Here is a 72,089-nt window from a genome sequence, read left to right as displayed (position 1 = left end):
AAAACACACATGGCATTGTCTCTGGGCCATATCCTCTGATCCTTCTTTATTTTAAATAATCTCTGGATTACTTTTGCCCTTAATGTATTGTAAGTGCTATAAAAGGAGATGTTATTTAGGAGAATGAAATATAAGTGGTCTGTATATGTTCAGTACAGTATTAAGAACTACATTAATTAATTCCTTGAGAACTTCATACAATATATTTTGATGGAAATTACTTTCCAATTCTCTTGATAACTTCCTGACCAAAATCAGACCCATTCCCACCTTAATCCTCCTTCCAAGTCTCCTTTTCTCCCCTTTGATACAACCCATTCAAATCAATTGTGTTGCCCATAAACTCTTGGACATGGGGCTACCAGTAGAGCATGGCAAACCTATATCACCTTCAAAGGCCTTACCTTTGATGAAACTGTTTCTCCATCCTTCATCAACAGTCCATTCATTCTCAGAAGGGGATGATGGATAGTGATACCATACCACTCAGGGATGGAAGGGAGACTGGCCTGATTGTGTGAAGTAGAGACATACAGTGTCTCAATGACCTCTCTGCCTTACGAGATTTCCACTTTCTCTTTCTTGAGGGTTCCTAAGACAAAGCTCCTCTACTGCTTTTCTCTTTCTGTGAGTATGCGTGTATGTACAAGTGTGTCTATATTATAGATGTCTCATTTTACATCCAAGTCAACACATAGTGTTGTTTGCAATCAACTGCTGGCACTATTTCACACAAGGCAATATTCCTTGATGCAGACTTGGTGGGACTACGTAACAGACAGAAACTGGAGATGGCTAGAAATCATCACGATTGGTTGTAGTGTAGGTGAAATTTACACTTTTAACCAACATTTCTTTGTCCACCCTATGGTTTTAAGATGCAGGAATGGGGGATCAAGACCCTTAACTTGCATTGCAATTTCCTTCTTCTTGAACTCACATTTATAAAAGCTCCTGGAGGTGCTGATGCTGTTTACCTGGACATTTTCCTTTTGGAACTGCTAGACAGAGATACCCTTAAAGAGACAGATAGATCCTATCACTTTTTGTAACATAAAGAATGCTGTTTAGAAATGGGATTGAAATGTATGTCCTGGGACTTTGATGAAGGTTTTGGTCTGAAGTACAATGTTCAAAGGTAGAACAATATACAAAATCTGAAATGTGATTGGACCCTGAGGGCTTTAATCTATGAGTTAATTGATTGATGCATGTGCATGGAAGGGGTGAGAAACTTGTAAAGGAACTTGGTCATTTGGGACATGTCTTGGAAGTTATTTATTGTCTTTGGTCTCTTCCTGTGTTGATGCTTACTGGCTGCTAATAAGTTGGACAAATGTGCTCCTTCATGCCCCTTTCATACACTTGTGACCATGGACCTGTTTTCTTTTGTTGCTAGGCATAATGTAACAGTGATGAAAATGATTAACATGAATATGTCTCACTAGAGATACTGACGTGTCTGGTCCAGAGTATCCATGGTTTAATTCTTTAAACATTTTTCTAGAAATTTCATGCTAACATTAAACCCAAAGTTAACAAGCAGTTATACCTGGAAGATTCTGCCAGTGTATCTGTTGTCTTAGAAATAAAGAACTTTGCTGCTTCCCACACTGGTCCTTCCTCTGCATTCACTACTGTATTTTAATAGATTGCATTATCATATGAAGTATCAGAAAATGAGGGGAAAATGGAAGGGAGGTGAAATATGTTAGAATCATTAAATTACACAATTAATGAAATCAATTGATGTTTTGTATACAAAGGATACTTCAAAAATTTGCTGAAAAGGCTTAGCCTACTGTGATAATGTTCATGGGAGTTGGTATTGATCATGCCTCCTGTGATGTAGCTGTTAATAGTAGTGGGTTTATTACAGATGAATCAGACACCAATATAAGCATGAAGGGATAACACTGAGTTGCCTCAGGAGAAAGAAATCAGGTAAAATTCATTGGATTTCGTTATGAGGATTTTTTTTTGGTCATAGCTGAGTTGGCAGGAAATTGGACAGATTGGGTTGTCTCCCAGTAAGTGTAACACACAGTAGAATGTGGTGGGTAGTGTGGCAATAGGGCATATTCACATCATTTCACCTATTATTGAGTATCCATGCTGATGAAAGAAGTTATCCTTCACTTATGACATGCATAGAAGTGGGTATATGAAGGGGCAGAAGGGAGGAGATGCTGTTGGGTAATGTCTGGGTAGGTTGTGGAGTTAGTAAAATATTCCTGTGATGGGACTTTATTTTTTCCCAATCTTGACAATCTACGGATACCTGAGAAGAGAGAACAATTTAAGATCTGTCTCTATTCACTTGGTTATTAGGTAAATCTATAGGATATTTTCTTGGGTAATGATTGATGTGGGAGGGCCCACCACTGTGGCTAAGCTCAACAGTAGTCATTTTAATTGGGAGCCTTTTAGACTGTATTTAAAAAAAATAATAGCTGATCAAGCCATAGAAAATTGGTAGTTTGACAGTCAGAATGGCTAAGATCAAAAATTCAGGTGACAGCAGATGCTGGCGAGGATGTGGAGAAAGAGGAACACTCCTCCATTGTTGGTGGGATTGCAGGCTTGTACAACCACTCTGGAAATCCGTCTGGCGGTTCCTCAGAAAATTGGACATAGAACTACCGGAGGATCCAGCAATACATCTCCTGGGCATATATCCAGAAGATTCCCCAACTGGTAAGAAGGACACATGCTCCACTATGTTCATAGCAGCCTTATTTATAATAGCCAGAAGCTGGAAAGAACCCAGATGCCCCTCAACAGAGGAATGGATACAGAAAATGTGGTACATCTACACAATGGAGTACTACTCAGCTATTAAAAAGAATGAATTTATGAAATTCCTAGCCAAATGGATGGACCTGGAGGGCATCATCCTGAGTGAGGTAACACATTCACAAAGGAACTCACACAATATGTACTCACTGATAAGTGGATATTAGCCCAAAACCTAGGATACCCAAGATATAAGATACAATTTCCTAAACACATGAAACTCAAGAAAAATGAAGACTAAAGTGTGGACACTATGCCCCTCCTTAGAAGTGGGAACAAAACACCCTTGGAAGGAGTTACAGAGACAAAGTTTGGAGCTGAGATGAAAGGATGGACCATGTAGAGACTGCCTTATCCAGGGATCCACCCCATAATCAGCATCCAAACGCTGACACCATTGCATACACTAGCAAGATTTTATCGAAAGGACCCAGATGTAGCTGTCTCTTGTGAGACTATGCCGGGGCCTAGCAAACACAGAAGTAGATGCCCACAGTCAGCTAATGGATGGATCACAGGGCTCCCAATGGAGGAGCTAGAGAAAGTACCCAAGGAGCTAAAGGGATCTGCAACCCTATAGGTGGATCAACATTATGAACTAACCAGTACCCCAGAGCTCTTGACTCTAGCTGCATGTGTATCAAAAGATGGCCTAGTCGGCCATCATTGGAAAGAGAGGCCCATTGGACACACAAACGTTATATGCCCCAGAACAGGGGAACGCCAGGGCCAAAAAGGGGGAGTGGGCGGGTAGGGGAGTGGGGGTGGGTGGGTATGGGGGACTTTTGGTATAGCATTGGAAATGTAAATGAGCTAAATACCTAATAAAAAATTTAAAAAAAAGAAAATTGGTAGTTTGAATAAGAAAGTCCTCTATAGACTTATATATATGAATACTTAGTCACTGGGAAGTGGCAGTGAGTTTAAAGATTAGAAGGAATAAGAGAAGGTGTGACTTCATTGGAGGAAGTGGGTGTGTCAACAAGGATGGGTTTGAGTTTTCAAGAAGCCATTGCAATGGCAGAATCTCTCTCTTTGCCTAAGGATCAATAGTTCTCTATTGCTCCAAAGATGGGGTCCCTCACTTGATGATTGTCCAAACTTCTAAAAATGTAAGCAAGCCTCCAGTTAAATGCTTTGTTTTCTAATAGTTGCCTTAACAATGGTGTCTCTTCACAGCAATAGAACAGTGACTAAGTCAGTGGCAAGCCAATAAGCAGTGTTTGCTTTTACTGATTCAACTTCCTGTTTTGTCTTCCTTGGTGATAGTCTGTAACCCTTCTATTTCCAAGTTATTTTTGATTGTAATATTCTCCATGGTGAGAAAGAAGCAACCTAGAAAAATTACATCTCAGGTAGGTACAGGAGTATACCTTATGTTTAAATAAAAATAAAATGTCTGCACATTATTATTTGTGGTTTTAAGATAAGTGACATTGGAATTGTTAGACATTTTTCCTTAATAATGTCTTATTATTTTTATTGTTGTAAGGTTCCACCATGTCCAAAGAGCAAATTCCATAGCAAAGGTTTTTTTCAGCTTATACTTCCACATTGTTGTTAATCATCAAAAAAGTTGGGACAGAAACTGAAACAACACAGGATCCTGGAGCTAGGAGCTAATTCATAGGCTATGGTGTGGTGATGCTTATTGTCTTGCTCCTCTAGTCTTGCTTGGCTTGCATTCTAAAAAACCAGGACTACCACCACAAGGACATCAACACCCACAATGGAGTGGGTTCTCTCTCACCAATTAAAAAAAATCCTAACAGCTGGATCTTATGGAGGCATCTTCTCAACTGAAGCTCCTCCTCTTTGAAGACTCTAGATCTTGTTGAGTTGCTATTAAACCAATGTGTCATTCTAAATATAGTTGTCCTATGAGGAGGTGTGGCCTTGTAGGAATAGGTCTGGCCTTGCTGGAGGAAGCATATCACTCTGGGACTTTAAAGCTCTGCACAGTGTGAAAGAGACACTCCCTGCATGCAAAATACATATTTTTTTCCTGGAAGCATTTGGATGGAGTTGTATAATTCTAAGCTTCCTCTCCACCACCATGTCTGCCTAGACTCTGCCATATTTTCTGCCTTGATGATCCTGGAGTCATCCTCTGAACGTGTAATGAAATATAGAAAAGCCCTAATAAAATGTTGTCTCTTATGAGTGGCCTTGTTCATGGTGTCTTTTCACAGAAACAAATCCCTAACTAAGATAATCAGTTACTGCAGAAACTCTCCCAGATATTAAAATTAATCAACAATAGAAAGTATTTTCAAGTGCTGCAGCATACAAACTTATTCTATAGAGAAAAATTGTAATGAATGAATCCATGGCATTCCAGCCTCAAAAAAAAAACAAAAAAAAAACCAAAAAAAAAAACCTCTCTGAGTGTAGATGGAACCCAGGCAGACCTCCATGAAGTACACAGGCTCCTCAGGAAGTGACCCACACTGTGGGCAACCTCATAACTTTTGAAACCGATGACAACTGGCATAGAAAAGAAGTCAGCTTATATGCATTGGTTACACCTTCAGTGTTTTCTAAGAATGAGGTCACACATAAGGAAAAGATTAGAATATCCAGGCTATAGACAGGCTGAAGTTGTACATAGGTATGTAGGGAGTCATGTGTTTAGAGTAGAGCTAGGTGGAACAGGCCAGTGTGGGAACTTTTTATGGTCATCTGGGGCTCTCATTAGAGACCTCCAAAAGATCACAGGATTCATCACTAGCAAAGAGTGCTCAGAGAAGGAACTCAGGATCCATTCCAACCTGAAATTATCTCACAGCATATTCATTTTCTCTTTTACTTTACTTTTGAAACTGATTACACAAAATCAAGGTTTCTGTGATGATTTATGGAGTCTCATATATTTAAACATTCACTAGTCTGGATTGTCTGTTTAAAAATGGACTCTAAGTACCACACAAACACACACACACACACACACACACACACACACACACACACACACACACACACAAACACACCCATCTTTAATGATTGGCTGGCTATTTGTTAAGAAAACAAAGAGGACAATGTGGATAGGGCCCAAGTTTGAATATTTCCAGAAACTTTCTCTTCTTCCTGTGACTCCTGCTTAACTTTTTGAGAACTCTAACTTAGAATTAATTTGGCTCTCAGTGTCCTCTACTCTTTGTGTTCCTTATTGCTTTTAATGGTCATCATCAATTAGAACTTTCTTATCTTCATCCTGGTCTGTTTTCTGCATGTGAATTTTGGATTTCTTTAAAAAGATATCTTTATGGGATTAGAGAGATGAATCAATGGTAACAAGCACTTTTGCACCACAAGAAGAATGGATTTGGTTTCTTGATTTCATATCCACTGGCCAGTAATCACCTTTAATGGCAGCTCCAGGGAACCTGACAACTCATGTCTCTGTGCTCACCTGTACTCAAAAGCACATGCCATATCCCACCCACATAAGTAAAGATAGTAAATCTTAAAATGTGAGACAGGTTTCACTAAGTTTCAATATTCAAATGAAACCTGATTTTCTCTGATTTCTGAGTCTATTTCAATCAGTTTTCTGGGTTTCACCTTGTGTAACAAGGCCACATTTCTTTTAAATGTCCCTCTTTCCCCAACTTTTTGTTTCTCCTTCAGTGTTCACATCAGTTTCTACCTATGCTCTGTCCTTCTCCCCTACTTCCTAAACATCCATCTTTTGCTGCTATTCCTGCTCCTCCAAGTTCCATCTCCAATTCCTTATTCCGCATGCAGACCAGAGAAGCTGTTCCTTTTAGCATGTATGATTTTAGGTGTATGTACTGTTCACCGCCTGAAATGAAACTTTCATCTTCCTTTGATATTCCTTCCATTGTAGGCCATCTCTTCCAGCAAATTGTTCACTCACAGCATGTCATGTCACACATTTAAATTTTTAGAGCAAAACACATTTTATTGGCAAAGATACTGGGGTTGTCAAAGACCCTTATGTAGCCAACACAGGAAAAAAAAAACTTTTTTTTTCTTCCAGTCCTATACGTTTACGTTTCTGTACTTTATGATTTTTCAACTTCAAGAATCTTTGGCACCAGAGTATAGATATAGATATGGATGTTACCATGAAACTTGATAAAGTACACAGAAGGATTGGCTAGAACTTGGTAAACAACCTTTCCGAACTATTTGGAACCACCTTTTCTGGTGTACTGCACCCAGTTACCTATCAACACATCACTGTCATCTCCTGATCTCTCCTCAGCCGGAGGAGTGTCTGGAATGATGTGGAGGTTGCCTTCCTTGTAGTCATCTAGGACCTGATAGACGTAGAGAGCTGGATCCTTCTTGTAGGTAATGTAAAACAAATCCTTCATGATTGGCACCTGGGCTAGCACCAACCCCCTCCAGTTTTCCTCATAGCCATCTTTCCCCTCAAATTTGTGTTGTACCACTCTGCCAACCAGAGCTCTGGTGAGATGGGCATCCCTCACCTGAGGAAATACTACTTTGGGAGGCAAAACCTTAAGGTTTAAAATCTTGTCATCAATGTAGAGCTCCTGTCCATAGATGCTGTCAATTCCATCATACTTCACCAAATAAAGAGAAGGGTTTGTAGGCAGTTGACCTAGAACTATGTCTTCCATTGGGTGACAGGATCATTACCTTCCTTCCAACCGTGAGAAATTCTGCAGCCGACAATATTCCTCATGGAGTTGGAATAAGACATCCTCCTCCTCTTCTTCATGAGGGATGTCATGCTAAGCCTCTTCAGAGGTATTGTCTTCTACATGGCTGTAGCCCTGGTGTGGTAGACCACACCAACCCTGGGCAGATGTCTTGTGGGTATCATTCTGTGTTCAAATATCATACTTGCCCATTGCCTTGGATTGAAGATATTGCCTGTTTAAACCAGACACAATGCTGTTGCTACTGTCATATATATGAGTTACTGAAAGGCAATGAGTGTAGGGTGGGAGAGAATGCTGGACCAAGGCTCTTCTCTAATGGAATTTTTGAGCAGGTCAAAAAGGCTATGCTAAACATGTTTGGGCTTCTAAACTTAATTTGATCAAAATAAGAAGTTCATAATCCAGCTATGGTGGCGAAAACATTTAATCTCAGCATTCAGAAGGCAGGGTCAGGCAGATTTCTGACTTAGAGACCAGCCTGGTCTACAAAGTGAGTTCCAGGGCAGCCAGTGGTAGACAAAGGAACCATGTCTCCAAATCAGCAACAACATTAACAACTAAAACAAAAAACAACAAAAACAAAACAAAACAAACAAACAAACAAACAAAAACAAAACAAAACAAAAAAACAAAAATGAAAAACAAACAAAAAACAAAACAAACAATCAAATCAGAAGTTAATAGGAGGTGGTAGTGACCCAAGTCTTTAATCCTAGTACTCAAGAGGCAAAGGGAGGCAAACCTTAGTGAGATAAAGGCTAGTCTATCCTACAGAGTGATTTTCCTAACAGCCAAAGCTACACACAAACACACTCAATGTAAAATTAAGCACCCATCCAAAGATAAAACAAACAAACAAACAACAACAACAACAACAATAACAACAACAACAAAACAAATAAAAAAGGGAAACAAGAAAATTACCAAAGGGAAATTAACAAGCAATTCTCAAGAGCTCAGAATAACATACTCAGATGAATATGTCTTCAGCCCTGAGCTAATTTGCCTCTGCTGAGGAACATCTCCTTGCATGGCTATGCCAATGTGGGAGTTGGTATGCCTTTTACCCAAAATGATCAAGGAGAACAGAATAAAGAAAATGAGCCAGAGTTGTCACCTACCCTCTCTTGTACCTGCAAGCTCTGAGTTAGGATATTCACAAATATCCCAGGGACACAGCACACCACTGGCCTTCTGTATTGTGTCACCTGACCCAGCCTCAGGATTATTTGGTGATAATTTGCCACTGCAACTCCAGCCTCAACAAGTGCAGGCAATATCAGCCATTTAGAACTAACATCTTCCAAAATACATATGGACAAAGAAGAGCTTTGACATTTTAATGGAATTGTGAAGGAGATATTGTTAGCTTGGATAATAAATTCAGGAGATCAACTAAACTGGATCAACCATCCCCCTGGCCCCAAACATGGGAGAATTTAGAATGTACAATTACTCAGTGTAGGAGGGAAAACTTTCAGCTTTCTATAGCTATGAGGGTCCCATTCACTTCATAAATGTTCTTACCCAAAGAAAATGTCTTAGTCGTCAAGATTCTGTCTTTTGATACAGACCAGGCAAGAAAAACTTGAGGAACAACGTTGGTGTTCAGGAGCTGGCCTGCCTTTCACAAACCACTGGGAAAATAGTGGACACACCTTCTAGGGATTCTAGTGCCTCCAAGTGGAATAGATGTGCAATCTATGGCCAGTGCTCTGTGACATCACCTAGTTCAGCTTGCATTATAGAACCCCACTCATGCTGGTTCCTTCCCTAGTTACATTAACCATCTAGGCTTTACGTTTTCATATGGCCTCCTAGAAATCCAAAATGAAATCCCTACCGAAATGTCCTGATGACCTGAGTCACATTCTGCCCAAGTAATTCACTCCTCTATTGTTTTTATTATTTTGGTGGTTGGGTTTCTGTTTATTCATTTGTTGATTGCTTTGTTTTGTTTTTGTTTTTTATTTTCCTCCTGTTTAAGCCTTCAGTTTCTGACTCACCAACATCCTTGGTGGTTATTTTCCCTGTTCCAACCTTTCCCTGGTTATCTTTAAACTGTCAGAAATGGTGCCAGACTCTTTGAGGCAGCACACTGGATAGCACATCAAAATTCTGTTTATGAAAACCCAAAGTTAGAGCAATAAATATTTTATTCAAACAAAGCAGGAATTTTAAAGGGTTAAGTACCTTGTATTGAAGCCAGTTGCAACCGTGAATCATGGATTCTTTGCAAAATGAGAAGACAATCTAGCTCTTGGTCCTGCTTACAAAGTTGTGATGAAGTTAAACAAACCCAATATCAACCAGTCATGTTTTAAAGGCCTTTAAAATTTATCAGTATTTCTGGTAACAAGTAATTTCATAGATTAAATGCAGTAAAACAGGGTGAAATAGATTTGATAATTTTACTTTTGAAATATGCGTAGACAAAATATTGAATGCTGGTAAGTATGGAATTTACTTACAAATTAGCGGGCACTTTAATTTTTCATGCCATATAGATCTTTATTTCTTCCAGAAAAATCAATTTCAGTCCCTTTCACGGTAACCACCACACTTTGTGTATTTTTTTCATAGATGTTGACACTACCCATAGTGGGCTATACCCATCAACATTAGCCATCCAAAAATGATCATTCCTTACAGGTGTGACAACTGGCCAATGTGATTGAGGCATTTCTTTATCTGAGGTTCTATATTCCAAGGTTGAGTTAACTAAAAAAAAAATGCAAGAAGGACCATTTCACATCTATATCATAAATGTTGATTGCCTTACTCTGTGCAATAAACAAGCGATGGATTAATACTAGATGTTAACCACTGGATGAATGGCTTAAAACATGAGAGAGACAGAGAGAGAGAGTGATAGAGAGAGAGAGAAAGAGAGAGAGAAAAAGAGAGAGAAAGAGAGAGACAGGAGAAAGAAATGATAATGAGCTAAAGAATGAGAGAGAGAGAGAGAGAGAGAGAGAGAGAGAGAGAGAGAGAGAGAGAGAGAGAATGAGAGAGAGTTTTTGATTTGTCAAAGGGTGTTTGATATTTCAAGCCCAGTGCCAAAACACTTTTAATGAAAACACAAATCCTAATTCTTTCTAAACATCCCACCACCTGGAAAACTAAATCCTTTGAATATTTGATCTTCTGTGAGCCACAATTATTCAAACTAATAAAGTATGTAAAAGAAATTGAAATCAAGTAATAATTGTCCATGCCACTTCTTGGAATATTCTATATCATTACTTTTCTTTTCTTAGAGGTTAGGGTTATTTGCATAACAAGAGACTAATCAGTCATCATTGTCACATCAGCCAAAGGCATCCTAACCCTGCCACATTTCTACTTTATTAATCACATTGGCATTACTTATTTGTATGGAAACATATCCCTTCATCCTGATTTAGTTAAATCCTTAATTCAAAGCTTTTTTCTAGAAGAATCATGCTAACATTAGACCCAAAGTTACCAAGCAGTTGTACCTGGAAGATTCTGCCAGTGTATCTGTTGTCTTAGAAATAAAGAACTTTACTTCTTCCCACACTGGTCCTTCCGCTGTATTCACTACTGTATTTTAATAGATTGCAATATCATATAAAGTATCAGAAAATGAGGGGAGAATGGAAGGGAGGTGAAAATGTGTTAGAATCATTAAATTACACACTTAAAAATAAAGAAATCAATGGATTTTTTAGTATAGAAAGGATACTTCAAAAAAGCTGCTGAAAAGGCTTGGCCAACTCATGGGAGATGGTATTTGTCATACCTCTTGTGATGTAGCTGTAAATAGTAGTGGGTTTATTACAGATGAATCAGACACCAATATAAGCATGAAGGGATAATACTCAGTTGCCTCAGGAGAAAGAAATCAGGTAAAATTCATTAGATTTCTTGATGAGGATTTTTTTTTGTCATAGCTTTGGTGGCAGGAAATTGGACAGATTGGCAAGTCCCCCAGTAAGTGTAACACAGAGTAGAATTTGGGGGTTGTGAGGCTATAGGAAATATTCAGTTCATGTCACCTATTATTGAGTATCCTTCCTGATGGAGGTAGTCACCCTTCACTTATGCCATACATGGAAGTGTGTCTATGCAGGGGCAGAATACAGTAGATGGTGTTGAGTAATGTTTGTTTAGGTTATGGAGTGAGTTAAACATTACTGTGATGGCATATTATTTTTTCCCAATCTTGACAATCTACAGTTACCTGAGAAGAGAGAAAAATTGAAGATCTGTCTCTATTCACTTACTTGGTCATTAGGTAAGTCTATTGGATATTCTCTTTGCTAATGATTGATGTGGGAGGGCCCATCACTGTGGCTAAGCTCATCAGTAGTCCTTAATAAATGGGAGCCTTTTAGGCTGTATTAAAAAAAAACAGCTGAACGAGCCACGGGAAAAGTGGTGCTTTGAATAATAAAGTCCCCTATAGACACATATATATGAATATTTAGTCACCAGGAAGTGGCAGTGAGTTTAAAGATTAGAAGGAATAAGAGAAGGTGTGGCTTCATTGGAGGAAGTGGGTGTATCAAAAGGATGGGTTTGAGTTTTCAAGAAGCCAATGCAATGGCAGAATCTCTCTCTTTGCCTAAGGATCAATAGTTCTCTATTGCTCCAGTGATGGGGTCCCTCCCGTGATGATTGTCCGATCTTCTGAAAATGTAAGCAAGCCTCCAGTTAAATGCCTTGTTTTCTAATAGTTGCCATAACCAAATGTGTCTCTTCACAGCAATAGAACAGTGGCTAAGACAGTGGCAAGCCAATAAGCAGTGTTTGCTGTTACTGATTCAACTTCCTGTTTTGTCTTCCTCGGTGACAATCTGTATCCTTTTTATTTCCAAGTTATTTTTTACTGTAGTATTCTACATGGTGAGAAAGAAGCAAACTAGAACAAGTACATCTCAGGTAGGTACATGAGTATATCTTATCTCTAAGTAAAAATAAAATGTCTACACATTATTATTTGTGGTTATAAGATAAGTGACATTGGCACTGTTAGACATTTTTTCCCTAAGAATATCTTACTGTTTTTATTGTTGTAAGGATTCACCATGTCCAAAGACCAAATTCCATAGGAAAGGTTTTATTCAGCTTATACTTCCACATTGCTGTTTATCACCAAAGAAGTTGGGACAGAAACTGAAACAACACAGGATCCTGGAATCAGAGGCTCATTCATAGGCTATGGAGTGGTGATGCTTATTGTCTTGCTCCTCTAGTCTTGCTTAGCTTGCTTTCTTAAAGAACCCAGGACTACCACCACAAGGATGTCAACACCCACAATGGAGTGGGTGCTCTCCCGTCAATTATGAAACTTCCTAACAGCTGGACCTTATGGAGGCATCTTCTCAACTGAGGCTCCTTCTCTTTGAAGACTCTAGATCTTGTCAAGTTGCTATGAAAACAGTTTGTCATTCTAAATATAGTTGTCCTATGAGGAGGTGTGGCCTTGTAGGAATAGGTCTGGCCTTGCTGGAGGAAGAATATCACTCTGGGACTTTAAAGCTCTGCCCAGTGTGGAAGAAACCCTCCCTGTATGCAAAATACATTGTTTTTCCTCGAAGCATTTGGATGAAGGTGCATAATTCTAAACTTCCTCTCTACCACCATGTCTGCCTAGACAGTGCCATATTTTCTGCCTTGATGATCGTGGAGTGAACCTCTGAACGTGTAATGAAATGTAGAAAAGCTCTAATGAAATGAGTCTCTTATGAGTGGCCTTGGTCTTTTCACAGCAACAAAACCCTAACTAAGAGAACCAGTTACTGCAGAAACTCTCCCAGATATTAAAATAAATCAACAATAGAGAGTATTTTCCAGTGCTAAAGCATACAAAATTATTCTAGAGAGAAAAACTGTTATGAATGAATCCATGGCATGCCTGTCTCAAAAAAGAAAAAGAAAAAAAAGTAAGAAGGACCATTGAACATTCATATCATCAATATTGATTGCCTCACTGTGTGAAATAGACAAGAAATGGATTAACATTAGATATCAACCACTGGATGAATGGCTTAAAACTAGAGAGAGAGAGAGGGGGGGGGAGGAGAGGGAGAGTGAGTGAGTGTGTGTGTGTGAGAGAGAGAGAGAGAGGGGGAGAGAGAGAGAGAATGAGGAGAGAGAGAAATGAGTGAAAGTGAAAGAATGAGAAAGAGAGAGAAAGAATAAGAGAGAGAGAGCCTGATGGGTTTTTGATACTTCAAGCCTCAGTGGCCATTATCCTCAGAAAATTTACAAGCTGATAAGGAATTAGTTGAAGAACAATACCTTTTGGATCATTTTCAACCTTCTGTTTCTCCATGGAATACCCCCCTTTTTTTTATCAGAAAGATGCATTTTCAATTAAAAGTATCTTCCTTGAAATTTTGATCTTATTTTTGGTACAAAGGACTCATAATCTAATTTTTTAAAAGAATCATATTGCCAATTGGTGGTGGCAAACACCTTTAATCCCAGCACTTGGGAAGCAGAGACAGGTGAATTTCTAAGTTTGAGGCCAACCTGGTCTAAAGGGTGAGTTCCAGAACAACCGTGGCTACACAGTGAAACACTGTCTTGAAAACTCAGAGAGAGAGAGAGAGAGAGAGAGAGAGAGAGAGAGAGAGAGAGAGAGAGAGAGAGAGAGAGAGAGAGAGACAGAGACAGAGAGACAGAGAGACAGAGAGACAGAGAGACAGAGAGACAGAGAGACAGAGAGACAGAGAGACAGAGAGACAGAGACAGAGAGACAGAGACAGAGACAGAGACAGAGACAGAGACATAGAGGCAGAGAGACAGAGAGACAGAGAGACAGAGTGACAGAGAGAGTTTCTATAGAGAACAAATATGAAAGGTTTTCAAACTGACTTTCATTTTCCAAGTATGGTAAGATCCCTAGAGTTAGTAACAAAGAACACAGAACACAACAAATAGCAGACAAAAGTACAAAGCACACTCAAATAGAAAGAAAGGCATCAAAATAGTGAATGTGAGTACCTTTTAATGGAGCATAAACACTCTCCCATTCTCCATGAGAACCCAATAAAATCCCTGTTTTCTCCAAAGACTTTGAGTAGGAATTCATCCAGTATCCTTTCTCTTCTATTTGATTAGAGCTGACTCAAACCTGCAAGGTCCAGGACAGAAAAAATAGACTCCTTCATCCAATTTGGTATGTGTGTTTCCAGGTAGTGTTATAGATCATCTCATGCTTAGACCACTAAAATAGAGCACATGTATTCTACTACAGTTACGGAAGGCAACATTGTAAAAATCAAGGGGCTGGCTAGTTTTTCTAGTTGCTGGCACTGTGGTTGGCAACCTGTAGGTTGCTAGCCCTTGTGACAAATTTAACAGGAGTTGTCTAAGACTATCTGTATGTCAGAAATGTATGTTACAATTCATATCAGTAGTACATTTCAGTTATGAAGCAGCAAAAAATATTTTTACGGTTGGGGCTCCACACAGCATAAGGAAGTATATATATGAAGGAACTGCAGCATTAAAAAGGTGGAGAACCACTCTCTGGAACCTTGAAAAATGAAAGCATGGTATGTTTCCCAGTCTGTCGCTGACATGAGTCTGAGATATGCTTTTGACTCTGATCTTCTTGCTACCTTTTATTTCTTGTGATCATATGTGGATAACCTAGAAAGTATATTCAAATGCCCTATGTGAGAACATGTTCAGAATTCATTTTGTGAAGCAATGTGCTCTAGTATATTTAGGAGAGAGCTGTCTTTGGGACCAGTACTCTTCTGTATGCCTGTGTTTGATTCAGTTTCTCTTTTTTGTTTATTGTTTTTTTTGTTTTTTGTTTTTTTTTTGTTTGTTTTTTCGAGGCAGGGATTCTCTGTTTAGCACTGGTTGTCATGGAATTCATTCTGGAGATCAGGCTGGCCTTGAACTCATATATTTGCCTGCCCCTGCCTCTGCCTACCAAGAGCAGGGATAAAAGGTATGCACCACTACACTGTCTTCTTTTATTTATCATTCTGCTATTAACTTATTCTTCCCAAGGTGGTTGTTTTTAATCTATTTTGTTTTATTTTATTTTATTTTATGAGACATTTTCTTTATTTACATTTCAAATGTTATCCCCTTCCCTGGTTTCCCCTCTGAAACCCACTATGCCATCCTTCCTCTCACTAATCAACAAAATACACACTCCTTCTTCCTAGTCCTGACATTCCCTTACACTGGGGTATAGAGCCTTCTCTGGACCAGGAGCTTCACCTCTCACTGGTGTCCAACTAGGCCATTCTCTGCTACATATGAATCTGCAGCCATGGGCCCCACCCTGTGTACTCTTTGGTTGGTCTTTTTTTAATTGTATATTTTCTTTATATACATTTCAAATGCTGTCCGTTTTCAGTTTCCCACCTTTCCAGAAACCCTCTATCCCATCCCCTCCCCACTGCTTTCATGAGGGTCTTCCTCCATCTGGATACCCATTCCCACATCCCATTGTGGTGTCTCCTCATCATTCTACAGCATATTGAGGATCCTGTGGATGATGGGGAAAAGAACACTGGATTCTGAGCATTGCAGAGTACCATCCAGTACATCAATCTCAAGCCACACGTGGGTACATCTTCCTCAAAAATATCTTGTCCTGTTCATAGCAGCCAGTTGGCTCTTTGTGTACCTTGGCCAAGATTGAGGTGTCTGCTACCTGCACAAGCACTTCCCACTACACTTTGGGGATCATCTGTGCCAGGAAGTCAGGGTTGAACTCCACAGGGTTTTTGAGGATTTAAGTGGCCTGCAGGCTCAGACAGAAGACTTGCATGCCCACACCCCACACATGTGAGTTTAGCAGGTTGTAGATTAGCAGTTTCACACTGTCACATTGGAGTTCTTGACAGGACTTATTTTTTTCATCATTAATTTAGTTATCTATTTACATTTTAAATGATAACTTCCTTCACAGTTTCCCATCAACAAATCCCCATCCCAAGCCCCCTCTCCTCCCTTCTCTTTTGAAAAAGCTTAGTTTGTGTTATTCTTCCACATCACACTCCATCACTGATTGAAATAAGGGCAGGAACCCACGTAGGAGTATAGGCAGGGTACATGGAGAAAGGTTGCTTATTGGCCTGTTTCTCAACACAGTTTTCTCAGCTTTTCTACTTACAAAATTTAAAAATGCCTTTTAACTTTTATTTTAATAACATATATGTATATATAAGAATGTTTTGCTTGGTTGAATGTCTGTGGGTCGTTTTTGTCCAGGGTTCACCTAGTCCATAAGAGAGAGCTTGGTCCCTTGATATTGGAGCTTCATGTGGCTGTGAGCTGCCACCTGAGTTCTGTGATTCAAATCCTGACCTTCTAAAAGAGCAGCCAGTGCTCTTAAACCCTGAGTCATTTTTCAAACCCTACCCTCAGTTTGCTTTCTTATATATTTTATCACCATCTTTGCAGAGATAGCACCACTCACTGAGTACTGGATCCTGTCCCATCAACTGTTAATCAGCTGTCTCATGTGAGACTATGCCAGGGCCTAGCAAACACAGACGTGGATGCTCACAGTCAGCTACTATATGGATCACAGGGCTCCCAATGGAGGAGCTAGAGAAAGTACCCAAGAAGCTAAATGGATCTGCAACCCTACAGATGGAACCACATTATTAACTTATCAGTACCCCGGAGCTCTGGACTCTAGCTGCATTTGTATCAAAAGATGGCCTAGTCAGCCATCACTGGAAAGAGAGGCCCATTGGACAAACAAACGTTATATGCCCCAGTACAGGGGAACACCAGACCCAAAAAAATAAATGGGAATGGGTGGGTAGCGAAGTGGGGGGGAGGGTATTGGGAACTTTTGGTGTAGCATTGGAAATGTAATTGAGGAAAATACGTAATAAAAATATTTAAAAAAAAAAGGACTGAAGCATCTAAAAAAAAAAAAAAGGGAAAATGTCCAACAGTCAAAACATACCCAGAACGACACAAATTCCATGTTTTCACCTATGTATGGAGTTAACTTGTAAGGTTTATATATATTTGCTTTTCATTTAGGGTAACAGAGATGAGCTATCTAGTAAGGAACCATAAAGAAGGAGGAGCTCTTCCAAGGAAGGGGAAATAGAATATAATGGTATAAAGGAATGAAGAAGACACAAAAATAGGAGGGTTAAATGTGGAGGAAAATATCAGGCCAAGCATCTGAGACTAGAAAGGTCATAAAACAATAAGTGAAAATCTGCCATCATAAATTTTGTTAAATAACTACAGCAGTAAAATGACTTCTCATGAATCCTAATGGCTCTACCCATATGTTAGTATATATGCCTCAGCCTTCATCAGAGGTGAATTTCCTACAAAACTGGTAATAATCACAGAAAGACACAACTGGAAAATGCACAGAGAGTGAGAGACTCAGAGAATTAAAGATTAAAGAGGATGTCTTTATCAAGCTCTCTCCTTCAAGGATCAGGAATCTATGCAAATATGAGTCAGAAAATAAAATCCTGACCAGAGGTAGAGGTAATTGATAGTACCAATGAATTGTATCATGGGTATTCCATGTATTTTTTTTGCCTAATATACACTTAAGAATGAGTGCATATTATGTGTGTTCTTGTTTTTGGGTGATGTTCTATAGGTATCCGTTAAATTCATTTGGCCCATAACTTCTGTTAGTTTCACTGTGTCTCTGAGTTCGATGGTAGGAGGATTAACAGGGAGATGCATACTTTCAAGTCATATAAAATGGAAAATTTAAAGAAAATTTTCTAAGAAAACAAATAAACATGGCTATAGCCCCATCTAATGTAGACAGATTCAATTTGAGGTTCCCCCTTCCCAGGTGACTTTAGCTTCATGTCAAGTTGGCAAACACTTACGAGCACACACAGGTTAACATAAAAGCATTTACAGCCATGTATAAACACATCACACCAATGAACTAAGATATTATGTGGACGTTCCATGGCATAAATTTCAGAAAGACATAATTTTTTACAGTTTATCTCCGCTTTAAAGTGTAAATCCTCAAAGGAGGGCCATGGTCCAGTGCTGTTCTCAATAGACAGCTCCTGATTTTCTGGACTCACCTCTTATATTAATCTGTGAAGTCACCTCACAATCTCACATTTCTTCTGCACAGCATTAGAGATGCCAATTAAAACTAGACTTTGGAAGTATATTAATAAGTTTGCCTCATCTTCATATTCCCTGCCCTTAATCATGGGAAACTCACCCAGACTAGATATCTCAGCCATTCTCACTGACAGTTTTCCTGATAAATAGGTGGTTGAGAGAAAGAAATTATTTTAAGAACCAACCAGTTTAGTTTATCAGGATATTTGAAACGAAGCTGAAATCATTTGGCATAAAAGCTAAAGAGATTCTCCTGTTTTGTGGAGAATTGAGAGAGAATTAGGGACTGGGGCCAGGAGGGTAAGTGACTATCCTTAAGGAGAGTCAGTCCAGACCTGGAGGCTGCGTCTGACAGCATGCAGAGGAGTGCAGTTCAATTCCCTGCAGCTTCCTGGAAGGAGCACTGCTTCTCTTCAAAATGTGACAGGGAAGGCATCCACAAGGGGGCAGAATGCAGTGGTGTTCTAGACTTCTTTTGAGCCATCATGGTACTGATTTCCATTCTTTCACTTGCTATTACAGATGAGCAAACTCAATAGGGTGACAAGTAAGATCTGCTGACACCAGAATCTCTAATTGCAAAACCCTTACAGGGAATGCCAGCTTGCCTCCATGCTTGGAATAAAAAGAAAGGATTGGGCTCACAGGACTAAGCATCCTCTGACTAGCTTTTAGAGAAGAGGCTGCACTGAAGTCCAAAATTGAGACTTTGGTGTTTACTGAGAGTTTAAAAGCTAAGAACCTGTAACATTTGCTCTGTGGTACTGAAAAATATTGTTCCAAAAAGTGTATGAGAACATAAAGATGAACATGTAGCTCAAGGAGCACCATTACCCTGATAGAACATCAGGCACCTGACATTCACTTAATACACAGAAAAACCCTCCGAATCCCAAGAAAACCCTCGTCAAGGGTACATTACAAGTTTCTGTTCCGGCTCATAAGATACAAGTCTTCAAGAAAACACAATATGGCACTAGGCAGAAAAAGAAGTCATTTATTGATCTAGTTGCCTTATAAACAAAAAATATTAGCAATGGGTTGACGTTGCTTAGCACCTACATAAATTTGGAATAAATGGAAATAAAAGTTCAGTAACAGATCATGAGTACAATAAAAACAGATTATAATGTTACAGTAATATGGAGAGAAATAACTAGTGTTAAAGAATTCAAACCCTGTCTAAGCTAGAGATGTGACTCTATGGTAGTGTTTGATTTGCGTACATGCTAAACCCACCACCAGAGAAGGAAAACAAAACAGACACTAAAAAAAAGATACTCAAAATTCAGTTTATCTGTTTGTTGTGAGTAAATCCACAGCAAATATGAATGGATAACAACACAGGAAGGTATTATGCACAGGAAGTCACACACACTCACCCTCATGCACACACACACACACACACACACACACACACACACACACAAAAAAAATGAACACAGAAGAAAAAAGAACAGTCCAGTCAGGAAGCTATTGAAGAGAGTCCTTTAAAATTTATGATAAAGAAGATAAAGTGTATTTCTTCACAGTTGGTGGTTTCTGGTGGACATTAATTAAGAATTCATTTTTATAGCTGGTGCTTGATATTTTCTAGGTTCTTCATTTTATAACCCCTAATGCTAGATAGGACAGAAATAAGGGTAGATTAGAGAGAGGAATTAGAAAATCTCTGAATTTAATTTCTTTCCTTGTTCTACTCCTTTAATTATGGCTACTAACAAACCACAACCAACTTGTATAACCAACCACCAACCACCAGACTAAAAGTACAAGTTTTGACAATAAATCTTGTACAAAGTTAATGCAGCAGGAGTTCTTCACTAATGTATGTTGTGAGTATGTAAATATAGTATTCCACCAAAGACTTACTAACTCTGATTTCTATACTTCTTGCAGTCAGCTGTTTACTATTTTTATATTAGTCATACCTGTTCTATGCAGTGCCATGTGTGTTGATGAAAATAATTTTCATCTGGGGAACACAAATGAAATGCAAATATTGTGTGTAAATCTCTGTTAGTGTTGCTTCATGAACATGTTTTATCCATGGAGTTATAGTACTAATGCTCTGTGCATGCAGTATATTGTGTCTGTGATGATAAAGAGTCTCACCGGCGAGAACACACACACACAGGACATACTCAGATCCTTCTGCAGCATAGCTTTAATCCATATCGAGAGAAATATGATTAGCTTTTGGGGGAGGAGGATTAGAACACTGGAAACTCGGTCCTTAAATAGACCACAAGAAGGGTTAGAGACATATTTCACCCTACTGGCTGCTCACTATCAGCCCAGATGACGCCACAGGACAGGAAGGGCACAAAGAATGGAAAAATACCCCAGCACATACACAGACTATTTCTTTACCAGTTAGAACACCGGATGTCAGCGCCATCTTGTAATGTAGATTGCAAGGGCAGCTACTTACAGTATACTTTCAGTGTACATAGCTAGATATTACTATTTAGTATTTTATGATATACTATATATAACATACAGTGAATTGATGAAGACCAGCAAAAAGAATGGAAACAGGCAACTTTGTGAAGGAGGAAATGAGTAAAAACTCTAGAATATACCAGAGACCTGGAATGTGAGAGACTCTCAGAAATTGAAAAGGAACATTATATGAAATGCCCTCCAGTGGGGAGAGTGGAATTGTAGAGTTCTCCTCCCAGCAATCCTATCCTGTATGTGTGTTGGAGGCGTCATATCAGCAGGTGCATTCTGTCTCTTTGTTGGGCCAGAGTTTCAGACATCTTGGGGGAACAGTTTAATTGAGACAGGTATCCTAATACAGGGATGCCCTCTTCTTTAATATCTTTCACCTCATTAATTCAACAACAGGGGTCAGATTCTTCAGTCCATTGATTGGGTGAAAATATCTGCATCTGAATCATTAAGCTGCTATTTGGGTCAGTAGGAATATTTCTTAAACTTGTTGCAGTGGGTATAATAGCTAACGAATAAAAAAATCTCTCAAAATATATATTCTATATTGTAACAGAAATATAATGTTGGTTCTAAGGCCCCTATTTGCATTCAGTTCAAGATACAGGCATTAATCTGTGTTTCTCTGTTTCTTATAATGATTGTGGGTAACTGAAATAAGCAAAGTTAAACCAAACCAAAACAAAAGAAACAACCTCTTCTATACATTGTCTGGTCTTCTACTGATTCACCAGTTGTTTAAGTCCATGCTCTTGGACGTAACTACAGTTTGGAATTGTCCTCCCCCTACTCTGACTCAGAATAACAGTTTGCATGAGCTCAGATACCTTACTTTGTAATCTGAGGGCATGTGTGATTTAGATATTAGTTGATTGCTAAGAGAAAGCACAAACTGTGTAGGAAAGTGAATGAATGTTGCAGATGACATGCCAATATCATCCCCTTTGTAGGAGAGAATATAAGAGAATCTTTATTCATACAAGTGTTAGAGGAATATATATATTGAGAGAGAGAGAAAGAAAGAGAGAGAGAGAGAGAGAGAGAGAGAGAGAAAGAGAGATTTCATCACATAGAATAGAATATTGTAGAGCACTGATATCAATTTTAGTACTTATATTGTATATTGCTTTTGCAGAAGACCTGCTTGCAGTACACAGCCTCTGTAGGTTTCTGAATTCAGATACTTGTAATATGAATGCTAGGATGACTGTACTGAAGAAATAATGAGCAGGTGAAACAGTCAGATGCAGATGTATGCAAACAACCAATTGACAGAATCTGCTGAACCATTGGTTTAATTTGAGAAAGACTGAAGGAGGCTGAGCAGGACCAGCTGTCTCAAGTACTAAGGACCCAGAATTCTCCCAAATGCTAGACAACCAAACAGGCAGCATATACAAACTATCAGAAGGTCTCTAAAGCATACACAGAAAAAAGTCTGCTTGATCTCTCTTCAATCAGAAATGATGCACCAAATTCTCAACAAACTAGAGACACCAAGGTGTTTAGAGATCCGGTAGGGTGGGGACTTGCCCTTGGAGACAGGGGATGGGCAGTAGATATGGGATGTGGAACAGTAGGAAGGTGGACAATGAATGAATTACTTAATAAAAAATAATAGTGCCACATAATCAGGTCCCCTATACTCTAATTCTGCAATCAGAATCCAAGAAAACTCACATGTTCCCATAATAACATACTCAAAAAAATTAAATATATATAACTGAAATTTCATGATTTTGAACTTTATTTTACAAAGAAATTCTCTGGAACAAAGATTTTCTTTGGTTCAACTCATTTATATACATTTGCTCTCCTAGTGTACTGAAAATATACGTTATTCTCCATATAAAAGGCCAAAAATCTACTAACATAGCTTTCATCTGGATCCACTCCAATTTTATATTTCATTAGAATGTAATCTGGATTCATTTGGACATAAATTAAATTTATATTTAAAATTCATTTAGTTGGTGTAAGTTGGAGGTAAGGTAGAATATCAGGGTCATGTTGGTTTTCATTTCTCTACTGATATGATCATTGATTTCAATAAACAATACCCTGCTGGGGGCTAGAAAGATGGCTCAGTGGAGTTCATGTATTCTCGGCACCTCTGTAAAATTCCAGACATGTCTATTCATATCTGCAACACTGTGGGGTGGAGACAGGTAGATATCCCAATAGTGTATTGGCCAGTCAAACTAGTCAAAATGGTGAGAGGGTTTCACTCTAAGAGAGCAAGTGTTGAAGACATTCTACTCATTACTGAACATATGTGTATGTGTGACATCAGACTTGGGAACAGACACTGCACTCATATACAGACACTAATCACCCTACCATACCACCCATGAAACCTTGAGTTCTGCAGATCTATAACCCATGTGCCACTAAGTATGAAATAGGAAGTTTTATATTCTCATTGTCTTGGTAATCCTGATTTCTGTCAAATGCTAGAAGCTAAACCAATGTATTCTCAGACTCAGGGTGGTACATCATAACTTTTGGTCTTTCTGGAATAGCAACCAACTATCAGCAGAGACACTTTTCAATTTACCCTGGCTTACAGGTTCAGAAATTCAGTCCATTATCATCAAGGTAGGAATATGGCAGGATCCTGGCAGGCATGGTGCATTTGGAGCTGAGAGTTCTACATCTTCATCTGAAGGGTACTAGGAAATGAGTAGCTTTCAGGCAGCTAGGCAGAGGGCATTAAAGTCCATGTTCACAATGATAAATTTCTTTCAACAAGGCCAAACTTACTGCAACAAGGTTATTAGCTCCCAGAAGTGCCACTCCCTGGGCCAAGAATAGTTAAAATATCAAATGTGTTTTTGAATGTTTGTGTTTGTGTTAGTTTGGTTTTTATTGCCCTGAAGAGTCTTCAGGATCACAGTAACTCTTGAACACTTTGTAACTTATTTTCAGAGGTTTAATCCATTATTATCGTGTCTGAAAATATGGAAGCATTCAGACAGACACAATGCTAGAGAAGGAGCTGAGAGTTTTACATCTTGATACACAGGTAGAAGATGGAGACTGTGTGTCACACTGGGGACAGCTTTAGCATAGCTGACCTCAAAGTCCACAAGCACAGTGTTACATTTTCTCCAACAAGGGCACATCTACTCCAACAGGGTCACACATACATGAACAAGGCCACACCTCCTAAGAGTGCCACTCCTAATGGCACTATTTGTTCAGGACCTTTAAAAGTATTCTTAAAACTGTTCAATGGACAAAAGGTAAGTTTAATGAAATAAGTACAGAACGATTGAAAAAAATAAACTGGAATATGGATGTCTTGGTTACTGTTCTATTGATATGAGACATCATGACCACACCAAATTATAAGATGAAATATTTAATTGTGGTCTTACAGTTTCAGAGGGTGACTCCAGGACATCATGGTAAACACCATGGCAACAGGCAGGCACACATGTATAGATCAGTAGCTGAGAGCTCACAAGCAATACTTCAGACAACAAACAGAGACAGAGAGAGACAGAGAATGAAAGAGAGAGAGACACACAAAGAGAGAGAGAGAGAGAGACAAAGAGACAGAGACAGAGAGAGAATGAGGAGAGAGTAAGAATGAGAGTGAGCCTGATGGATTTTTGATATTTCAAAGAATAGTGACAAATCTCCTTTAATAAAAATACAAATCCTAATTCTTTCTTAACATCCCACCACCTGGAAAACTAACACTTTGAATATTTGAGCTTTTGTGGGCCACAATTTTTCAAACAACTAAAGTATGTAAAGGAAAATGAAATCTAGTAATACGTGTCCATGTCACTTCGTGGTATATTTTATATCATTACTTTCCTTTTCTCAGAGGTTAGGGTTATTTGCATAACAAGAGACTAATCAGTCATCATTATCACATAAGCCAAAGGCATCCTAAACCTGTCAGATTTCTACTTGAATAATCACAGTAGCATTACTTATATGTGTGGAAACAAAGCCCTTCTCCCTGATTTAGTTAAAAGTGTGGGACCTGTTGATGTGCAATTAATTTTGTTCACAATGGGACAAAACAGAAGCCTACAGCATTGACTGTATTGTTCCTGAGAGCTGAAGATTTCACTTCCATTTAATAAAATATTATAAATATGATTTTAACACGAGCCTAAAATCGCAAAAAAAAGCTTTGTTTTCATATTTACATTATGTACAGATAATTCTATGCTATATAAAGGAACATAGAGGAGGAGAGCTGTTTGGAGTCACTGACACACACACTTAACTGAGGTCTCATTTGCACAATAAGAAGATATACCCATCATCTATATCTTGGGAGTTTGCTCCAGGAACTATAATGATATAAAGTCCTCAGGTCTCTAGTCTAAAACAACATTGCTTTTGAATATAAGCTATGCTAAATAACCTCTTGCATATTTTAATTATATTTATGTGAGTCTACATAGAGAACTGTACAGGTAAGTTCAGAGGCTAGGGAAGGGTATAGTGTGATCTACTCTTTTCCTCCATAACTTATCCCCTTGTGACAGGGTTTCTTGCTGAGCTGGTAGTGAGGCTGGCTTTCAGGAAGCCACAGTCATCTTTCTGTCTCTGCCACTCCAATTCCTAAGCACTGGTGTTGTAGGTGAATGTTTGAACACACACATGGCATTGTCTCTGGGCCATATCCCCTGATCCTTCTTTATTTTAAATAATCTCTGGATTACTTTTGCACTTAATGTAATGTAAGTGCTATAAAATGAGTTGCTATTTAGGAGATTGAAATATAAGTGGTCTGTATATGTTCAGTACAGACTTTGTATATTAAGAACTACATTAATTAATTCCTTGAGAACTTCATACAATATTTTTGATGGAATTCACTTTCCAATTCTCTTAAAAATCCTCCCAGGCCAAACCCAGACCCATTCCAACCTTAATCCTCCTCCCAAGTTAAAGACTACTTTTCTCCCCTTTGATACAACACAATTCAAATCAATTTGTTGCCCATAAACTCTTGGACATGGGTGTACCAGTAGAGCATGGCAAACCTATCACATACAAAGGCCTTACCTTTGATGAAAACTGTCTCTCCATCCTTCATCAACAGTCCATACATTCTCAGATGTGGATGACGGATAGTGATAACATACCACTGAGGGATGCAAGGCAGACTGGCCTGATTTTGTGCAGTAGAGACATACAGTGTCTCAGTGATCTCTGCCTTACAAGATTTCTACCATCTTTTCCCTGAGGGTTCCTAAGACAAAGCTCCTCTACTGCTTGCCTCTTTCTGTGAGTATGTGTGTATGTACAAATGTGTCTATATTATAGATGTCTCATTTTACATCCAAGTCAACACATAGTGTTGTTTGCAATCAACTGCTGGCACTATTTCACACTAGGCAATAGGCCTTGATGCAGACTTGGTGGACTCCGTAACCAACAGAACCTAGAGAAAGCTAGAAATCATCCCAGTTGGTTGTAGTATAGGTGAAATTTACACTTTTGACCTAAATTTCTGTGTCCATCCTATGGTTTTAAGATGCAGAGATGGGTGACCAAGACCCTTAAATTGCATTGCAATTTCCCTCTTCTTGAACTCAAATTTATAAAAGCTACTGGAGGTGCTGATGCTGTTTACCTGGACATTTTCCTTTTGAAACTGCTTGATAGAGATACCCTTAAAGAGACAGATAGATCCTATCACTTTGTGTAGCATAAAGAATGCTGTGGTGAAATGGGTTTGAAATGTCTGTCCTGGGTCTTTGATGAAGGTTTTGTTCCGAAGTTCAATGATCATAGGTAGAACAATATACTCAATCTGAAAAGTGATTGGACCCTGAGGGCTTTAATCTATGAGTTAATTGATTGATGGGTGTGCATGGAAGGGGTGAGAAACTTGTAAAGGAACGTGGTCATTGGGAACATGTCTTGGAAGGTGTTTATTGTATTTGGTTGCTTCCTGTGTTGATGTTTACTGGCTGCCAATAAGTTGGACAACTGTGCTCATTCATGCCCCGTTCATACTCTTGTGACCATGGACCAGTTTTCCCTGTTGCTAGGCATCTTGTAACAGTGATGAAAAAGATTGACATGAATAGGACTCATTAGTGATACAGAACTGTCTGGTCCAGAGGAACCATGGCTTAATTTTTAAGTTTTTTTTTTCTAGAAATTTCATGCTAACAGTAGACCCAAAGTTACCAAGAAGTTGTACTTGGAATATTCAGACAGTGTATCTGCTGTTTTAGAAATAAAGAACTTTGCAGCTTTCCACACTGATCCTTCCTCTGCCTTCACTACTGTATTTTAATAGATTGCAATATCATATGAAGAGGCAGAAAATGAGGGGAAAATGGAAGGGAGGTGAAAATGTGTTAGAATCATTAAATTAAACACTTAAATAAATCAATTGATTTTTTAGTATTCAAAGGATACTTCAAAAAATCACTGAAAAGGCTTGGCCTACTGTGATGCTGCTCATGGGAGTTGGTATTGATCATGCCTCCTGTGATGTAGCTGTTAATAGTAGTGGGTTTATTACAGATGAATCAGACACCAATATAAGCATGAAGGGATAACACTGAGTTGCCTCAGGAGAAAGAAATCAGGTAAAATTCATTGGATTTCGTTATGAGGATTTTTTTTTGGTCATAGCTGAGTTGGCAGGAAATTGGACAGATTGGGTTGTCTCCCAGTAAGTGTAACACACAGTAGAATGTGGTGGGTTGTGTGGCAATAGGACATATTCACATCATTTCACCTATTATTGAGTATCCATGCTGATGAAAGAAGTTATCCTTCAATTATGACATGCATGGAAGTGGGTCTATACAGGGGCAGAAGGGAGGAGATGCTGTTGAGTAATGTTTGGGTAGGTTGTGGAGTCAGTAAAATATTCCTGTGATGGGACTTTATTTTTTCCCAATCTTGACAATCTACGGATACCTGAGAAGAGAGAACAATTTAAGATCTGTCTCTATTCACTTGGTTATTAGGTAAATCTATAGGATATTTTCTTGGGTAATGATTGATGTGGGAGGGCCCACCACTGTGGCTAAGCTCAACAGTAGTCATTTTAATTGGGAGCCTTTTAGACTGTATTTAAAAAAAACAATAGCTGATCAAGCCATAGAAAATTGGTAGTTTGAATAAGAAAGTTCTCTATAGACTAATATATATGAATATTTAGTCACTGGGAAGTGGCAGTGAGTTTAAAGATTAGAAGGAATAAGAGAAGGTGTGGCTTCATTGGAGGAAATGCGTGTGTCAACAAGGATGGTTTGAGTTTTCAAGAAGCCAATGCAGTGGCAGAATCTCTCTCCTTGCTGAAGGATCAATAGTTCTCTATTGCTCCAGTGATGGGGTCCCTCCCTTGGTGATTGACCAAACTTCTGAAAATGTAAGCAAGCCTCTAGTTAAATGTTTTGTTTTCTAATAGTTGCCTTAACCATGGTGTCTCTTCACATCAATAAAAGAGTGACTAAGACAGTGGCAAGCCAATAAGTAGTTTTTTGCTGTTACTGATTCAACTTCCCGTTTTGTCTTCCTCTGTAATAGACTGTAACCCTTCTATTTCCATGTTATTTTTTATTGTAGTATTCTACATAGAGAGAAAGAAGCAAACTAGAAAAATTACATCTCAGGTAGGTACATGAGTATATCGTACCTTTAAATAAAAATAAAATGTCTACACAGTAATATTTGTGGTTTAAGATAAGTGGCATTGGCACTGTTAGACATTTTTCCTACGAATGTCTTGTTTTTTTTGTTTTTTTTTGTTTTTTTTGTTTTTTTGGTTTTTTTTTTTTGTTGTTGTTGTTGTTGTTGTTGTAAGGATCCACCATGTTCAATGAGCAATGTCCATAGCAAAGGTTTTATTCAGCTTATACTTCCACATTGTTTTTAATTATCAAAGAAGTTGGGACAGAAACTGAAACAACAAAGGATCCTGGAGCCAGGAGCTTATTCATAGGCTATGGTGTGGTGATGTTTATTGTCTTGCAACTCTAGTCTTGCTTAGCTTGCTTTCTGAAAGAATCCAGGACAAATACCACAAGGATGTCAACACCCACAATGGAGTTTGTGCTCTCCCACCAATTATGAAATTTCCTAACAGCTGGATCTTATGGAGGCATCTCCTCAAATGAAACTCTTCCTCTTTGAAGAAGCTAGATCTTGTCAATTGCTATGAAACCAGTGTATACCAGTGTTGCAGACCCTTTAGCTTTTTGGGTGCTTTCTCTAGCTCCTCCATTGGGAGCCCTGTGATCCATCCATTAGCTGACTGTGAGCATCCACTTCTGTGTTTGCTAGGCCCTGGCATAGTCTCACAAGAGACAGCTACATCTGGGTCCTTTCGATAAAATCTTGCTAGTGTATGCAATGGTGTCAGCGTTTGGATGCTGATTATGGGGTGGATCCCTGGATATGGCAGTCTCTACATGGTCCATCCTTTCATCTCAGCTCCAAACTTTGTCTCTGTAACTCTTTCCATGGGTTTTTTGTTCCCACTTCTAAGGAGGGGCATAGTGTCCACACTTCAGTCTTCATTTTTCTTGAGTTTCATGTGTTTAGGAAATTGTATCTTATATCTTGGGTATCCTAGGTTTTGGGCTAATATCCACTTATCAGTGAGTACATATTGTGTGAGTTCATTTGTAAATGTGTTACCTCACTCAGGATGATGCCCTCTAGGTCCATCCATTTGTCTAGGAATTTCATAAATTAATTCTTTTTAATAGCTGAGTAGTACTCCATTGTGTAGATGTACCACATTTTCTGTATCCATTCCTCTGTTGAGGGGCATCTAGTTTCTTTCCAGCTTCTGGCTATTATAAATAAGGCTGCTATGAACATAGTGGAGCATGTGTCCTTCTTACCAGTTGGGGCATCTTCTGGATATATGCCCAGGAGAGGTATTGCTGGATCCTCAGGTAGTACTATGTCCAATGTTCTGAGGAACCGCCAGACTGATTTCCAGAGTGGTTGTACAAGCCTGCAATCCCACCAACAATGGAGGAGTGTTCCTCTTTATCCACATACACGCCAGCATTTGCTGTCAACTGAATTTTTTATCTTAGCCATTCTGATTGCTGTGAGGTTGAATCTCAGGGTTGTTTTGATTTGCATTTCCCTGATGATTAAGGATGTTGAACATTTTTTTCAGGTGTTTCTCTGCCATTCGGTATTCCTCAGGTGAGAATTCTTTGTTCAGTTCTGAGCCCCAATTTTAATGGGGTTATTTGATTTTCTGAAGTCCACTTGAGTTCTTTATATATGTTGGATATTAGTCCCCTATCTGATTTAGGATAGGTAAAGATCCTTTCCCAATCTGTTGGTGGTCTTTTTGTCTTATTGACGGTGTCTTTTGCCTTGCAGAAACTTTGGAGTTTCATTAGGTCCCATTTGTCAATTCTCGATCTTACAACACAAGCCATTGCTGTTCTGTTCAGGAATTTTTCCCCTGTGCCCATATCTTCAAGGCTTTCCCCCCCTATCTCTTCTATAAGTTTCAGTGTCTCTGGTTTTATGTGAAGTTCCTTGATCCACTTAGATTTGACCTTAGTACAAGGAGATAAGTATGGGTCGATTCGCATTCTTCTACATGATAACAACCAGTTGTGCCAGCACCAATTGTTGAAAATGTTGTCTTTCTTCCACTGGATGGTTTTAGCTCCCTTGTTGAAGATCAAGTGACCATAGGTGTGTGGGTTCATTTCTGGGTCTTCAATTCTGTTTCATTGGTCTAATTGTCTATCTCTATACCAGTACCATGCAGTTTTTATCACAATTGTTCTGTAGTAAAGCTTTAGGTCAGGCATGGTGATTCCACCAGAGGTTCTTTTATCCTTGAGAAGAGTTTTTGCTATCTTAGGTTTTTTGTTATTCCAGATGAATTTGCAAATTTCTCCTTCTAATTCGTTGAAGAATTGAGTTGGAATTTTGATGGGGATTGCATTGAATCTGTAGATTGCTTTTGGCAAGTTAGCCATTTTTACAATGTTGATCCTGTCAATCCATGAGCATGGGAGATCTTTCCATCTTCTGAGATCTTCTTTAATTTCATTCTTCAGAGACTTGAAGCTTAATCATACAGATCTTTCACTTCCTTAGTTAGAGTCACACCAAGATATTTTATATTATTTGTGACTATTGAGAAGGGTGTTGTTTCCCTAATTTCCTTCTCAGCCTGTTTATTCTTTGTGTAGAGAAAGGCCATTGACTTGTTTGAGTTAATTTTATATCCAGCTATTTCACCAAAGCTGTTTATCAGGTTTAGGAGTTCTATGGTGGAATTTTTAGGGTCACTTATATATACTATCATATCATCTGCAAAAAGTAATATTTTGACTTCCTCTTTTCCAATTTGTATCCCCTTGATCTCCTTTTGTTGTCGAATTGCTCTGGTTAATACTTCATGTACTATGTTGAAAAGGTAGGGAGAAAGTGGGCATCCTTGTCTAGTCCCTGATTTTAGTGGGATTGCTTCCAGCTTCTCTCTGTTTACTTTGATGTTGGCTACTGGTTTGCTGTAGATTGCTTTTATCATGTTTAGGTATGGGCCTTGAATTTCTGATCTTTCCAAGATTTTTATCATGAATGGGTGTTGGATCTTGTCAAATGCTTTTTCTACATCTAATGAGATGATCATGTGGTTTTTGTCTTTGAGTTTGTTTATATAATGGATTACATTGATGGATTTTCTTATATTAAACCATCCCTGCATCCCTGGAATAAAACCTATTTGGTCAGGATGGATGATTGCTTTAATGTGCTCTTGGATTCGGTTAGCGAGAATTTTATTGAAGATTTTTGCATCTATATTCGTAAGAGAAATTGGTCTGAAGTTTTCTATCTTTGTTGGATCTTTCTGTGTTTTACGTATCAGAGTAATTGTGGCTTCATAAAATGAGTTGGGTAGAGAACCTTCTACTTCTATTTTGTGAAATAGTTTGTTTAGAACTGGAATTAGATCTTCTTTGAAGGTCTGATAGAACTCTACAATAAACCCGTCTGGTCCTGGGCTTTTTTTGGCTTGGAGACTATTAATAACTGCGACTATTTCTTTAGGAGATATGGGACTGTTTAGATGGTCAACTTGATCCTGATTCAACTTTGGTACCTGGTATCTGTCCAGAAATTTGTCCATTTCATCTAGGTTTTCCACTTTTGTTGAGTATAGCCTTTTGTAGAAGGATGTGATGGTGTTTTGGATTTCTTCAGGATCTGTTGTTATGTCTCCCTTTTCATTTCTGATTTTGTTAATTAGGATTTTGTCCCTGTGCCCTCTAGTGATTCTAGCTAAGGGTTTATCTATCTTGTTGATTTTCTCAAATAACCAACTCCTCATTTGGTTAATTCTTTGAATAGTTCTTCTTGTTTCCACTTGGTTGATTTCACCCCTGATTTATTTCCTGCCGTCTACTCCTCTTGGGTGAATTTGCTTCCTTTTTTTCTAGAGCTTTTAGATGTGTTGTCAAGCTGCTAGTATGTGCTCTCTCCCGTTTCTTCTTGGAGGCACTCAGAGCTATGAGTTTCCCTCTTAGAAATGATTTCTTTGTGTCCCATAGGTTTGGGTATTTTGTGGCTTCATTTTCATTAAACTCTAAAAAGTCTTCAATTTCTTTCTTTATTCCTTCCTTGACCAAGGTATCATTGAGAAGAGGGTTGTTCAGTTTCTACGTGAATGTTGGCTTTCCATTATTTATATTGTTATTGAAGATCAGTCTTAGGCTATGGTGTTCTTGTAGGATACATGGGACAATTTCAATATTTTTGTATCTGTTGAGGCCTGTTTTGTGACCAATTATATGGTCAATTTTGGTGAAGGTCCCGTGAGGTGCTGAGGAGAAGGTATATCCTTTTGTTTTAGGATAAAATGTTCTGTAGATGTCTGTCAGGTCCCTTTGTTTCATAACTTCTGTTAGTTTCACTGTGTCCCTTTTAGTTTCTGTTTACATGATCTGTCCATTGACGAAAGTGGTGTGTTGAAGTCTCCCACTATTATTGTTTGAGGTGCAACCTGTGCTTTGAGCTTTACTAAAGTGTCTTTAATGAATGTGACTGCCCTTGTATTTGGAGTATAGATATTCAGAATTGTGAGTTCCTCTTGGAGGATTTTATCTTTGATGAGTATGAAGTGTCCCTCCTTGTCTTTTTTGATAACTTTGGGTTGGAAGTCGATTTTATCCAATATTAAAATGGCTACTCCAGCTTTTTTCTTCAGACCATTTGCTTGGAAAATTGTTTTCCAGCCTTTCACTCTGAAGTAGTGTCTGTCTTTTTCCCTGAAATCGGTTTCCTGTAAGCAGCAGAATGTTGGTTCCTGTTTGTGTAGCCAGTCTGTTAGTCTATGTCTTTTTATTGGGGAGTTGAGACCATTGATATTAAGAGATATTAAAGAAAAGTAATTGTTGCTTCCTGTTATTTTTGTTGTTAAAGTTGGCATTCTGTTCTTGTGGCTGTCTTCTTTTTGGTTTGTTGAGGGATTACTTTCTTGCTTGTTCTAGGGCGTGATTTTCGTCCTTGTATTGCTTCTTTTCTGTTATTATCCTTTGAAGGGCTGGATTCGTGGAAAGATAATGTGTGAATTTGGTTTTGTCATGGAATACTTTGGTTTCTCCATCTATGGTAATTGAGAGTTTGGCCGGGTATAGTAGCCTGGGCTGGCATTTGTGTTCTCTTAGTGTCTGTATAACATCTGTCCAGGCTCTTCTGGCTTTCATAGACTCTGGTGAAAAGTCTGGTGTAATTCTGATAAGCCTTCCTTTATATGTTACTTGACCTTTCTCCCTTACTGCTTTTAATATTCTATATTTATTTAGTGCATTTGTTGTTCTGATTATTATGTGTCGGGAGGAATTTCTTTTCTGGTCCAGTCTATTTGGAGTTCTGTAGGCTTCTTGTATGATCATGCACATTTCTTTCTTTATGTTTGGGAAGTTTTCTTCTATTATTTTGTTGAAGATATTAGCTGGTCCTTTAAGTTGAAAATCTTCATTCTCATCAATTCCTATTATCTGTAGGTTTGGTCTTCTCATTGTGTCCTGGATTTCCTGGATGTTTTTAGTTAGGATCTTTTTGCATTTTGTATTATCTTTGACTGTTGTGCCAATGTTCTCTATGGAATCTTCTGTGCCTGAGATTCTCTCTTCCATTTCTTGTATTCTGTTGCTGATGCTTGCATCTATGGTTCCAGATCTCTTTCCTAGGGTTTCTATCTCCAGCATTGCCTCGCTTTGGGTTTTCTTTATTGTGTCTACTTCCCCTTTTAGTTCTAGTATGGTTTTGTTCATTTCCATCACCTGTTTGGTTGTGTTTTCCTGCTTTGCTTTAAGGGCCTGTAACTCTTTAGCAGTGCTCTCCTGTATTTCTTTAAGTGAGTTATTAAAGTCCTTCTTGATGTCCTCTATCATCATCATGAGATAGGTTTTTAAATCTGGGTCTAGATTTTCGGTTGTGTTGGGGTGCCCAGGACTAGGTGGGGTGGGAGTGCTGCGTTCTGAAGACGGTGAGTGGTCTTGAGTTCTGTTATTAGGATTCTTACGTTTGCCTTTCGCCATCTGGTAATCTCTGAAGCTAGCTGTTATAGTTGTCACTCTTAAGAGCTTGCTCTTCAGGTGACTCTGTTAGCCTCTATAAGCAGACCTGGGAGGAGAGCTCTCTCCTTAGTTTCAGTGGGCAGATTATTCTCTGCAGGCAAGCTCTCTTCTTGCAGGGAAGGTACCCAGATATCTGGTGTTCGAACCAGACTCCTGTCAGATGTTGTGTTCCACTCACTAGTGGTCTTAGGATCCCGTGTGGAATCCTGTGTGGGCCCTTGCGGGTGTTGGGCAAGTCCACTGGCAAGGTACCCTGGGGCTCGAGTGGAGCGGAAGGGGCTTGTGCCCCAGATCAGGCCCGGGTAGCCTGCTTCCCTATGTACCGCAATCTCAGGTTCTGCGTGATTGGATTGGGGCAGGCACTGTGTTCCACTCACCAGAGGTCTTAGGATTCCGTGGGGAATCCTGTGTGGGCCCGTGCGGGTGTGGGGCGGGTCTGCTGGCAATGTACACTCAGGCTTGAGTTTAAGGTGAGATCTTAGCCAATTAATATATCCTGTAAGCTTTTGGAAATAAAATTTTGAAGTAAATTTGTACCAATTTTCCAGTATGACTGAAACCCTAATTATTAAAAACGATATTGCCTCTGAATTTTATGAAGCAACAACTCTTCTCCAGAACTTTAAACTTCCCTTTAGAGACATTAGTTAATAAAATACTTTTCACTTAGGAAATAATATATACTGAAAGATTTAAACCTTTTGCTTCTTGTATTGAAGCTGATAACAAAAATTTCTTACATATTGTTAAGCTATGTTAGCCATACCTAGGGGCAAAGATCTTTAATGGTCACCAGTTCACTAGAAGTAAACTTTTTACAAATGAAAAAAAAAATTAAACTTTTAAATCTATAATAATTTTACATGGAGTAGGCAAGTTATTTTGAAATGTCTTTATAAGTTTTATAGCCTGATTGACCTTTTAGAAACTTTTGAATTTAAATGTTGTTTAGAACATCTGGCTAGGTCTGTAATAAGGCTCTAAGAAGTGCCACACAAGCCACGCTGAAGCTGCTCCCCTCCGAGCTCAGCCTTAACCCATGTGCAAACTGTTTTTCAATCTGAACACTCTCCCAGAGACTTGGTTCAAAGATTATCCCTATGTTGAAGTATCCTTAAAGACCTGTTTTCTTGTTTAGAAAGATTCTAACCTTGAGTTCCCAATTTTAAGCTAACTTTCTGTTACAAGCAAAAGGCTGCCTGCCCTTTTAAAAGCTCCGTTTGTAATTGGCTCTCAGCAAGCTTTTTTAGCTGTACTTGACTCCCAACCACAGTGCAGCTAACTTATCAGTTTGTGCTGTGCAATTTTGAAACTGCTTTTTAAACAAGTTTTAACCATTTACATTTTTCAACATGAAACACAGAACAATAACCATTCAAACCACAAAACAAAAACAAACATGAATTGAAAGATATATGAACAATTTGTGTTGGTGCACCAAAAAAAAGACAATAGAGAGACAGGGAATAGGACTTGGTGTCTCAAAGGGACACGGATATTTCAACCAGAGCTAAGAAAATCTCTATAGGAGGCAGAGAAAAAAACAGGACGTATCTCATTTTCTTCTGTTCCACAGGAGCGCTCTGAAATAGCTTATTTTCATTGTTTTCTCTTTTTCTTTTTCTTTTTCTTCCTTCTCTCTCTCTCTCTCTCTCTCTCTCTCTCTCTCTCTCTCTCTCTCCCTTCCTTCCTTCCTTCCTTCCTTCCTTCCTTCCTTCCTTCCTTCCTTCCTTTCTTTCTTTCTTTCTTTCTTTCTTTCTTTCTTTCTTTCTTTCTTTCTTTCTGTCTTTCTATCTTTCTTTCTTTCTTTATTTTTTTCTTTTTTTTTTTTTTTTTTAGATCCCAAACAGGGGACAACTGCTTTTCTAAAACTCATCCTTTCCCTCTCATGTTCAGACTCTAACTTCCTTATCTCCTTCTTCTAGGAATACTGCCAGAGAATGGAGAAGAGGTACAGTGATCCTAAGAGTTATCTCCAAGCCTTTAATGAAAGCTGCCTCTTTAGTCAAAGTCTTTGAGAGGAGGGTAAATTAACTTAATTTTAATTTTATCCTTTGTATCTTTATAATTTATATTATCTTTTGTATCTTTATATTTTATATTATCTTTTGTTTTTCTGTTTTTTCCTTTTCTAAAATCTCCCCTTTTCTAACTTCTGAGGGAGGTCCTTTTTCCCTTAGACATGTCTTTTTTTTTTTTCTTTTTATGAGCTCCTTATTTCTCACACCGTTCAGTTTCTGGCATGCTCTCTTGAACCTCTTCTAACGTTTCATGTCCCTCAACCACTGCAGGTTGGCAGGTCTCATCTTCCAAGCAATTCTTTATTAATTTACAAATTGCCTTAGTGCCTAGGCGTAAGTCTCCTTCCTCAAATTTTCTATCTAGGTCTCTTCCTAACTTGTTCCATGAGGCTGTGTCAGGGAACCTGAGCAAGCATACCATGTATCAACATGTTCAATCTGATTGACAAAATTTTGTAGAGTGTGTTTGGCTATCTTGAATTCTCTCTGCTTAAGGACAATTTGCAGTGCGTTTACAATTGACTGTGAGTACCCCATTGCGCCTGCAGTTTATCTACATCCGACTTAAGGCACACTGAAGCAAAAGTGAAAGCAATTGCCGTGCTCTGCTTCAAAACCAAAGTCCATCCCTGAAGCAAAAGTCTATTCTCAAAACAGAAGCCTGCTTCCGAAACAGAAGCCTGCACCCGGAGCAGAAGTGAAAGTAAGCTGCCATGATCTGCTCTCTTATCTACGAGTGACTGACTGTGCTTGTTAGTGCTGCAGTTTATTTAAATAGGACTGACCGCACCTCAACATCACACTAACAATGATAAACACAATAAAATACCAGGAGAATGAAAACAAACGCCAGGGTTACAAAACCCAAAGCTTCTACCAACCCGTCCTACAGTGCTTCTAGATTGAAACCAAAGTTAAAGGGAACAACAGGCTCACGGTTAAGCATGTCTCTCTGAACTTACGTTTTTCCACTGCAGTTCTGGACCCGCCCCGTTTCCGGGGGACCTCCTCCATGCCAGCAATGTTGTAGAATTCCTGGGATGTTCGGCACCAGATGTTCCTATGTGATAAGTAGTCTCGCCAGGAAGGACACACACACAGGACACACACGGGTTCTTCTGCAGCATAGCTTTAATGCATCTCGAAAGAAAGATCAATAGCTTCTGGGGGAGGAGGCCCAGAACACAGGAAACTCGGTCCTTAAATTGCCCACAAGAGGGGTTGGAGACATATTTTACCCTGACTGGCTGCTCACTATCAGCCCAGATGATGACAGATGATGCCAGATGATGCCACGAAACAGGCAGGGCACAAGGAATGGAAAAATACCCCAACACATATGCAGACTACTTTTTTACCAGATAGAACACCGGATATCAGTGCCATCTTGTAATGGCAATTGCAAGGGCAGCCCCTCACACCCACCCCCCCACCCCTGTTTGAAGTGAGTAATCAATACCTAGCTCTCAACCTTGCTTCCTAGTCTTTTGAGACCCTTTGTGGACATACGTTGGCTTTTCTCATTTGGTCCTTGGGCTTTCAACAGATTAACCAGATTTGTTAAGTTACATATTGATGCTGCCTTAAACAAAACGGATGCTCTCCACTATCATAGACTAGACATCTGAGACTCAGCTGAACAACTCTCATCTGAAGATGCATGGAGTGCAGTCATTGGCCTTCAGTTCTCCACCCTTGCTGCAAAATGGAGACTTCTTGGTTCTGTAAGATTTTCAACTTATAGGGCCAGCAAAAATCTACAAAAAAATTATAGAAGAAAACTTGCCAAACCTAAAGAAAGACATGCCCATGCACATACAAGAAGCCTACAGAACTCAAATTAGACTGGACCTGAAAAGAAATTCCTCCCGACACATAATAATCAGAACAAAAAATGCACTAAATTAAGACAGAATATTAAAAGAAGTAAGGGGAAAAGGTCAAGTAAAATATAAAGGCAGGCCTATCAGAATTACACCAGACTTTTCACCAGAGACTATGAAAGACAGAAGATCCTGTACAGTTGTTATACAGACACTAAGAGAACACAAATGCCAGCCCAGGATACTCTACATAGCCAAACTCTCAAATACCATAGAAGGTGGAAATCAAAGTATTTCACAACAAAGCCAAATTCAAACATTATCTTTCCACAAATTCATCCCTTCAAAGGATAATTACAGGAAATAAAAACAAACAAACAAACAAACAAACAAACAAAAACAAGAATGGAAATCATGCTCTAGAAAAAGCAAGAAAATAATCCCTCCACAAATCAAAAAGAAGACAGCCAGAAGAATCGAATGCAAACTCTAACAACAAAAATAATAGGAAGCAAAAATTACTTTTCCTTAATATCTCTTAATATCAATGGACTCAATCCCCCAAAAGAGTCATCGACTAACAGACTGGCTACACAAACAGGACCCAATATTTTGCTGCTTTCAGGAAACCCCATCTAGATGAAAATGACAGACACTACCTCAGATTGAAAGATTGTAAAACAATTTTTCAAGCAAATGGTCTGAAGAAACAAGCTGGAGTAGCCATTGTAAAATTGATTAAAATTGACTTCCAACCCAGTTACCAAAAATACAAAGAGGGACACTTCATACTCATCAAAGGTAAAATCCTCCAAGAGCAACTCTCAATTCTGAATATCTATGCTCCAAATGCAAGGGCAGCCACATTTATTAAAGACACTTTAGTAAAGCTCAAAGTACACATTGCACCTCACACAATAATAGTGGGAGATTTCAACACACAACTTTCATCAATGGACATATCCTGGAAACAGAAACTAAAGAGGGACACAGTGAAACTAACAGAAGTTATTTAACAAATGGACTTAACAGATATCTACAGAACATTTTATCCTAAAGCAAAAGGATATAACTTATTCTCAGCACCTCATGGTACCTTCTCCAAAATTCAACATATAACTGGTCACAAAACAGGCCTCAACAGATACAAAAATGTTGAAATTGTCCCATGCATCCTATCAGACCACCATGGATTAAGGGTGATTGATCTTCAGTAACAACATAAAAAATGGAAAGCCAAATTTCATTTGGAAACTGAACAACACTCTTATTAATGATAAATTGGTCAAGGAAGAAAGAAAGAAATTAAATACTTTTTAGAGTTTAATGAAAAATTAATCCACAACATACCCACACTAATGGGAAACAATGAAAGCATTTCTAAGTGGGAATCTCATATCTCTGAGTGCCTCCAAAAATAAACTAGAGAGAGCACACATTACCAGCTTGACAACACACCTAAAATCTCTAGAAAAAAAGGAAGCAAATTAACCCAAGAGGAGTAGAGGTCAGGAAATAAATAAACTCAGGGGTGAAATCAAACAACTGGAAACAAGAAGATTTAATCAAAGAATCAAACAAATGAGGAGCTGGTTCTTTGAGAAAATCAACAAGATAGATAAAGTCTTAACCAGACTCACTAGAGGGGGCACAGGGACAGCATCCTAATTTACAAAATCAGAAATGAAAAGGGAGACATAACAACAGATCCTGAAGAAATCGAAAACACCATCCGATCCTTCTACAAAAACTCAACAAAATTGGAAAACCTGGATGAAATGGACAAATTTCTAGACAGATACCAGGTACCAAAATTAAATCAGGATCATGTTAATGATCTAAACAGTCCCATATCTCCTGAAGAAATAGAAACAATCATTAATAATTAATTTCAATAATTAATTAATTTCATTTCTGCACAAAGTATTCCACAAAGTAGAATTAGAAAGTACTCTACCCAACTCATTCTATGAAGCCACCATTACTCTGATACCTAAAACACAGAAAGATCCAATAAAGATAGAGAACTTCAAATCAATTTCTCTTCTGAATATAGACACAAAAATGCAAAAATACTCAATAAAATTCTCGCTAACCGAATCCAAGAACACATTAAAACAATCATCCATACTGACCAAGTAGCATTTATTCCAGGAATGCAGGGGTGATTTAATATATAGAAATCTGTCAACATAATTCATTATTTAATGAAACTGAAAGACAAAAATCACATTATCATCTCCTTAGACTCGGAGAAAGCATTGGACAAAATCTAACGCCCATTCACGATAAAAGACTTGTAAAGATCGGGAAGTCAAGGTCCATACCTAAACATGATACAAGCAATCTACAGCAAACCAGTAGCCAACATAAAATTAAATGGGGTGAAGCTGGAAGCCATCCAACCAAAATCACGGACTAGAAATGGCTGCCAACTTTCTCCCTACCTATTCAACATTGTACTTGTCCTAGCCTGAGGAAATCGACAACAAAAGGAGATCAAGGGGATAAAAATTGGAAAAGAAAAGTTAAATTATCAGTTTTTGCAGATGATATGATAGTATATATAAGTGACCCTAAAAATTCCACCAGAGAACTGAACTGATAAACAGCTTTGTTGAAGTACCAGGATATAGAATTAACTCAAACAAGTCAATGACCTTTCTCTACACAAAGAATAAACAGGCTGAGAAAGAAATTAGGGAAATAACACCCTTATCAATAGTCACAAATAATATAAAATATGTTGGCGTGGCTCTAACTAAGGAAGTGGAAAATCTGTATGATAAGAACTTCAAATCTGTGAAGAAAGAAATTAATGAAGATTTCAGAAGATGGAAAGATCTCCCATGCTCACGAATTGGCATGATCAACATTTTAAAAATGGCTCCCTTGTCAAAAGCAATCTACAGATTCAATGCAAACCCCATCAAAATTCCAACTCAATTCTTCAACGAATTAGAAGGTGCATTCTGCAAATTCATGTGGAAAAAATATACCTAGGATACCAAAAAACTCTTCTCAAGGATAAAAGAACCTCTGGTGGAATCACCATGCCTGAACTAAAGCTTTACTACAGAGGAATTGTGATAAAAACTGCATGGTACTGGTATAGCGACAGACAAGTAGATCAATGGAATAGAATTGAAGACACAGAAATGAACCCACACACCTACAGTCACTTGATCTTCAACAAGGGAGCTAAAACCTTTCAGTGGAAAAAAGACAGCATTTTCAAGAAATGGTGCTGGCAAAACTGGTTGGTATCATGTAGAAGAAGGCAGATTTACTCATTCCTATCTCCTTGTACTAAGGTCAAATTTAAGTGGATCAAGAAACTTCACATAATACCAGAGACACTGAAACTTATAGAGGAGAAAGTGGGGAAAAGCCTTGAAGATATAGACCTAGGGGACTAATTCCTGAATAGAACATCAATGGCTCGTGCTGCAAGATCAAGAATTGACAAATGTAACCTCATTAAATTATAAACCTTTTGTAAGGATTAAAGATATGTGCACAGGGGAAAAAAATCCTAAGTAAAAGAGCAAAGGCCTGTGCTGTAAGATCGAGAATTGACAAATGGGACCTCATGAAATTGCAAAGTTTCTGTAAGCCGAAAGACACTATTAATATCACAGAAAGGCGACCCACAGTTTAGGAAAGGGTCTTTACCTATCCTAAATCAGATAGGGGACTAATATCTAATATATATAAAGAACTCAAGAAGATGGACTCCTGAAAATCAAATACCCCATTAAAAATGGGGCTCAGAGCAAAACAAAGAATTCTCACCTGAGGAATACCGAATGGCTGAGAAACACCTGAAAAAATGTACAGCATCCTTAAACATCAGGGAAATACAAATCAAAACAACCATGAGATTCCATTGCACACCAGTCAGGATATCTAAGATCAAAAATTCATTTGACAGCAGATGCTGGGGAGGATGTGGCGAAAGAGGAACACCCCTCCATTGTTGCTGGGACTGTAAACTTGGACATACACTCTGGAAATCAGTCTGGTGGTTCCTCAGAAAATTGTACATAGTACTATCAGAGGAACCTGCAATTCTCCTCTTGGGAATATATCCAGAAGATGTTCCAACTCTTAAGAAAGACACATGTTCCACTATGTTCATAGCAGCCTTATTTATAATAGCCAGAAGCTGGAAAGAACCCAGTTGTCCCTCAACAGAGAAATGGATACAAAAAATGTGTTGAATTTACACAATGGAGTACTACTCAGCTATAAAAAGAATGAATTTATGAAATTCCTAGGCAAATGCGTTTGACCTGGAGGGCATTATCCTGAGTGAGGTAACCCAATTTCAAAAGAACTCCAATGATTTGTACTGACTGATAAGCCCAGAAACTAAGAATACCCAAGATATAAGTTACAATTTGCAAAACACATAAAACTCAAGAAGAATGAAAAAAAGTGTGCACACTTTGCCCTTTCTTAGAATTGGGAACAAAACACCCATGGAAGGAGTTTTAGAGACAAAATTTGGAGGTGAGATAAAAAGATGGACCATCTTGAGACTGCCATACCCAGGGATCCTCACATAATCAGCCTCCAATCGCTGACACTATTGCATACATTAGCAAGATTTTGCTGAAAGTAAACTGATATAGCTGTCTCTTGTGAGACTATACCGGGGCCTAGCAAACCCAGAAATGGATGTTCACAGTCAGCTATTGGATGGATCACAGGGCCCCCAATGGAGGAGCTAAAGAAAGTAACCCAGGAGATAAACGGATCTGCAACCCTATAGGTGGAAAAACAATATGAATGAATCCTTACACCAGAGCTCTTGTATCTGGCTGCATATGTATCAAAAGATGGCCTGGTTGGCCATCACTGGAAAGAGAGGCCCATTGGAAATGCAAACTATATATGCCCCAGTACAGGAAATGCCAGGGGCAAAAAGTGGGAGTGGGTGGGTAGGGGAATGGGGGGGATGGAATGAGGGACTTTTGGGATAGCACTGGAAATGAAAATGAGGAAAATACCTAATTAAAAAAAAACATAAAGAGTATATGCATGCACACATGCTGATGTTTCTGAAGGGCATTTTGATGAAAGATTGGAATGACTTTTTTGTCTTCTTGATCAAATAGTGTGTCTTTGGGGGCATTTATTCTTGTGTCACAAAAAGAACAAAGTCTGTTGATATTGTTACTGATAAAAAATAAAATAAACAATAAAGTGAGGAATTGACGAATCTTTAGTTGATTCCATGTATTCAAGGGAATATATGTATGTGCATGTGTATTTGTATGTGTATGTATGTATATGTATGTAAAAATCTTTGAATAATGCCAAGGAAACTCAAAATTAAATTGAAAGATATCAAAAACATGCTTCATACTTTAGAATACTTAGGGTTTTTTTATTTTCAGATGAAGGATGTTCAAACAGTAAAGTCTACAGAAATGTTCTACCACACAGAAATTTCTACACACATTTATTTTGGGTAAGAAATATCAATCATATCCAATATTTGATTTCTGTTAGGAAAATAATTTTAAACTTCAAGAACAGTTTTCAATAGAACAAATGCACAAAACAAGGCATCAAAAGTGGACTTTACGTTCTTCATGGGGAAACGTTTCAATAAAGGCTAATTATTTTCTAAATCTATAAAAGATGATGCAACTGAAGGAACACACTTCACTGTGTAATTATTAGAACTCATTTTCTAAATATTCAATTTAAAATAAGATGGCATCCAGGCATATTAGTTCACAATTTAATCCTAGTACTCTGGAGGTGGAGGCAGGCAGATCTTTTTGAATACCAGGTTAGCTTTTTCGACATAGTGAGTTCCAAGGCAGCCAGAGCTACAAAATGAGACCACATCACAAAAATTCCAGGCCCCAAACAAAATAAAAATAAGAGGGCAGCTGGAAAGAAGGTTCAGCAGTTAAGAGTGGCTGCTTTTTCAAATTATCTGCGTTTGATACCTAGTACCTACAAGATTTTCACAAACATCTCCAACTCCAGTTCAAGATGATGTGATGCCCTATTCTAAATTCTCCAGGCTCCAGGTACATATGTATTTGACTCACAGACATACTTACAGGCAAAACACCTTTATACATATAAATAGTAAAAAATGCTAAAATTCTATATTTAAAACAAAATCCCCAAGTTCTTATTAAATGTAATAAAATTATTTCTAAAGAGTATAGTCAATTATACTTCAGAACTTACATTTTACATAAATACTTGAAGAACCTTTTTGTAGGACATTTTCATCAGTAAGTACTGCAGATCATGAAAATTTTAATACTATAGAAAATGTTTAGTACCTTTCTAGCACACATAGTTAGCTTTCAATCATTAGGACTGATGTATATATCATGGTGTCCCTGTTTAATTCTCTCAACATATAAAGTACTATAAAAAGACATTATTAAGTGATTATTCTACCTCCTCCGTATAAAGAAAATGCTTCATTTATCAAAATGATTTGATAAAATGGGTAACCTTTTAAAAGCCTATATTATTCAGAATTGTGAGTTCCTCTTGGAGGATTTTACCTTTGATGAGTATGAAGTGTCCCTCCTTGTCTTTTTTGATAAATTTGGGTTGGAAGTCGATTTTATCCGATATTAAAATGGCTACTCCAGCTTGTTTCTTCAGACCATTTGCTTGGAAAATTGTTTTCCAGCCTTTCACTCTGAGGTAGTGTCTGTCTTTTTCCCTGAGATGGGTTTCCTGTAAGCAGCAGAATGTTGGGTCCTGTTTGTGTAGCCTGTCTGTTAGTCTATGTCTTTTTATTGGGGAATTGAGTCCATTGATATTAAGAGATATTAAGGAAAAGTAATTGTTGCTTCCTTTTATTTTTGTTGTTAGAGTTGGCATTCTGTTCTTGTGGCTGTCTTCTTTTTGGTTTGTTGAGTGATTACTTTCTTGCTTGTTCTAGGGCGTGATTTCTGTCCATGTATTGCTTCTTTTCTGTTATTATCTTTTGAAGGGCTGGATTCGTGGCAAGATATTTTGTGAATTTGGTTTTGTCATGGAATACTTTGGTTTCTCCATTTATGGTAATTGAGAGTTTGGCTGGGTATAGTAGCCTGGGCTGGAATTTGTGTTCTCTTAGTATCTATATAACATCTGTCCAGGCTCTTCTGGCTTTCATAGTCTCTGGGGAAAAATCTGGTGTAATTGTGATAGGCTTGCCTTTATATGTTACTTGACCTTTTTCCCTTACTGCTTTTAGTATTCTATCTTTATTTAGTGCATTTGATGTTCTGATTATTATGTGTCGGGAGGAATTTCTTTTCTGGTCCAGTCTATTTGAAGTTCTGTAGGCTTCTTGTATGTTCATGGGCATCTCTTTCTTTAGATTTGGGAAGTTTCTTTAGATTTGGCACAACTGGTTGTTATCATGTAGAAGAATGTGAAACGATCCATACTTTTCTCCTTGTAATAAGGTCAAATCTAAGTGGATCAAGGAACTTCACATAAACCCAAAAACACTGAAACTTATAGAGGAGAAAGTGGGGAAAAGCCTTGAAGATATGGGCACAGGGGAAAAATTCCTGAACAGAACAGCAATGGCTTGTGCTGTAAGATCGAGAATTGACAAATGGTACCTAATGAAACTCCAAAGTTTCTGCAAGGCAAAAGACACCATCAGTAAGACAAAAAGACAACCAACAGATTGGGAAAGGTTCATTACCTATCCTAAATCAGATAGGGGACTAATATCCAACATATATAAAGAACTCAAGAAGGTGGACTTCAGAAAATCAAATAACCCCATTAAAAAATGGGGCTCAGAACTGAACAAAGAATTCTCACCTGAGGAATACCGAATGGCAGAGAAACACCTGAAAAAATGTTCAACATCCTTAATCATCAGGGAAATGCAAATCAAAACAACCCTGAGATTCCACCTCACACCAGTCCGAATGGCTAAGATCAAAAATTCAGGTGACAGCAGATGCTGGCATGGATGTGGAGAAAGAGGAACACTCCTCCATTGTTGGTGGGATTGCAGGCTTTTACAACCACTCTGGAAATCAGTCTGGCGGTTCCTCAGAAAATTGGACATAGTACTACCGGAGGATCCAGCAATACCTCTTCTGGGCATATATCCAGAAGATGCCCCAACGGGTAAGAAGGACACTTACTCCACTATGTTCATAGCAGCCTTATTTATAATAGCCAGAAGCTGGAAATGCCCCTCAACAGAGGAATGGATACAGAAAATGTGGTACATCTACACAATGGAGTACTACTCAGCTATTAAAAAGAATTAATTTATGAAATTCCTAGCCAAATGGATGGACCTGGAGGGCATCATCCTGAGTGAGGTAACACTTTCACAAAGAAACTCACACAATATGTACTCACTGATAAGTGGATATTAGCCACAAACCTAGGATACCCAAGATATAAGATACAATTTGCTAAACACATGAAACTCAAGAAGAATGAAGACTGAAGTGTGGACACTATGCTCCTCCTTAGAATTGGGAACAAAACACCCATGGAAGGAGTTACAGAGACAAAGCTTGGAGCTGAGAAGAAAGGATGGACCATGTAGAGACTGCCATATCCAGGGTTCCACCCCATAATCAGCATCCAAACGCTGACACCATTGCATACACTAGCAAGATTTTATTGAAAGGACCCAGATGTAGCTATCTCTTGTGAGACTATGCCGGGGCCTAGCAAACACAGAAGTGGATGCTCACAGTCAGCTAATGGATGGATCACAGGGCTCCCAATTGAGGAGCTAGAGAAAGTAGCCAAGGAGCTAAAGGGATCTGCAACCCTATAGGTGGAGCAACATTATGAACTTACCAGTACCCCGGAGCTCTTGACTCTAGCTGCATATATATCAAAAGATGGCCTACTCGGCCATCACTGGAAAGAGAGGCCCATTGGACTTGCAAACTTTATATGCCCCAGTACAGGGGAACACCAGGGCGAAAAAGGGGGAGTGGGTTGGCAGGGGAGTGGGGGTAGGTGGGTATGGGGGACTTTTGGTATAGCATTGGAAATGTAAATGAGCTAAATACCTAATAAAAATGGGAAAAAAAGCCTATATTATTTTTTAAATGTAATATTGTTTAATGGTGGTAGAGAGATGGCTCATCAGTTAAGAAAACTTGCTGTTCCTTGAAAAGGACCTAGGTTTGGTATCTAGCACTCACATGGTGGCTCACAACTATCTATGACTCCAGATCAAAGGTAACTCTAATACTCATATGATATCTATGTGCAACATCCATAGATGTTGTGCACAAATATACCTGTAAGCAAAACACTAATACACATAAATAAGTCTAAAAAATTAGGTATTAAGGGCATTGTTTCCTAATCTATGTAAGAAGTTTTCCTACACTAGGAAGCATATGCAGGATACTTTCTTGTCAAGGACAACTTAGGTTACATAGGAGCATTCAGGCCAGAATGAACTACATAGTGCCACCATATCTCAAAGACAAATTATTGTCTTTCAAGAAAGCTCATGTAACATTCAGTTACGTATGAATTAAAACAGATTCTTTTGGATCTGAGTACCATTCATTCACTGCTTAGTAAAGTTGTCTTTTACTTTCAGTTACATAATTCATTTTATAAAAATCAATGAGGGAATCGTAAAGATGATTCAGAACTCAAGAACACTGGTTCACTTCCAGAGATCTGAGGTTAGATACCCAGAAAACACAAGGTTGCTCACAACCTATAACTCCAGTTGCAGGGGATTCAGTACCTTCATATGTCACCCTCAGTAACCAGATACACAAGTTTTTCACACAGAAGCATGCAAGCAAGACAACCATAATTATAAAATAAAACTTAAAAAAGTAATAAGGGTGACAATAAAGAATTAAGTTTTACACTGTGCCATAGAAAGAAAGAAGCACAGAGCAGTCCTAGGGGAAAACAAAACAAACCAAACAAACAAAAAAACAAAAAAACAAACAAACAAACAAACACACACACACACACACAAACCTGACTTAATATAAAATTAACACTGGGTCAATGAAAAACTGTTGAATGTACAGAATTTTGTATACTTATCACTTAGCTTTGAATACATGGAACTTTAAAATTGTTTACATCTATTTTTTCCTATAAAATTGCTACAAAGCAGTTACAATGATGCCTCAGTAGTTAAGAGTGTTTACTTTGAAAGGAACAGTTTTGCATTTTTGAATCTAGTACCCATCCTCAAAACCAACCATGGATGTTTGCCTCTACAATACCAGCACTGTGTTAGGAAGAGTGAGAATTGCTAGGATCTGCTGGCTGCTTGTCTAGCTGCATGATCAGTGAAAGGGCCTGTGTTAAGTGATCAAGGTGCAAAGTAATAGAGAAACATTGGACACCCTTCTCTGCCCTTTAAACGGGTATATATGCACCACACACACAAATGTACAAAAAATAAATATCAAGATTCATTAATGTCACAACTGTTCAAAAAGCACCATTTTCACTTTCTGTACCACAGGGAAAAAAATGAGTACATGATGCTATATCAAAAATATTTCCAAGAGTCTGTTACATGAGTAGACCTTGATTGCTGACTCCTCATGTAGTCCCATAACACCCAGAAGCTCAACTCCCAGGTGCTTTACCACTCCCAGGATCATATGAAAGGCCCCAACATCAGGATTAACTGAGTTCAAAAGGATCCAGGGACACAGGAACACCTGACTGTCCAGTGGCATGGATTTCTTCCAGTCTGAACCTGCACAATGAGCAGACCTTGGGTGCTGACTCTGCACCCACTCTTAAGACACTCAGATTGGTCCTGACTCCCAGGTATTCTGAAAGACCCAGGATCACAGGATCACAGAGCAGGTACAATTGCCAGGAGATCAGACAACAAGGAAACATACCCAGTGACAGAATATCACACCTGCAGGCACAACATCTTTTCCAACACACTGGGTAACTGGGACCACCAACAAGATCCAGGAAAACAAAGACACCTACCCAGCCAGAGTCACGGTTACTGTACAGCTTCCACTTGTGTCCAGGGAAAACGTAGGGCTCTTGCTCCCCACTAAGCCTTGTAATACTTAGAGAAAGCTAAACTCCCAAGAGCTCTGACTCAGCAGGATCTCAGAAGATTGGTCAAACCAGGATTTCAGCACCTAAGTAGCAGCTTGACTTCCCAGAGTTCAGGCTCAACAAGAATCTGGGATTGCAGAGACAGCAGGACTCTGATGATTTCTGACACAACCATGACTGCAGGAAAGATAGGATTCGGTCAGAGATAGCAAGGGAAGGTAACATCAAAGAAAATGAGATTGCAAGAGTTAAGCGAGAAATTATAAGCAATAAAAACCAAATCTAGTTGTCACCATCACTACCCAGTTTGGCCACCACAGCAAGTTCTGAATACCCCAAAACATTTGAAAAGAAAGATTCAGATAAAAAAATCACATCTCAGGATGATGATAGAGGACTTTAAGTACAAAAATAGCTCCCTTAAAGAAATACAGTAGAACACTGGTAAACAACTAAAGCCATCAAAGAGGATACACAAAAACCCCTTAAAGAGTTACAGGAAAACACAATCAAACAGGTGGGGTATTTGAACAAAAACATCTAGGATCTAAAAATGGAAATAGAGACTATAAATAAATCACAAAGAGAGATGAACCTGAAGAAAGAAAACCTAGTACAAATAGATGCAAGCTTCCGCAACAGAATAGAAGAGATAGAATAGATAATCTCAGGTACAGAAGATACCATCGAAACCATTGACACAACAGTCAAAGAAAATGAAAAATGCAAAAATCTCCTAAAACAAGTCATCCAGGAAATCTAGGACATAATGAGAAGACATACACTAAGGATAATAGGTGTAGAAGAGAGAGAAGATTCCCAAGTCAAAGGGCCAGCAAGTATCTTCAATAAAATTATAGGAAAAAAAAACTCTACAAACATATAAAAAGAAATATCTATCAATGTACAAGAACTGTAAAGAAGTCCAAATAAACTGGACCAGAAAACAAACTCCTCCTTACACATATTAATCTGAACAACAAATGCACTAAATATAGAATATTAAAAGCAGTAAGAGAAAAATATCAAGTTATAAAGGCAGACCTAATAGAATTACATCAGATTTCTCACTAGAAACTATGAAATAAATAATTTCCTGGAAAATGTTATACAGACCCTAGAAGAAGACAAATGTCACACGAGGCTACTATTCCTAGCAAAACTTTCAATTACCATAGATGTAGAAACCAAAGTATTCCATGACAAAACCAAATTCACACAATGTCTTCCCATGAATCCAGCCCTTCAAAAAAAAAGTTAAAATACAACACAAATAGGAAAACTACAACATAGAAAAAAGAAGAAAGAAATCTTCTTTCAACAAAATCCAAAGAAGATAACCACAAACATAATTCCACCTCAAACAAAAAAATTAAAAGTAAACACCCAACAGTCACTGGTCTTTATATTTCTTAATATTGAAATTATGGACTCAATTCTCCAATAAAGAAACATAGGGTAATAGACTGAATACATAAACAAGGCCCAGGATTTTGTTGCATAGAGGAATCCCACCTCAGTGACAAATACTGACACTAACTCACACTAAAAGGCTGGGAAAAAAAGCATATATTCCTTGGAAATAAGATGGAATAGCAATTCTACAATGGAATATAATCAAATGAGGAAAAATATTTTTTTTAAAGTAAGGAATGCACTTCATACACGTCAAAGAATAAATTAACAAAGGTGAACTCACAATTTTGAACATATATGCTCCAAAAGCAATGGCACCTAAATTCATAAAAGAAACTTTAATAAAGCTCAAAGACCATATTGTACCCCACGTAATAATAGTGGGAGGCTTCAATAGTCCACTCTCAACAACTGAGATCCAGGAAATAGAAACAAAACAGAGACACTGTGAAACTAACAGAAGTTATGAAAGAAACGGATTCAACACATATCTAAATCTATAGATATCTATACTTAGAGATATATCTATAGAATATTTTATCATAAAACGAAAGAATATCCCTTCTTCTCAGCACCACATGATGCCTTCTCCAAACTAACCATACAATCTGTCACAAAACTGGTTTTAACATATATTAAAATATTTAAATAATTCCATGCATCCTATCAAGTTACCATGGACTAAGGCTGACGTTCAAAGATAATATGAAAAACAGAATCTCCACATACACATGGAAGGTAAAAATCAATCTATTCAATGATAACTCAATCAAAGAAGATATAAAGAAAGAAAATGAAATGGGAGACATAACAACACAAACTTAGGGAATCCAAAAATTCATCAGATACTCCTACAAAAGCCTATAATAAACAAAACTGCAAAATCTGGAAGCAATGTTCACTTATCTTGAGAGATATCTTGAACCAAATTTAAATTAAGATCAGATAAACCTTGTAAACATCCCCATACTCTCGCCCCCAAAAGCCCAGGATCTGATACATTTAGTTAGAAATCTATCAGACATTCAAAGAAGACCTAATAGCAACACTTTTCAAACTATTATGCAAAACCAAAAGAAAAGGAACACTAGTCAATTTGTTCTATGAAGCCACAATTACACTTATAACCAAACCATACAAAGACCTAATGAAGAAGGAACACTTTAGACCAATTTCACTTGTGAATATTGATGCAAAAATTTTCAATAAAATTCTGGTAAACAAAATCTAAGAACACATCAAAATAAACATCCTTCATGATGAAGTGTGCTCCATTCCAGGGATAAAGGGTTGGTTCAATATATGTAAATCCATCAATGTAATCCAGTATGTAAACAATCTCAAGGGGGGGGGAAACAACAACAACAACAACAACAAAAAAGTATTATCTCATTAGATGCTGAGAAATCATTTGGAAATATTCAACAACCCTTCATGATAAAAGATTTTGAAAGATCAAGAATTCAGGGCACATACCTAAACATAGTAAAAGGCAATATAGACTAAACCAGGAGTCAAAGTCAAAATAAATGGAAACAATTTTGGTACATTCCCACCAAAATTGGACAAGACCAGACAAGACGTCCCACTCTCTCCCTACCTATTAACTATAGTACTTGAAGTTCTAGCCAGAACAAGTAGGTAACAAAAAGAGTTCAAAGGGATAAAAATTGGAAAACAATAAATCAAAATAACCCTATTTGAAGAAGATATCATAGTATATTTAAGTGACCACAAAATTCTACCAGAGAACTCCTAAATCTGATAAACAACTTCAGTAAAGTGGCTGGAGTGGCTGGATATAAATCAACTCAAACAAATGAGTAGCTTTCCTCTACTCAAAGGATATACAGGCTGAAATAGAAATTATGGCAGCAACTCTCTTCACAATAGTCAAAAAAGTATAATACCTTGGTGTGACTCGAACCAAGCAAGTAAAGGATCTGTATGACAACTTCAAGTCTTGGAAGAAAGTAATTGAAAATCTCAGAAGATGGAAAAATCTCTCACGCTCATAAATCAGCACGATTAATTTACTAAAACTGGCAATCTTGCCAAAAGCAATCTACAGATTCAATGCAACCTCAATCAAAATTCAAACTCAATTCTTCATAGAGATAGAAGGAGCAATTTGCAAAATTATTTGGAATCACAAAAACCCAGGATATCGAAAAAGTATTCACAACTATTAAAGAAGTTCAGGGGAATCACCCCCCAACTCAAGATGTATTATAGAGCAATAGTGATAAAAATGTATGGTAATGGTACAGAGACAATGACTTCAAGAAATTCACAGGCAAATGGATGTATCTAAAATATATCATCCTGTGTGAGGTAACCCAATCCCAAAAGAATAAACATAGTATGTACTCCCTGATAAATTGATATTTGCCTAAAAGCTCAAATAACCCAAAATGTAATTCACAGACCACATGAAACTCAAGAAGGAGGAAGACAAAAGTGTGGAAGTTTCAGTCCATCCTAGAATGAGAAACAAAATGCTCCTGGGAGAAAATATGGAGACAAATTGCAGAGCAGAGACTGAAGGAATGATTATCCAGAGTCTGCTCAACCTATGGATACATCCTATATACAGACACAAAATCCAGTCACTATTGTGGATACCAACAAGTGCTTGCTGACAGGAGCCTAATACAGCTGTCTCATGAGAGGCTCTGCCATTGCTTGGCAAGAACAGAGGTTGATTCTCACAGTCAACCATCAGACTGATTATGGGATCCCCTGTGCAGGAGTTAGAGGAAGGACTGAAGGAGCAGAAGGGGTTTGCAACCTTATAGAAAAAAGAACAATATGAATCAACCAGACCCCCAAAGCACCCAAGGACTAAGCCACCAACCAAAGAGGGGGACCCATGGTTCCAGCTGCATATATAGCAGAGGATGGCCTTGTCAGATGTCAGTGGGAGAAGAGGTCCTTAGTCTTGTGAAGGCTTGATGCCCCCATGTAGGCAAATGCCAGGGTGGGAGGGTAGGAGTTGGTGGGAGGGGGAACATCCTTATAGAAGCACAGGGAGCTATAATGGAATAAGGAGTTTCTGGAGTGAAACCAGGAAAGTGCTAATATTTGAAATGTAAAGAAAGATAATGTTGAATCAAAATAAACAAACAAGAGTTAATTAATATAAAATATTCACAAAATACTACATATAATCTGGAATAAGTCATTAAGATGTCATATATTACACTAGCTAATATTTCCTAATATATGAATTATGTTAATACTATATAGTTTTAAAATAATATTTATCCAAAAATTTTCAATTTTTCAAATTTCCCAGAAAATTTGGTACTGGAAATCTGTGAAGAAATTAAAGTTTTGAAAAGTTAGTATGCTGGGGATACAGTTGGAAGAAAGGTGTAAATGTGTTTGGAATCATTAAATTACACAATTAACATAAACAAATCAATGGATTTTTTATTTTGTAAATTATACCTCAGTAAAGCTGTGAAAAGGCTTGGCCAACTGTGATCCTTCTCATGTGAGTTGGTATTTGTCATAGCTCCTGTGATGTAGCTGTTAATAGTAGTGGGTTTTATTACAGATGAATCAGACACCAATACATCCATGAAGGGATAACACTCCGTTCCCTCAGAAGAAAGAAATCAAGTAAAATTCATTGGATTTCTTATTGAGGATTTTTCTGGTAATAGCTGAGTTGGCAGGGAGTTGGACAGATTGGGGTGTACCCCAATAATTGTAACACACACTAGAATATGGGGGTTGTGAGGCTATAGGATATATTCACTTCTTTTCACCTATTATTGAGTATCCTTGCTGGTGAAGGTAGTTACCCTTCCCTTAGCCATGCAGGGAAGTGGGTCTATGCAGAGACAGAAGACAGTATGTGATGTTGAGTGGCTTATGAAAACGGTAAATATTACTGTGCTGGGACTTTATTTTTACCCAAATTGACAATCTAGAGTCACCTGAGAATAAAGAAAAATTGAAGAATTGTCTCTATACACTCAGTCTATGGGACATTTTCTTGGTTAATGATTGATATGGGAGGGCCAAGGACTGTGGTTAAGCTCATCAGTAGTTATGTATAAAAGGAAGCCTTTTAGGCTGTAATTGAACAAGCCATGGGAAAGATGATGGTTTTAATAAGAATGTCTCCTAAAGACTCATATATATGAATACTTAGTTACCAGAGAATGGGAATTAGTTTAAGGATTAGAAGGAATAATAGAATGTGTGGCTTCATTGGAGGAAGTAGGTATGTCAAGAAGGGTGGGCTTTGAGCTTTCAAGAACCCAATGTAATGGCTGAATCTCTCTGTCTCTCTGTCTCTCTGTCTTTCTGTCTCTCTGTCTCTCTCTCTCTCTGCCTAAGGATCAATAGTTCTCTATTGCTCCATTGCTGTGCTCTCTGCTGAGATGAGTGACCAAAGTTCTGAAACTGTAAGCAAGGCTCTAATTAAATGATTTTTTTTTCTAGTAGTTGCCTTAACCATGTTGTCTCTTCACAGTAATATAATAGTGACAAAGACAGGGGCAAGAAAGGAGCAATGTCTCCTGTTACCACTTCAAGTTGTTGTTTTGGCTTCCTCGGTGATAATCTGTAACGTGTTAGCAACCAACCCTTCTATTCCCAAGTTATTTATTATTGTATTATTCTTTATGGTGAGAAAGAAGCAAACTAGAACAATTACATCTCAGGTAGGTACATTATCACATCTTATTTTGAATTAAAATAAAATGTCTATACATTATATTGGTGGCTATAGGACATGTGACAATGGCACTATTAGTCATTTTGCTTTTGTAAGAATCTGTCTTACTTACGGTTTCTATTGTTGTAAGGACACACCATGTTCAAAAACGAAATTCCATAACAAAGATTTTATGCAGCTTATACTTCCACATTGCTGTTCATCACCAAAGTAGTTGGGACAGAATCTGAAAAAAAAAAAAAAAACAAGAAAACAAAAACAAAACACAAAAACAAAAACAAAAACAAAAACAAAAACTAAAACAAAAACGAAAAAAAAAATACATGGGATCCTACAGCCAGGAGCTCATGCATAGACTATGGAATGGTGATGCTTATTGACTTGCTCCTCAAGTATTGTTTTAATAAAAAGCCCAGGACTACCAGCAAAATGAAGTCACCACCCACAATGCTCTGGTTGCTCTCCCACCATTTAAGAAAATGCCTAGTAGCTGGATCTTATGGAGGCATTTTCTCAATTGAGGCTCCCCCTGTTTGAAGACTCTAGATCTTTTCAAGCTGCTATAAAACCAGTGTGGCATTCTGAATATAGTTGGCCTATGAGGAGGTGTGGCCTTGTTGGAGAAGGCATGGCCTTGCTGGAGGAAGCATATCACTCTGTGGTTTAAAGCTCTGCTCAGTGTGGAAGAGACCCTCCTCCTGTATGTATGCAAAAGAGATATTTTCTCCTGTCTGCAATTGGATCAAGATGCATAACTCTCAGCTTCTACTCCACCAACATTTCTGCCCAGACACAGCCATGTTTCCTGCTTTGATGATAGTGGACTTAAACTCTGTAACTGTAATGAAATGTTGAAAAGCCCTAATTAAATGTTACTATATGAGTAGCCTTGGTCAAGGTATCTTTTCACAGCAATGAAACCCTAAGATAACCAGCAAGTACAGAAACTCTCCCAGATATCAAAATTAATCAACAATAGAATATTATCAAGTCCTGCAGCATACAAACTTATTGAAGAAAGAAAAACACCAGTGAATGAGTCCATGACAAGCCTGCATCAAAAAGACACTCTTAGAATATAGATTTGGCCCATTCAGACCCCCATGAAGCACAGGGGCTCCACAGGAGAAGTGACCTACATAGTGGGCAACATCATAGCATTTGAAACCCATGACAACTGGCATAGGAAAAAGGTCAGCACATATGCATTTGGTACACCTTCTGAGAATGAGGTCACACATATGTAAAAGACTGGAATATCCAGGGAATAGACAGGGTGAATTGTCACATAGGTGTGTAGGGAGTCATACATTTTGAAAAGTTGGATAGTTCATTGTGGGAGAGTTTTGATAGTCATCTGGGGCACTTATCAGAGACCTCAAAAAGATCACATTATTCATCAGAGGCAAAGAGTGCTCAGGGATGGAACAAAGGGATTTATTCAACACCTGAAATTAGCTCACAGCACTCCCATTTTCTCATTTAAATTACTTTTTTGAATTGATCATACAAAATCATCATTTTTATGATGCTTTAGGGAGTCATATATATTTATATTCACACACACACACACACACACACACACATACACACACACACATATCGTACTGTAATGATTGGCTGGCTATTTGTTAAGAAACCAAAGAAGCCAATATGGATATGGCCCAAGTTTAAGTATTTCCAGGACTTCATCTTAGAATTCTTTTGTCCCTCAGTGTCCACTACTTATTTTTGTGTCCTTTCTTCTTTTTAAAGGTAACCAACAATTTGACCTTTCTTACCTTCATCCTGGTCTCTTTCCTGCATGTTAATATTGGATTTCTTAAAAATATATCTTTATGGGATTAGAGTGATGACTCAGTGTTAAAAAGCACTTTTGCACTGCGAGAAGACTGGATTCAGTTCCTTGAATTCATTTCCAATGGCTAACAATCACCTTTATTGGCAGCTCCATGGTACCTGACAACTCATGTCTCTGTGGTCACCTGTACTCACAAGCACATGACCTACCCCCACACATATAAGTAAAGATAAAACTCTTAAAAAGGGAGGCAAGTTTCATTAGATTTCTTTATTCGAATGAAACCTGACATTCTCTGATTTCAGAGTCTATTTGGATCAGTTTTTTTTTTTGGGGGGGGGGAGGTTCACCTTGTGTTTCAAGACCACATTCCTTTTATCTGTCACTCTTTCCCAACTTTATGTTTCTCCCTGTGACTTCACACCAGAGATTCCACCTATGTTTTGTTCTTCTCCCCTACCTCCTAAACTTCCATCTTTTGCTGTCATCCCTGCTTCTCCAAGTCCCATCTACAATTGCTTCCTCTCCATGAACACCAGAAAATCTAAGTCCTGTTCACTTTATCATGTTTGATATTAGATGTATGTACTATTCACAGCCTAAATTGAAACTTGTCTTCCTTTGATGTTTCTTCCACAATAGCCTGTCTCTTCCACCAAAGTGTTCACTCTCAATATGTCATGTCATATGTTTCAATTTTAGAGAAAAACAAATTTTATTGGCAAAGATACTGGGTGTCAAAGACGCTTAAGTTGCCAACACAGGAAAACAAACATTTTTTTCCAAACCTATAAGTTTACATCCCTGCACTTTTGTGATTTTTCACCTTAAGGAATCTCTGGCACCAGATTATAGACATAGATATGGAGGTCACCATCAAACTTGATAAAGTCCACAGAAGAATTAGCTAGAATCTGGTAAACAACCTCTCAAATCTTTTTGGAATTATCGTGTCTGGTGTACTGCACCTAGTTACCTATGAAGTTGTCACTGTTATCATGTGATCTCACCTCAGCCCGGGGAGTCTCTGGAATGACGTGGAGGTTACCTTCCTTGTAGTCATCCAGGAGCTTATAGACTTAGAAGACCAGAACTTTCTTGTAGGTAATATAAAACCCGTCCTTCATGATTGTCACCTGGTCTACAACCACCCGCTTCAAGTTTTCCTTAGAGCCATGTTTTCCCTCAAATTTGTATTGTACCACTCTGCCAATCAGGGTACTGGCGAGGTGGATGTCCTTCACCTGAGGAAACACTAGATTGTGAGGCAAGTATTTAATATTTAAAATCTTCTCAACACTGTGGAGCTCCTTTTCATAGATGTTGTCAATTCTGTCATGCTTCACCAAATAAAGAGAAGGGTTTGTTGGCAGTTGACCTAGAACAGTGGTCTTCCAATGGGTGACTGGCTCATTACCTTCCTTCCAACTGTGAGAATTTCTGCAGCCAACAATATTCCTCAGGGCTTGGAAAGAAGGCTTCCTCCTCCTTTTGTTTTTGAGGGATGTTATGCTCAGCCTCTTCAGAGGTATTGTCTTCTACATGGCAGTAGAACTGGTGTGATAGGCCACAGTAACCTGGTCCACTATCTTGTGGCTTTCATTCTGTGTTCAAGTACCATACCTGCCCATTGGCCCATTGTCTGTGTTTGAAGATCATTCCTGTTTATACCAGACACAACGCTTTTGCCTCTGTCTTAGATATCAGTTCCCGAAGGGAAATGGTTGTGGGGTAGGATCAAGGCTCTTTTTAAGAGAACTTCTGAGCAGGTGAAGAAGGCTATGTTAAACAGGTTGGGGCTTCTAAACTTAATTTGATCAAAATAAGAAGTTAATAAGCCAGTCATGGTTGTGAACCCATTTAGTCCGAGCACTGAGAATGCAGGGTCAGGCCAAAATCTGAGTTTGAGGACAGCCTGGTCTGCAAAGTGAGTCCAAGGGTAGCCAGTGATATATAGAGAAAACTTTCTCAATAATAACAACAACAAAACAAACAAAGGAGTAATTTAGGAGTGAGGATTAAGTCATAGGCTTCCTAGAGCATTTATGATATTAAATAATATTAATATTTATGATATCTCTTTTTTTATAGAAAGCATCTGTGAGGCACATTTTTTTTAGATTGGGCATTTGAGAGCCTGCCTCTTTCAGCCTAAAGCATTCTGAGCCTGACTGAAAAAGGACACATAACCAATGTCCCTTTGGTGAGAACTGGAATGTCTGAGTTCACAATGCTCAGACTGATATGGTCTGACACTCCCTTTTAGGGGAGAGGAAAGAACTACAGCTCCCCTTTTGTTCTGTGATCCTTTTGAAATTGATTTTGATATAATGTATATATTTGTGGCCTCCTAGGACTGAAGGGTCACAAAGACCGTTCTGACCAATGGGGCACTCAAGCTTCCCATTCAGAACATGAGAGTGGCAAACCATGATCCATACCTAGAGAAGAGTTCATGTAAACCACTCTATTTCTCATGAAGAGAGCCTCAGACATTTCATGTCTCCTCAGAAATGCTACTTCTAATAGGAGGAGAGAGAGTAGTGCTTCTAATACTCAAATAGCCCTGTAAACTTCTCCTGCAGTACAAGAAGGCATTGAGTTATCTCCAGATGGAGGAAGTCCCCATAGAGGTGTCAAATTCTTGTCATCACCCCAAGAGGATATCAACCACCCTGTTTTTACTAAGGAGTGCTCAAAACATTTTTCTACTGCCAAAGAGAGAGAAAGAGATAACTTCCATTAATACAAAAATGGGAGCCCACAGCATTGGCTACTATTCTAGTTGGATTCATACATCCATGAATTCCAAATGGAGGTGCCACTTCATTCCCTGTTATACAAAGTAATTACATGTAATATCTCAAAGAGAGGACATGATACTTGCTCTCTCTTGCCCAGGGAGAGAACCATCATTACAATGTGAATTTGGGTGTCCCTTTTTCAAGGGGCAGAGGGAGGCCAACCTTTGTGAGATGAAGGCTAGAATTTCTACAGAGAGAGTTTCCTGAAAGCCAAAGCTAAACACAGACAACTCAAAATAAAACTAAATAATCAATCAAACAAACAAATAAACAAGAAACATGGGAAACAAGGAAATTAACATAGGGAAATTAAGAAGTAATTCTCTAGAGCTCAGAATAATATACTCAGATAAGCATTTCTTCAGCCCTAAAGTACTTTACCTTTGTTTATTTGTTTGTTTTTTTGTTTTGTTTCGTTTATATTTTTAATTTTCCTGCTATGAAAGTCTTAATGTTTCTGATTACTAACATCCTTGGTGGTTATTTTACCTTTTCCAATCTTCCCTTGGTTATCTTTATATTATTAGAGGCAACACACTGGATAACACAAAAATATTAACTTTATAAAAATCCACAGTTAGAGGAGGACCATTTTTATGCAAACGAAGCTGGAATTTGACAGGGTTAAATGTCTTGTATTAAAGCCAATGGTAATCATGAATTATGGATTCTTTGCAAAGTGTGAGGAAAATCTTAGCCAACAGTTAAACTGCCCTCTAATTTATAAGTAAATTTCATACTAACCTGTGTCCAGTATTCTGTCTACTCATATTTCAAAAGTAAAATTACTCATCTATTTAATCCTGTTTTATTGCATTTAATTATGAAATTCTTTGTAACCAGAAATGCTGGCAAATTTTAAAGACATTTAAAATATGACTGGTAGATACTGGGTTTGGTTAAAGTTTATCTCAACATTGTAAGCAGGCCCAAGGGCTAAGTTTATTAAGAGCATTGTTTATTAAGGCATGTAAAATGTTTTGGGTGTATGATCCTAGTCTTGGAAGCTTAAGCAGGAGATTTCCAGTGTAAAGGACAACAGAGTTTACATAGGAAAATTCAGGCCAGGCTGAACTACATAATGACACCACATCTCAAAGACACATTATTGTCTTCTGAGAAGGCTCATTTAGCATTCAGTTACATGTAATTTAAAACAGATTCTTTGGGATCTGAGAATCATTCTCTCACTTTTTAGTAAGTTGTCTTCCACTTCAGTTACATAATTCATTTTATAAAAAAAACAATGAAGGGATTGGTTAGATGATTTAGCAGTTAAGACCACTTGTTCCCTTCCAGAATTCTGAGACTGGATTCCCAAAACCCACAAGGTGGCTCACTACCTCTAACTTCATTTTTAGGGGATTCAATGCCTTCATCTGGCCTCCTCAGGTACCAGAAAAACAAGTATTGCACATACACACATGAAAGGAAAACAACCATACCCATAAAATAAAATTTAAAAATTAAGTAATAAGGGTTACATTAAAGAATTCAGTTTTGCACTGTGCCATATAAAGAAAGAAGCACAGAAGAGTCCTAGAATAGAAATTGACAACACAAAATTAGCAATAGGTCAATGAAATATGTTTCATGTACAGAATTTTGTATACATATCACTTAGCTTCGAGTACATGGGACTGTAAAATTGTTTACACCTTTTTTTTCCTCTTAAAATTCCTTCAAAGCAGTTACAAAGACACCTCAGTATTTAAGAGGGCCTACTGTGAAAAGAGGAGTTTCACAAATTAGAATCTAATAAAAATCAACAAAACTAACCAGGGATGGATGCTTCTACAGTAGCAGCACTATGGTAGGCAGAGTGATAATTACTAGGACTTGCTGGATGCTTGTCTAGCTGCATGTTCAGTGAAAGACCTGTCTTAAGGGAATAAGATAGAAAGTAATAGAGCAACACCCAATAATCTCCTCTGCCCTCCATATGTGTATATGTGAACCACAGACAGAAACATACAAAAAAATTAAGCTTCATTAATGTCACACCTGTACAAAAAGCACCATTTTAACTTTCTGCACCACAGGAAAAAAAAATAGGCCACAGTGATTGTACCCTCCCCTCCCCCAGCCTTAAGGGTTCCACTGTTTACACCAAGATGGAGCTTGCAGGCTCAATCGTTCTGCCATGCCCACTGCTGGAGCCCAGCTGCTCTGCTGTTCACCTGCAACCTTACTCCAAGATTATTTGGAAGGGATCGGGTCCCTCCCCCACCTTCATAACTGAGTGTCAGAAATAAAAAATTGAGCTTTGATAAGAATGCCTGTCTTAGCTGCACCATTTTCTCTTGCTGTCTATCCCTTCTTCTCTTCCAGGTTTTCAAAATACCTTTCCAGGCTAGAAACCAGGCTGTGATCTGCTGGCCGGACACAACAGGTGATAAATCAAAAATATTTGCAAGAGTCTGTATCATTAGTAGACCCTGGGTGCTGACTCTGTTCCTAGTCCCACAACACCGAGAGGAAGGTCAAAACCCAGGTGCTCTAAAACTGGCAGGATAACCAGACAGGCCCCAACATCAGGAATAACTGAGTCCCAAAGGATCTCACCACCCACTCATAAAACACCCAGAGGGAGCCCCACTCCAAGGTATTATGAAATGCCCAAGATCACATGATCACAGAGGAAGCTTGACTCTCAGGACAGCAGACACACACACAGGAACACTGGAGTTCTGACAGAAGATCACAGCTGAGGACACAACACCTTTCGCAACATCCTGTGTAACTTGGACCACCACAAGAACCAGAAAACAAAAACACTCTCCTAGCCAGAGGCACAGTTTCCTTGTGGCTTCCATCTGTGTCCAGAGAAAACCTAGGGATCTGGCACCCGACCAGACCTTTCAACACCCAGAGAAAGATTAACTCCCAGGAGCTCTTACACAGCAGGACCTCAGGAACATTTTCAGGATCCAAGAGGCACCTTGACTTCCTGGAGATTAGACAATCTCAGAATCTCGGGATCTCAGGGTCCTAGGCTCCCAGGATCACAGAGACAGCTGGACTCTGATTTGTTCTGACACAAGCAGGATTTCAGGAGGGACAGTTGACAGTCAGAGATAGCAAGAGAAGGTGGCACCAAAGAAAATTAGACGGCGAGAAGTAAGCACAAGAATATAAGCAATAGAGACCAAGATTAGTCAACATCATCAGAACCCATTTTAGCCACCACAGCAATTTCTAAATAACCCAACACATTCATTGGTAAAGAAAGATTCAGATTCAAAATCACATCTCATGATGATGATATAGGACTTTAAGGACAAAAATTGTTCCCTTAAAGAAATACAGGAGAACACAGATAAACAGCTAGAAGCCCTTAAAGAGGAAACACAAAAATCCCTTAAGTAGTTACAGGAAAACAAAATCAAACAGGTGAAAGAATTGAAAAAAATCATCTAGGATTTAAAAATGGAAATAGAGACAATAAAGAAATCACAAAGAGATGTGAACATGGAGAAAGAAAACATAGTAGACATAGAAGCAAGCATCTCCAACAGAATACAAGAGATAGAATAGAGAATCTCAGGTACAGAAGATATCATAGAAAACATTGACAAAACAGTCAAAGAAAATGCAAATGCAAAACTCTCCTAACCCAAAACATCCAGGAAATGAGGATATAATGAGAAGAGGAAAACTAAGTATAGCAAGTATAGAAGAGAGAGAAAATTCCCAAGTAAAAGGGCCAGCAAAATTATACAAAAACAACACCCCAAACCTAAAGACAGAGATGCTCATGAACATAAAAAACGCCTACAGAACTCCAAATAGACTGGATCAGAAAAAAAATTCCACCCAACACATAATAATCAGAACAACAAATGCACTAAATAAAGATAGAATATTAAAAGCAGTAAGGGAAAAAGTCAAGTAACATATAAAGGAAGACCAATTAGAATAGCACCAGACTTCTCACCAGAGTCTATGAAAGGCAGAAGATCCTGGACAGCTGTTAAACAGAACCTAAGGAAAAAAAAAAGCCAGCCCAGGTTTCTATAACCAGTAAAACTCTCAATTATCATAGAAGGAGAAAACAAAGTATTCCACGAAAAAATCAAATTCATACAATATCTTTCCATGAAGCCAGGCCTTCAATAGAAATAGATGGAAAACTACAACACAAGGAGGGTAACTACAGCATAGAAAAATCAATAAAGAAATCTTTCAACAAAACGCAAAGAAAATATCCACCCAATCATAATTCAACCTCCAACAACAAAAGTAACAGAGAACAAACAACAGTCATGGGTCTTTAATGTTCTCAAATCAAAGGACTCAATTCCCCAATAAAAGACATAGAGAAGGAGACTGGATACATAAAGAGAACCCAGGAGTTTGCTGCATACAGCAAAGCCAGCTTATAGAAAAAGACAGATACTACTTCAGATAAAAAGGCTGGAAAAAATTATTCAAGGAAATATTTTCAGAAAACAAACTGGAACAGCCAATTCTACTATGGAAGAAAATCAACTTACAACCAAAAGATTTTTTTTTAAGATAAGTAATGTCACTTCATACATGTCAAAGGATAAATCACCAAAGATGAACTCACAATTCTTAACATCTATGCTCCAAATACAAGGGCAACCAAATTTATAAATAAAATATTACTAGATCTCAAAGTACATATTTTACCCCACATAATAATAGTGGGAGACTTCAACACTCCACTCTCAGCAATGGAGAGATTCGGTCAACAGAAATGAAGTGGAGACACTGTGAAACTAACTAGAAGTTATGAAACAAATTGATATATCAGATACATATACATGTATCTGTTACACACAAATACACACACACACACACACACACACACACACAAACACACACACAAACACACACACACACACACACACACACACACATTGAAGCAAATTCACCCAAGAGGAGTAGAATGTAGGAAACATTCAAATTCAGGGCTGAAATCAACAAACTGGAAACAAAAAAGAACTACACAAAGAATCAACCAAACCAGGAGCTGGTCCTTCGAGAAAATTAACAAAATATATAAACCCTTAGACTGACTAAAGAGTAGGGAATGCCAGGATCAATATTACAAAACCAGAGATGAAAAAGTTGATATAACAACAGAAACTTGGATTATGGAAAAAAAAAAGCAATCCTACTATAAAAGACTATATTCAACAAAACTGGAAAATCTAAATAGAGTGAAAAATTATCTAGACAGTTATCAGCTACCAAATTTAAATCACGGTCAGATAAGCCCTGATAAGCCCTGTAAACACTCCCATAACCCCTAAAGAAATAAAGCCAGTAATTAAAATTCTCCAAAGTAAAACAAACAAACAAACAAACAAACAAACAAAAAATCAGTATCTAATAGGTTTAATACAGAATTCTATCAGACCTTCAAAGAAGATCTAATACCAACAATCTTCAACTATTATGCAAAATCAAAAGAAATGGAAAAGGACTCAATTTGTTCTATGAAGCCACAATTACTCTTATACCCAAACCATACAAAGACCCAATGAAGAAAGGACAATTCAGAACAAATTAACTGATGGATATTCATGCAAATTTACTCAATAAAATTCTGTTAAACGCAATCCAAGAACACATCAAAATGATCATCCTTCATGATCAAGTGAGCTTCATCCCAGGGATACAGGGATGATTCAATATATTGAAATCTATCAAAGTAATCCACTAAATAAATAATATCAAGGGAAAAAGAAGAATACTACCTCATTAGATGCAGAGCTGTCATTTAAAAAAATATACAAACCTTCATGATAAAGTCTTGGATAGATCAAGAATTTTATGCACATACATAAATACAGTAGCAAATTAGAAGCCAATATCAAATTAAGTGGAGAGAAACTTGATGAAATCCCACTAAACTAAGACAAGGCAGGACTAGACAAGGCTTCTCACTCTCTCCCTACCTATTCACTATAGTACTAGAAGTTCTAGATAGAGCAACGAAACAACAAAAAGAGGTCAAAGGAAGAAAAATTTGAAAGGAAGAAGTCAAAACATCACTATTAACAAATGACAAAATAGTATACTTAAGTGACCCCCAAAATTCCACCAGAGAACCCATATATCTGAAAAACAACTTCAGCAAATTAGCTAGATATACAATTAATTCAAAAAATCAGTAGCTTTCCTCTACTCAAAGGATAAACAGGCTGAAAAGAAATTATGTAAACAACACCCTTTAAATATCACAAATTATAATACCTTGGTGTGACTTAAACCAAGCAAGTGAAAGATCTCTATGACAAGACTTTCAAGTCTCTGAAGAAAGAAATTGAAAATCTCAGAAGATGGAAAGTTCTCCCACGGTTATAGATTGGTGACCCGATTAATTTATTAGAAATGACTGTCTTCCCAAAAGCAATCTACAGATTCCATGCATTCTCCATGAAAATTTGAACTCAATTCTTCGTAGAGATAGAAAGAACAATATGCAAAATCATTGGGAATATCAAAACTCCAGAATATCCCAAAAACATTCTCAACAATAAAAGAAGTTCAAGGGGAATCATCAAGCTGTATTATGCAGAAATTGTGATTAAAAAAAAAAGTATGGTAATGGTACAGAGACAATGCCTTCATGAAAGTAACAGGTAAATGGATAGATCTAAACTATATCATCCCGTTTAAGCTAACAAAATCCTAAAGGATCAAATATGGTATGTACTCACATATAAGTGGATATTACCCTAAAAGATCAGAATACCCAAAATGCAATACACAGTCCACATGAAGCTCAAAAAGAAGGAAGACAAAAGTGTGGGTGTTTCAGTCCTTCTTATAATGGGGAACAAATTCTCCTGGTAGGAAATGTGGAAACCAAGTACAAGGCAGAGACTTAAGGAATGGCCATTGAGATTCTGCCCAACCTTTGGATCCATCCCATATACAGACACCAGACACAGTCACTATTGTGGATACCAACAAGTGCTTGCTGACAGGAGCCTAATATGACTGTCTCCTGAGGGATTCTGCCAATTCTTGGCAAGAACAGAGGCTGATGCTCACAGTCAACATTGAGACGGATCATGGGGTCCCCAGTGGAGCAGTTAGAGGAAGTACTGAAGGAGCTGAAGGGGTTTGCAACCTTACAGATGAACAACAATATGAACCAAGCAGACCCCCCCCCAGAGCACCCCGGGACTAAGACAGCAAACAAAGAGGGGAACCCATGACTCAACCTGCATATAGAGCAGAGGATGGCATTGTCAGACATTAGTGGGAGCAGTGGTCCTTGGTCCTGTGAAATCTCCATGCCCCAGTGAAGGCAAATGCCAGGGTAAGAAGGTGGGAGTGGGTAGGTGAGGGAACACTCTCATAGAAGTAAAGGGGGTGTCAAATGGAATAGGGATTTTTCTGGGGTGAAATCAGGAAAGGGCTAATATTTGTAAGGTAAATAAATGCACACACACGCAAACAAACATACACTATGATGGCTTTAACTGTGACTTTAATTGGGTTTATGTCTAATCACAGGATGATCTAAATTTTGGTCCCATTCCTTCTAGGTTTTGATAAATTAGAGCAAATGTGTCTGCATCTCAATCTCCAAAGAAAATCATAGTTGCTCTTATCACAATCAAGCTCCTCAATCTATTTTAACACAATACAAATCTAAAGAAAATCTTAAATATAAAATTCTGCCTGGCTGGACAAATATTTTACTTCTACAGCAAGAAGCTCTGGTTTCAATATTCAGGAAAAAAAAAACGAAAACAACAACAACAAAAACAAACAAACAAACAAACAAAAAACCGAAAATTAAAATTTAAAAAATAATAAAAAATAATGAAGTCATGTTTCCTCAGGCCCCAGTACATTTGTAAGGCTGAGGACTTCAGTTACAAGGCCAGTCCAAGCTGCAATTGAGGATTCCGACAATCCAGAGATATAGATTTAGAGCTTACTTCCCTAAAACAAAACAACACATAAATAAAGACAGCGCCTGAATTATGTCTGAAGCCCAAGCACTTCTGAGGCTGAGAGGAGCCTCTAGTATTTGAGGCAGTTTGGAACCTATATATAGAAATTTCGGCAATGTGTCTTTTTAACAACAGGTAGAGGTAAATGTAGACTGGTCTTCAGTTTGTTTTTAATGAATTCCTGGTGAGACGCAGTAGCACAGAAGAGGTTCTTCTCTGTTTCATCCACTAAGTGACGTCCAGTTTACTCACACCTCACATCCCCATGCCCCAAGAAAATATTCAGTGTCTCCAATTCCCTGGACTTCCTGCTTTCTGCTAGGAGCTAGTCTGTTCAATCTCCTGCTCTTACTGAAGTTCTTTGTTTTTCTTAGCAGAGGCCTAAGTGGGAAAAGTCTTTGTAAACCCAGAATTAGTACCTTAGTGAGTCCAGTGTGGGTCACCTCCTTTCCTTACTCCTGAAGAAACACCTCCCAACACTCCACCTTCATCCCCACCCAGACCCCTAGCTGAACCAGGATTAACCAATAGACAACTGACTACCTCCCCTGAGACTTTACCCTACCATGTTTCCTCAAGAATTTTGCTTCCTAATGAACTCTTCGTAGCCACCCTAAATCATATTGGGTAACAGGGTTTGAACAGTTGAAAATCAATCTCAGCCAAGCCCCTTACTGATTGGCTGTGTTTGCACATGCGTACTAAGGGTGAGAGAGGCTCTATCAGTCATCTGTGATCAAAGCAGCAAAAAGCGGGTAGAATTTTAGCTGCCACTACTACCCAGAAGCTTTCCATTTTCCAAGTTTGCAATACTAACTGAAAGTTAAAATAAAATGAAAGCCAAAGAAGACTTTCATACTTTGTTTCAGATGAAGGGGCTGTTCTGTGTAACTCTAAATTGTTTTTTGTTTGTTTGTTTGTTTTGTTTTTTTAAATTAAAGTGTTTTTGCATGATTGTATATAACATGTATGACATTAGTTCTCCTAGAAACTTGAATAGGATGCGAAAATCCCTGGATCTTGAATTAAAAATGGTTTTGAGCAATTATGTGGGTCCTAGGAACTAAACCTTGGTTCAGTCCAAGAACAACAAGTGCTCTTATTTTCTAAGCCATCTTTCCATTCCTATCCTGTGTGTGTTGTAAGGTGTGCTGGACCATTTCTCTTGACAGATGTTTAATTTTACTATACAATGGAGAGTATAAAAAATGATTTTATTAATATTGTCTATTTCCAGAATCAAAGAACAAAAACAAACAAACAAAAGAAAACAAAACAAACAAACAAACAAAACAAAACAAGAAAAAACAAAATAAACAAAAAACACTATTATTTTAATGGACTGTGTAAATCATAAAAAGTTTCAGGATAAAATAGAGTGTATACATTTCAGTATATTTGTGCATAAGGAGGACAGATATACACATCTGTTGTGTTCTCAATCATATTCAAAATTTCTTTTTTTCCCCCCGAGTCATGGTTTCTCTGTATAGCCCTGGTTATCCTGGAACTTACCCTGTATACCAGGGTGGCCTCAAACTCAGAAATCTCCCTGCCTCTACCTCAAAACTGCTGGGATTAAGGAATGTGCCACCACTGACAGACCCATCTTAAAACTTGAGACAGGATCTCTCTGAATATGCAGCTCACCAATGTCACTAGCCTGGCTAGCCAGCAAGTTGTCGCCTCCTACTCAGTACTGGGTTGCAGCCTGCATTTTAGAAGTGGATTCCAGGTCCCCACCTTACGTTCATATACTTTCAAGGAAAACACTTTACTAAACCAGCCATCTCTCTAGCCTCTCTGCGAGGTTTGTTCTGTTGCTGTAGACACAGCCATTTGTTTGTTTGTCTGTGTATTTATTTGTTTTTTCTTTTTCTATTTATCTAATTATGTCTACGTTTAGGCTCCTAAAATACTTAATGTAGGTTTAGCTTGTTTCCTTACAAGAGCAAAGTGGGTTTTTTGCTCACTCTACAATTTGCAGTTAATTTGGCAAACTGGACGAACTAACATTTCATTTACTAGGCTTATTGCTGTGTTTTTTGTTGCTGTTGTTGTTGTTTTGATTTTTTTGTTTGTTTGTTTGTTTTTCACCACAGAAGATTAAACTCATAACTTTTTCATGGTGATTTACCACTGAGCTACATCTTCAGTTAATCTTTAGTACTGAATGTTGGATGAGAATTCATCTACATGTGTTTTAAAGAAAAAAAAATAATTTCTTTGAAGCCTACAATTATACCCCTATGCTATAGGTTCTATAGAGATCTGATTCCCTTTTCTGTCCTCTTCAAGAAACAGGCAAATATCTCCAAAAAGTCATACCTCCAGATTTACCCAACATGCTGTCTAGTTCATCTCTGTGAAGAAAGTACAATACAAAATTAAAGCAAGAAATAGAATAGACTAGTAGGCCATTTTTCTACCACATACAAAACTTTACACAGAACCTTCTTTTAATTATTTATAATAAATAAATATATAATGTTTGTTTGGAACACATGTCATATGCTTATAAAATACATGGTGGACTACCAAAGTGAACTTGTATTATTTACTTTTAGTAATTCATATATTTACATCCCACAGTAGTTTATTCATCACTCTCGCAGTCTTACTGAGACCCTTCTTCTTCCTAGATGTTCCCCCTCTTATTTTTATGATGTTTCTCCTTTTCTTTGAGTGTGTCAAAGATCACATGCAGGAGGTCCAATTGTTTGAGTTCCTATGTGTTTGTGATCACAAAGTCTAAAGGATCCCAAGCTGGGCTTGAACTTACCATATTCAGCATCTGACCTTGAAATGCTGATCTTCCTGAATCTACTTTTCCAATGAAGGTAACACATACACTACTTTTGAAGTACTCTATTAAACTGGCAAAAAAAAAAAAGAAAGAAAAAGAAAAAAATGAAAATATTACCCCATATTATCATCTGCGTTTACTTGGGGCAATATATTCTCATCTTTATCAAATGCTGGGCTCTTTACTGTATTGAAAATAGAAAATGGAAACATTTGAAAACATGCAATATTAGTAATAGTTAATAAAGTAATATCGATTTGAATTTCCCTGGAAAAACTGTCCATTTGAGTTTTAGAAACAGATTTTAGGAATGTAGTAATTACATCCAGGAAAATCCAGGACACAAGGAGAAGAAAAAAACATAAAAAATACAGATAGAGATGAGAAGTAAAATTTCCAAATTATAGGGCCAGTGAATATCTTCAACAAAATTATAGAAGAAAACTTCCCTAACCTAAAAAAAAAAAAAAAAAAAAAAACAGGTGTCCAGGAACATAAAAGAAGCATGCAGAACTCCAAATAGTTTGGACTAGAAAAAAACAACAACAACAAAAAAATCCCTTCCATCATATATTAATCAAAGCGCCAAATGCACAAAGCAAAAAAAGAATATTAAAAGCAGTAAGGTAAAATGGTCAAGTAACATATAAAGGAATTCTTATCAGAATTACACCTAACTTCTCACCAGAGACTAAGAAAGCCGTAAGATCTAGGGCAGATATCATACAGACACTAAGAGAGCAGAAATGCCAGCCAAGGCTATAATATATAGCTAAAATCTTTTACCAAAGATTGAGAAAACAAGGTATTCAGTGAAAAAAAAAACAATATTTTTACAATATCTTTGAAAAAATCCAGCCCTTCAAGGGATATAAAGGGAAAACTCCAATATAAGGATAGAAATTACACGCTATAAAAAGCAAGAAAATAATCTTGAAGCAAACCTAAAAGAAGATAGCTACAAGAACAAAATTCCAACAAAAATAACAGAAAGCAACAAAGACTTTTCCTTAGTATCTCTTAATATAAGCATATTTAATTCACCAATTAAAAAGAAATAGTCTAACAAACTGGATGTGTAAGCAAGACACAGCACACCAGAAACAAATCTCAGGGACAAAGACAGACATTACCTCAGCGTAAAAGGCTGGAAAACAATT

Source organism: Mus musculus, chromosome Y, assembly GCF_000001635.26.
Source record: "Mus musculus strain C57BL/6J chromosome Y, GRCm38.p6 C57BL/6J".
Classification (NCBI taxonomy): Eukaryota; Metazoa; Chordata; class Mammalia; order Rodentia; family Muridae; genus Mus; species Mus musculus.
This window is presented reverse-complemented; position numbering follows the sequence as displayed.